The 72,089-nt window shown below is 40.8% G+C and overlaps 1 protein-coding gene across 1 annotated transcript; it reads right to left on the minus strand.

Annotated features, from left to right (window-relative positions):
- Positions 1-16,656: 16,656 nt before the first annotated feature.
- On the minus strand, positions 16,657-51,232 carry LOC140740784 (uncharacterized). Its single transcript, XM_073070295.1, has 6 exons — positions 51,057-51,232; positions 38,484-38,591; positions 37,872-38,011; positions 35,164-35,260; positions 20,320-20,444; positions 16,657-19,396 (listed from the first exon to the last, which is right to left on the minus strand). The coding sequence occupies exons 1-6, from the start codon at positions 51,139-51,141 to the stop codon at positions 19,220-19,222; spliced, it is 732 nt and encodes a 243-aa protein (XP_072926396.1). The 5' UTR covers positions 51,142-51,232; the 3' UTR covers positions 16,657-19,219.
- Between the last annotated feature and the right edge of the window lie 20,857 nt (positions 51,233-72,089).

The following is a 72,089-nucleotide window of genomic DNA, read 5'->3' on the forward strand; positions in this document are numbered from 1 at the left end:
TACCTTGTGCTACCTTAATGCGGTGTGTAATTAATTAATCTGTTGGAATGGCATGCAGGCTTTACATTGCAAGTGCATGTAACAATAATAAATATTTTTTGCACTGTTCTTGTAATCAATAATTTTGCATTTGCACTCTACTGCTGGTGTAAAATAACAAATTTTGTCACATCATTGATTCCACTTCTATTGTGTATCTTTCTACACAACATAACCACCATGTTAATAAGTACATTAATAGATTTCTGAATTTTACGTACTTATGTTTTCTTGCTTTTGTTGTTTATTCTGTTTAGTTACATTTTATTGTTCATTGTACTTTTGCAATGACAATTACTTGTCACTGCATAATGTAAACAGCAATCTTTGAATAAATTTATATCAATTTTGATGCACAAATTAGGCCTGCCATAAAGATTTAATAACTACATTTTTCATTGTGTATTATCATAAAAAGTAAAAACTGATTAACAGGCATATGATACGTAATTAATTCTGTTTGAGTCAATATAAATAACCTGTATTTATAAAGTACATTTAATGAGGAGCTGAACCTGAAAACTCTGAGCCATACAGGGTGATCAGGGACAACTGATCAAAAGGCCTGGTCAGATGTTGTCATTGATCTAGCAGGTTAAAGGGCGGGGGGGTGAAAGGGCAGGGACATCTAAGACAGGAGCTCTGGGTCCTGGATGGCAGAATGACAAATTGGAATAAAAGATAGCAGGAATTCACAAGCCCATCACTGAAGGAATACAGAATTCTCAGAAGATAGAGAAGTTGTCATAAGATGGAGAAAGTTGCAGATAATAGCGGTATTTTAAGCTGACAAAATAGAAAGTCAAAATAATTGATAAACATTGGGTGATAGATTTAGATGTTGACAGCAGAATTTTGGATAGAGAGGGGCAGTCAAGAACTTTCATGTCTGGAGGTAAAAAAGACACAGATGAAGTTTAAATTCAGTGGGCAGGCAAGAGAAAATTGCCCATGTTATGGAGATGCAAGCGGGTAATCTTAGTGCCAACAGGAATTTCAGAGAGAAGTTGAACATCATTCATTTAAAGCAATTCCTTTTGACCCAGGATGATTAGGCCAATTAGGATGAAATGTTTTGGAACACAATCATGCTATTTTGTACAAAATACTTCATGATTTATAACACAAAGGCCATTTCATGCAAAAGGTTCATCAAGGATTTATGCTGTACTCAAACTTCTCCATCTTTATTTAATCCCACCATTATCCTTCCTTTGCTCTCCATTCTCTTCCCTATCCATCATATATGTACACATCTAGCTTCTCCTTTAATGTAGCTATGCCTCTTAACTCACTTGAAGCAAATTGACAACTGGAATGAAAGTGGTAATCTCCAGGTTATGAATGAAACCATGCACAAATAATATCAAAGTAAAGTTTAAAAACTGCTGAAATAAAAACAAAATTAGAAAATACTGGACCTGTTGAGTATTCCCAACATCTTCATCCTTTTTATTTTTATTTTGTATTAAAGCAGTAAATGAGTGGTTCGAAGACAAGGGAGGAAGAAAGATGTTCTTCCTCTGGGGCACTAACATCAATATGGGAGATTACATTGTGATGGCTTGTATTTCAACCATGTTAGGATGAACGGCACAACAAGATTATACACAAGGATTTAAATTAGAGGTGGGATGGACTTCACTTTCTTCATGAAAGAACTAATAAATACTTTTTAATTTACACAAGTTACTTCATGTACAAATAATTATCCCAAAGTGTATAGATGACTGGTTATTTTATCGAAATAGAAGCTTTCATTTAGGACTAACATTGCTGGCAATTCAGATCAACTACAGCAAGTCTCGGACTTTCAAACAAGTTTTCAAATGTGGAACTTCAACACTGAAGAATATTGTAGTTGTTACTTGGTTCTGTCTCTGGAATTCCAATCTAATTCTATGGAAAAGCTCATTTTTGCCGGAACTACCACAGCAATATGCTGCTCAGATATTAAAGTGACAAATAAATTAAAACTGATACCTTATAAACTGAGTCAAGTATAAATCCTTGGCTTTGATGGTAAATTTTGAAATGCAACATATATTCTACATATATTGAAATATATTTATTGTGTAAATATTTCAAATATAAAAGAATGGAATTGAAAGACAAACGTGATAGCAAAGATGGCATTTCATGGTAAATCCCAATGTGATGTGTTCTACCATTAAGTACTTTTAAATAACCTAAAATTTAAGTTAAAACAACAGGGTATGGAAATATTACTCATGGGCAAAATACGAATGGCTCAAGTGCACACAATCAGACAGCGTTAAATCAAAACATCACCACAAGCCTATTAGCGTTGCTTTTCACCCAAACCTGTCTTGAAGATCCCCCCCAATGAAAAAGACAAGCTTGCTTGTCATGCTTGTTTTAGATTTAGCCTTTAATTTAGTCTGTAAAGCTGACATCAATCAAAATGAAAGCATTGTTGGCCCACACCATTAATACAATTTGTTCACAGAATGTCAGAATACTATTTGTTCGTTTGTTATGTGCCATGTCATATGATGTGGGCGACCATGGTCTTTCCATGACCATGATTGCTTGTGACAACTTTTTCTTCAGAAGTGGTTTGCTGTTTCCTTCTTCTGGACAATGCCTTTGCAAAATGGGTGACCCAATCATATCAATACTCTTCAGACATTGTTTTCCTGGGGTCAGTGGTGATGCACCATCAATAACTCTCGGAGACGGGAGGCGAACGATAGGCTTTTATTAGCTGCAAGAGACCACGATTAGCAGCAAGAGACCACCACACAACATCCTGGAGACTGAGGGAAGAGCAGTGCCTCCAATCGCCTTTATACCGGGGTCTGTGGGAGGAGCCACAGGAGCAGTCAGCAGAGGGGCGTGTCCAGAGAGGTATATATAATTCACCACAAGTGGTCACATAACAAGAATTTGTGATCTGCACCAGTTGCTCATACGACCATCCACCAACTGCTCCCAAAGCTTCATGTGACCCTGATCGGTAGAGTAGGGGGTACTAAGCAGGCGTTACACCTTGCCCAAGGGTGACCTATAGGCTAGCAGAGGAAAGGAGCACCTTACACTTCCTTTGGTAGGGATGTATCTCCACCCTGCCACCCAAAGAATATTATTAGGATATCAAATAGTTGCAAAATAACAATATTAAAAAGCATGTCCCAAAATATTTAAGCATATTGTTTAGTTTCAAATTTTTATAGGCAATTCAAGTCTAAAATCTGAAGATAACATCTTGCGGATCACGTAAACTCTGAAGTGGCAAATAACTTATTTTTCGTCAAGACCTTTTAATCAGTATTTCAATTAATTGAATTCACTTAGGACATGTTCTACTGACTGGGTTATTTATTTCACAGTTCTAAATGAAACAACATGATAAACATCTAGACAACAAAGATGCATACATCTGGGTTCTATTTATTGATTACAGCTCAGCATTTCACATCATCATCCCCTCAGAACTAATCAGTAAACTCCAAGACTTGGGCCTCAACACCCTGTGTGCAATTAGATTCTGGATTTCCTCACTTGTAGACCCCAGTCAGTTGAGATTGGCAAAAATATCCCCTCCACTATCTCCATCTGCACAGGAGCACCACTGGGATGTGTGCTTAGCCCCCTGCTCTACTCGCTTTACACCCATGACTGTGTGGCTAATTATAGCTCCAACAACATATACAAATTCGCTGATGACACCACTGGTGTGGACTGTATCGAAGGTAGTAATGAATCAGCATACAGGAGGTCGATTGAAAACTTGGCTGAGTGGTGTAATAACAATAACCTCTCACTCAACGTCAATAAAACCAAGGAACTGATTGTAGATTTCAGGAAAGGATAACCAGTGGTCCATGAGCCAGTTATCATCAGAGGATCAGAGGTGGTCAGTAACTTTAAATCCCTGGGTGTCACTATCTCAGAGGACCTGTCCTGGACCCATCGTATAAATATAATTGCAAAGAAAGCACAAGAGTGCCTCTACTTCCTCGGGAGTCTGCAGAGATTCAACATGTTATCAAGAACCTTGGAAAACTCCTATAAATGTGTGGCAGAAAGTGTGCTGACTGGCTGTATTATGACCTGGTATGGGAATACCAATGCCTTTGAGCCGAAAATCCTACAAAAGGTAGTGGATTCGGCCCAGTACATCACGGGTAAAGACTCCCAACCATTGAGCACACCTACATGAAAAGTTGCTGTAGGAAAGTAGCATCCACCATCAACGATCCTCACCAACCAGGCCATGCTCTTTTCTTGTCATTGCCATCAGGTAGAAGGTACAGGAGCCTCAAGACTCGTACCACCAGGTTCAAGAACAGTTACTACCCTCAACCATCAGGCTCTTGAACAAAAGGGGATAACTACACTCACTCTATTCCTGGTGTTCCCACAACCAATGGTCTAACTTTAAGGACTCTTTATCTTGTTATTTCATACCCATTATTTATTGCTATTTATTTATATTTACATTTACACTATTTGTTGTTTACTGATCCTGTTTAACAGTTGCTATTCTATAGATTTACTGAGTATACCCATTGGAAAAAGAACCTCAGGGTTGTATGTGATGACAGGTATGTGTACTCTGATAATAAGTTTTACTTTGAATTTTGAACTTTGATGGACTCTCCTAGTTGTCTACATAAACATAATTCTGGCAACATACAAGAAACATTACTGCAGATTTCCACAGATGTACGGTGGGGGAGCATTCTGACTGCATCACCTGCTGGTATCGGGTCTCCAATGCACGGGATCAAAAGAGAGAGCAGTAGGCTCAGCTAGTTCCATAACAGGCACAACTATCTGCATCAGAAGACATCTTTAAAAAGTGGCACCTGAAGAAGGCAGCATCCATCATTAAAGACCCTCACTCCCCACTCTTCATGTTACAGCCATTGGGGAGGAGGCGCACACTGCGTTTTAGGAACAGCTTTTTCCCTGCGCCATCGGATTTCTGAATGGTCCAGGGATCCAAAAACACTACTTCACTATTCCTCTTCTGCTCTACTTATCTTTTTGCAACTTCTAGTCATTTTTATGCTCTGTACTGCTGCCAGAGAATGACAAATTTCATGGCATATGCCAATGATAGTAAGCCTGATTCTCAGCATTCCCGAATCTCAGTTCCATCACTGGGAAGATATGGGCAGCTAGTACACATTCACTTTCCCCTTCAAGTTGCACTCTACCTTGACTTGAATCAATCAAATCAAGTTTAATTACCATTCAAACCATAGATGAATATAGCCGAACAAGACAACACTCCTCTGGGGCTAAGGGGAAAAAAACATAAACGTACATTCAAAATAGTGAGAGAGGTAAAAAGAACATAGTCACGCAAGAAAACACATTTTTAGTCCAAGACCCTGAGTGAATTGATGGTTCCCAGCAGTCTAGCCTGTAATTCCATTGATCCAGCACTGGAGGGCAGTACCGATGGGAGAGTCCTCCCCCAAATGAGCACAGATGCCATGCTACCTCACCTCCAGCGTCTCCTCACCTGGACTGCAGCAACGGGTAAGCCCATGCCTTGGGCCTAGCCCTTGCTACAACAGGTAGCATTTATGGAAAAGAGTAAACAGTCAATGTTTCAGGCCAAGACCCTTCTTCAGGACGGTCTCCTGACTTCTCCCTGTAACCTTTGCACCCTTATTAATCGAGAACCTATCAACTTCTTTAAATATACCCAATGACTTGGTGCTGACAGCTATCGGTGGCAATCAATTCCACAGATTCACAGCCCTCTGCCTAAAGAAATTCCTCCTCATCTCTGTTTCTAGGGACGCCCTTCTATTCCAAGGACATGCCTTCTGGTCATAGACTCCCACACTATAGGAAACATTCTTACTATGTCCAATCTATCAAGGCCTTTCTATATTCAATAGGTTTCAATGAGATGCCCCACTCATTCTTCTAAACTCCAATGATACAGACTCAAAACCATTAAATGCTCCTCATATGCTGTTCTTTTCATTCCTGGATCATTCTCAAGAACCTCCTCTGAACCCTCTCCAATGCCAGCACATCCTTTCTAAGAAAAAGGGCCCAAATATCCTCTGATTGCTGAATTTAAATGCTACGACTCTGTCCTCTCCTATTAGATAACCCCTTCTCCAGCCCTGTATTTCTTTCATCAATCAACTTCCCAGTTCTTTATTTCACACCTCCCCCTCCCAGTTTTACCTATTATCTTGTGTTTCTCCTTCCTGTCCCCGCACCTTCTATCTCTGACTCTGAACCTGGGCAGGTGGGGCTCATCAGCCTTGTCAGGTCATCCACCTAGGAGAAGGACACTCCGACATAACTCCCACGACCCGAGGACCTCTCTGTCACCGTCCCAGCTTGCTAGGCTATGGCAGATGAACCCTAGGTGTTAAGGGTGGGGCCAGTACCGTGCACACTGCACTCCGCCTAAAAAACCATTGCGCAGGCCGAAGGACACGCCCACGCCTACGACCATCCTCCTCGATTTTACCTTGCAGCTGCTGCAGCCGGGTCTGCCTGTCTCATATTGGCCTCTTCAGCCACCAGCAAGCCTGCAAGAGATGTGGGCAGCCCCCTTCCTAAATCTTCATTCGCGAAGCCAAGCCATGATTTTCGTTAATTTTTCAAAGTTTGATGTTTGATACATCTAAAGTGCTAAGCAACTCCAAACAGTTTTTTCTTTGGTCATTACCCAAAACTCTAATAGCTCTCTTTGTTTAAAGTGCAAGATATACACGTGAGGGTCATCTTTTCTTGTAACTGTGTTATTATGCATTTGCACAAGGTGTGGGCCTAGGCAATAACAATATAGCTCAAATTCTTCTCTATGACAAATAGAAAAACAAATGATTTTATCCATGAATAAAAACAAAACTAATCCAAGGTTAACAGTGTCACCATTAAAGTCTGAGCAAATAAAAAACTAAAATTTTCAATACATACTCACCTCTGACATAACCTTGGGAGATTATACTTTTGCACAAGAATGGCATCAGCCTGATTGAAATCTACATTCATAATGAAATATTATGACAGATGCCATTTTGTTTGTTACATTTTAAGTTGTTGGGAAAAATATTATGAATGCACATAATTTTACCACCTAATTACTACCAGTGAAAATGTTACCTTGTATAAGATTTCTTTCAATCCAAAGATCAAGGTTTAGAACAGCTCTGATTAGGATGTTCAGAGTCATAAATGAAATGACACAGTGTTTTCAAGTAAACAGTATGCCTTTGCAAATTAGCTAATAAATCTGATGTGGAAGCCTATATCAACCACATACATAGGCAACAAACACAGAAGTTAATTTATTCATTCAAATTATATTCAAGACATAAGACAGTTGTTCCACTGGGAAATGTCAAAGCAGTGAATATTAATTCAAATAAGGAGACTAGAGGAGAGGGTACATACTTAAACTCCAATAATTACTCAAATTCATGATGTGTTTGGAAACTCACTTGGTCTACACTTGCTTTCATTGTATAAGTAAATTCATGTTCAAGTATTTCCTCATCTTCCACTCCCTTAGGCAAAAATAATGCATTTGTTTTAACCAGTTCCCAGAAGAGTTCAAGTTCTTGGTGCCATGGATAAAATTAATCTGCTGCTGACATAGTCTGGACTAACTAATATTCTGGCACATTACTTGGCACTAGGGTCAGGAGCAATCCAGAGAGCAAGCAAGGATAATTCTGTTCTGCCACAGTGAATTCAATACTGTAGACATTAAGAAAGTGTTTGGGAGATCTTTGCCTTTTCTTCCAATCTGTCTGCCTTTCCAAATTGTGAAACTGGAATTTGCAGGGCATCTCTAAGCTCCTGCGCCTGTTCCAAATGCAGGGGGAGCAATTTGGTAAATATTTAAAGGTAGCCATTATCATGGCTACATTAATGGAAGCATTACCCTGGAAGAGAAGGGAATGTGTACTCCAGAAACAAATAAAGCTACTAAGATGACCCAGTGATAAATTTCAGTCTCAGTCATGATCTACTAATTTCCTCCAGCTTGGGGATAATTATGATTAAAGAATGTTTTGCCAATATATTTGAGCTTTAAAACAATGTAGTTTTCCCTCTTAAAAAAATGAACAAATTGAATTTTAATTAACTACATAATGATAGAAAGCTGCCCTGTGCAATGCTCAAACCGATATATTAAAAAATACCAGACATGCATATTAGGCAAAATACAGGCTTCGGTGCAGAAAACATTCAAGCAAAAAGCCACACTTTCAGGAGATTGCATGATCTGGCTGATCTTCTGAAATGATGGTTAACTTCACAGCTCCTTCCACATTGGAGTTGATGGTTATCGATGTGGTTTCAGGGTACTTGGAGTCACATGATAAAAATAGGCCATAGTCAGCATGGTTTCCTCCAAGGAAAATCTTGCCTGTCACATCTGTTGGGATTCTTTGAAGAAATAACAATCAGGATAGACAGAGTAGAATTAGTGGATGTTGAGTACCTGGATTTTCAGAAGGCATTTGACCAGGTGCTACACATGAGGCTGTTAAACAAGTTAAGAACCCATGGTATTACAGGAAATATGCTGGCATTGGATAAAGCATTGGCTGATTGGCAGGAGGCAAAGGGTGGGAGTAAAGGGAGCCTTTTCTGATTGGGTGCCAGTGATAAGTGGTGTTCCACAGGAGTCTGTGTTGGGACCGCTTCTTTTCATGTTATATGTCAATGACTTGAATAATAGAATTGATAGCTTAGTTGCAAAATTTGTGGATAATATGAAGATAGGTGGAGGGCAGATAGTTTTGAGGAAGTAGAGAAGCTACAGAAGGACTTAGATTAGGAGAATGGGCAAAGAAGTGGCAGATGGAATACAGTGTTGGGGAGTGTATGGTCATGCACTTTAGTAGAAGAAATGGAAGAGTAGACTATTTTCTAAAAGGAGAGAAAGTACAAAAACTGAGGCGTAAAGAGGCTTGGGAGTTCTCGGGCAGGATGAGTCGTTGGTGAGGAAGACAAACGTGATGTCAGTATTCATTTCAAGAGGACTAAAATATAAAAGCAAGGATGTAATCTTGAGATCTTATAAAGCACTGGAGGGTCCTCACTTGGAGTATTGTGAGCGGTGTTGGGCCCTTATCTAAGAAGGGATGTGTTGACATTGGAGAAGCTTCAAAGGAGGATTACAAAAATGATTCTGTGTTTGAAAAGCTTGTCATAATCAAGCGTTTGATGACTCTGGTCCTGTACTCACTGGAATTCAGAAGAATGAGGGGTGAACTCAATGAAATCTATTGAATATTGAAGGGCCTCAATAGAGTGGATGTGGAGAGGATGTTTCCTATGGTGGGGGAGTTTAAGATCAGAGGATAAAGCCTTAGAATAGAGGAGTGTCCTTTTAGAATGGAGATGAGAAGGAATTTTTTTTAGCAAGAGAGAGGTGAATCTGTAGAATTTGTTGCCATAGGTGACTATAGAGGCCAGGACACAGAATATTTAAGACAGAGATTGATAGAATCTTGATTAGTCAGGGCATGAAGGAATACGGGGAGAAGGGATGAGATTAGGGGTGAGAGGTCAAATGGATCAGCCATGCTGAAATGGCAAAGCAGACTCAATGGACCAATTGGACTAATTCTGCTCCCATATCTTATGGTGTTATGGACATATTTTCTGAATATCGAGAGCAGATTCAGCAGGAGTTGACACAAGCTTGTGGCGTATTTGTAAGTAATGTCAAAAAATTTGGGCCATCATTCAACCCCTTCTAGATCTGCTGCCCACATTCAGAATTACGGAGAGTCAGAAAAGTTGTGAGTGCATTTTGTGTCCACATTTCCCTTCCCAAAAACAGAATTAAAGACAAAAATAACATCCCTCATGACAATAACTGTGATCCTTCTCATCCTTTAGCATAGTGATCATATTAATTGTTATGGGACAATAAATACACAAGGTAATTGAAATAAATAGCAATCAATCTTTAGTTGTTGTTTTATGTCCAAGATATTTCACACCTAGAACCTTAATACCAAACAGGAGTTCTATATTGTAAGCCACTGAGATAATATTGCAAGGCTCATTAAAATAATTTGAAATACTCTGTAATCTAATTACTCCACTCGTTACCATTGGGTGAGATGTAGACAAATTAATAGTGAACAAAGCCCAATTTGTTAAATCCAGTATTTCATACCTCAATGAAAAACAATGGGTCATAAGCCAAAGAGGCCATGTTGTCAGTACTCTCTCTCTGCTTAGAAATGAAAAGTTATCAAGGCAATGTTGTAAAATCACAAGAAATTTCTGAACTGTTCAGGGTATAATGGATTTGAGCAATATCTCCCTGTTCTATTTCTGTTCATAAACATCCCTCAGCTGTAGTTTCCAGAAAACAAGCTTTGCTTCAGCAGATGACTCAATTTTTACAGCACAACCTTTGCCCAACTCATCCTTGTTGACTAAAGTCTATCCATTCTAGTTGCATTTTCCTGCATTGACTCATATCTCTCCGAACTTCTCCTATTCATATACAAATCAAAATATCTTTTAAACATTGGAACTGCATTTGCCTCTACAGCTTCTAAACCTTCCAATGTCAGCTCACTTTATGCACGCTAGTTTTAGATTCAGTTACATTGAGAAATTCACACCCCTCATCATTTTATACATCTGAGGCCACCTTCAGCCTCCTGTACTCCAGAGTAAAATCCCACCTTTCCAGACTCTTCTCAACTCAAGTCTTCCAGCTCCAATAGCTTGCTTGTGAATTTTCCTATCACCTTTTCCAGCTTAGTGACATCCTTCCTGTAGCTGGGCAACCAAAGCTATGCTCAATATTCCAAGTATGGTCTCAGTGACTTGTGTCTCAACTCCTGTACTCAGTGCCATGACTGATAAAGGCCTCATTATCTTCCTGTTCAACTGGATCCTCGATTTCCTCAATGGGAGACCCCAGTTAGTACAGATTAGCAACAACATCTCCTCCACAATCTCCCTCAGCACAGGAGCACCACAAGCCTGTATGCTTAGCCCCCTGCTCTACTCACTTTATATTTATGATTGTGTGGCTCCAATGGTGTTTGCCTATGACACCACTGCTGCTGGTTAAATCAAAAGTGGCGACTAATTGGCATTTCAGAGGGAGATTGAAAATCTAGCTGAGTGGGGCCACTGCAACAACCTCTCACTTAACATCAGTAAAATCGAAGAACTGATTATTAACTACTGGAGGAAGAAGCTGGAGGACCATGAGCCAGTCCTAATTAGGAGTTTTAAAATCCTTGGTGCTACCATATCAGAGGATCTGTCCTGGGACGAGTCCTTAGGGGTCATCACAAAGAAGGCACCTAAACACCACTAATTTCTTAGAAGCCTGTGTAGATTTGCCTTGTCACCAAAAGCTTTAACAGGCTTCTGTAGATGCATAGTGGAGAATATCCTAACTGGTTGCATTGCAACCTGGAATGGAAACAGCAACGTCCAGGAATGGAAAAGGCTTCAGAAAGTGGTGGATACAGCCCAGTCCATCAGAGGCAAAGCCCCCTCCACCGGTGAGCACATTTTACCGTACATGGAGCACTGCCACAAGAAGTAGCATTCATCATCAAAGAAGCCCTCCATCCAGCCCAGGGGTTCCCAAGCGTTTTTATGCCATGGACCCCTACTATTAACCAAAGGATCTCTGGACCCCAGGTTGGGAACTCCTGATCTAGCCCATGCCTCTTTCTTGCTACTACCATTGGGGAGGTGGTACAGGAGAGTTAAGAGGTCCCGTGCCATCAGGTTCAGGAATGGTGTAATAACTAGTCCTACAAACCATCAGGCTCCTGAACCAGGGTGACAATTTCATTCACTAGTACTCCAAACTGATTCTACAGGCTACAGACTCACTTCCAAGAAAAATTAAAAACTCATATTATTTTTTATTTGCAGTTTTTCTTCCTAAGCACATTGTTAGTCTTGGTTTATGTATCTTTTTTTTATAAAATTCTATCCCTTTTTCCCTTGTAAATGCCTGCAAATAATGAAATTTCAAGGTAGTATATGATAACATAAACTGTATGAACTTGGATAACAAATTTACTCTCAACTTTGAAATACCTTCTTCACCACCTTGTCCACCTGTGCAACCACTTTCAATGAATCATACATCTGTGGCCCCTAGGTCTGTTCTGCAGAACACTTATGGCCCAGCATTTACAGCAAGTCCTGCCCTGGTTTAACGTGCCAGAATGTAACACCTCACACTTGCCCAATTCCATCCGTCATTCCTTGGCCCACTTAATATAAGTCCTGTTGTAATGAGGATGAAACGGTGGAGATACATGCTTTTAACAAAGCATGTCATCACCTGAGATTGATTTTCTTGCAGTCATTCACAGTACAATGAGGAATCACAATAGAAAACCTACACACAAGGACTGACAAAAAACCAATGCAAAAAAGATAAACTGTGCAACATAAAAATGTAAATAAATAATACTGAGAAGATAAGTTGTAGAATCCTTGAAAGTGAGTCCACAGATTGTGGAATCATTTCAGAGTTGAGGTGAGTAAAGTTACCCACAATGGTTCAGGAGCCTGATGGCTGAAGGGTAATAACTGTTCCTGAATCTATTGGTGTGGGACATAAGGCTCCTGTACCTCCTTCCTGATGGCAGCAACAGGAAAAGAGCATAGCCTGGATGATGGAAGCTGCTTTTTTGTGGGAGCACTCCTTGTAGATGTGCTCGATTGCATTTGCCATTATCACATCCTGCTTGTGAAAGCTTGTGTACTTTGGTCACTTAACTTCTAAGAAACATTAGGTAAAGTCTAAAGCCAGTGTGTGGAGATAACGTAATGGTGCTTTAAGGACCTCAGAAAGTGAAAACAGACATTGAGAGGAAATGCAATTATCTTCAACTCAACATTGTGGATAATAACATCATTTGTAAATGTTGTCCGCTCCCTGCATCAAAATCTATGTCTTTATTTGAAGACTAAATTATTTTTTCATTATCATCTAGATGAGTTTAATTTAGAAACTCACAAAACCTCTCCTTTCCGGTTTTCTCCTACAAACAAGAGAAGTAAAAGATGGAAGAAATTTACCGGTTTTGTTGCTTGGACATCTGATGGAACCTGCAGTATACATACACCACCTTGCAATGAAACTGTTGGCAAGGCCAGTGATAGATGCAGCTTGAAGCTTTGCTGAGGTTAATATGGGTTTCAAAGTTAAGCTGGGATGAAAAATTAAAACCCTTTGACAGCTGTGGAGGTAAAAATATTGTTGGTTGTATAATGGTCTTTTCGTCACTAATTCTGCATATAACACGAAACGTGGTGCTGTGGCCAACAGTGAAGTTTGTCCAAAGTTACAACAGGAATTAAATCAATTAGGCAAAGGAATGGCAAATGGAATTTACTTTAACAAATATGGAGTGTTGCACTTTGGAAAGTTAAACCAGGGTTGGACATAACAGTAAGTGACAGTGTCCTGGGAAGTGTTGTGGGACAGAGGGAGTCTCAAGGCTACAAGTATATTATTCCTTGAAATTGGCAACATGGGTAGACAAGCTGATAAAGGTGGCAGGTTGATGGCATGGTTCCCTTCATTTAACAGGGTACTTTTTACAAGAGTCAGGATGTAATGTCACAGCTGTACAAGAATGTGCTGAAAACAACAAAAATATTGTGTGCAGCTCCAGAAGGATTTGATTAAGCTCAAGAACATAGAAAAGAGATTCAAAAGGGACCAAAGGCTTGAGTTATAACTAGATCTCTCTGGAGTGAAGGAGGCAGAGAGGTAACCTCATAGAGGATAATAGGAATAGCCTAAGGAAGACAATCTCCATCTTCTCCTCTCTACCTCCCCCACCAATCCCCCCCACCCCCCCGGCACTGATAGGGGAGTCTAAAACTAGAAGGCATAAGTTTAAGGTGAGAGGGAAAGAGTAAAACAGGACCTAGGAAGCAGGTTTTCCATATAATAAGGAATGAGCTGCCAGAGGAAAAGGTAGAGGTGGGTGCAATGCTTCAAAGCCACTTGGACGGGTACAATGAATAAGAAAGTTTGCGAAGAATATGAGCCAAATGCAGACAAACAAATGGGCTCAGGAAGGCACCTTCAGCAGCATTGATACGTTGGGCTGAAGAGCCTGCACCCATACTGTATAAATTTATGATTCTATATGAAGCCATGAAGCGTATTTTATAACAGTGGCTTGCATCAAATTTCCTCAGAGAATATACCTTCCATCTGTTTGTTGATGACCCACCAGCTTAGTGTGACAATCAAAACATTTAATAGCAATTGATAGGTAGTCATTTTGAAGTCTATGCTATCAAAAATCTATCAGGCTGCAGGTGTAACACAAATATCGATTGGAGCAATGCCAATTCCTAAAGCATTTGTTAAGGATAACTAACAACAAGATCATATAAACTCTTAGAAAAAGCAGAATCAACACATAATGAGTGTATACACTTTCAGAGATTGACAAATTGTGGTGCCAAATCATAAGTAATGGTATTTCATTTGTATTCATGTGTATATACGTATGGTTGAATGAAAATTAAACGAACTTAATATATAAAAAGTGATGGTGCATGAGCAAGACTCAGGTTTGAAAAAAAATAATGCTGTGTTAAAACAGGTAGTTCCCTCTCACCCCAAAGAGAAAATCAACCTTTTTCAATCTGCAATGAATGTAAGTCTTTCTAAAAGTACTTACCTACCTGTAATCACAATCACATATTTTATTACAAACTTCATTATCAAGTATCTACTTCTTCCTTAATATTATTTGCACTATTTTCACCTTCTATCATTCAAAAAATTACAAGTAAATGCAAATACTATCCGCAGAGTAAGAGGAATATTGGCACATATATCAGGTTTATTGAGGGAAGAAGACGTGTATAATATCTACAAAATATTAGAACATTTTCTGTTTGTTTAGTTATATTGTATTTACCTTTTACATTTTCAGATAGTACACCCAAATATCATAGAAGATAAACTAATAGAAACCCCCTGTGTAATGTAACAGAAATTCTTCAAGCCAGATAAATATGTGCATAAACTTGGCCTATTTCATAAAAATTCACAACAGCCAATTGACTGAAGAATCAAGAATGTTTCTAATAAGAAACAGGAAATGATTCAAAGGGGAAAGTAATAAGACACAGATATGCAGTTGAAGTGTTATTAACTGTGACACACTCTCTTCTCAGACTGATTGCTGCCTTCGTTAACTAGAAATTTAGTTAAATTACAAAATGATTTGTCTAGAAAAGTGTACAATTTATTTTTGATCATGTTAGAGCTCCAAGTGTCTGTGAGGACACAACCAAACAACAGATGGTCCCAATCTACACTTATCTGCTCCTGCTCACAATTTAGATGTCTAAATTGCAGATCAGTCTTGCCCCTCTTCACTACTATCTAAAAGCTTTCTGAATTATTATCATTGATTCCAAAATTTTCACTCATTGACACTTACCTAGACACCAATCAGTAGTTGTTTTTGTGGCTGTGTAGGGGGGAGATTGCAGTCAGGATTTATGTTGGGTGTCTCATTTTGTCCTCAGGCAAGGTACACCTAAGAGAAATGCTTCCTGTGCACTTAGGGCTGATGATCCGTTTACCTTCTCCTCTCCTTCCTTACTTCAACTTTTTGTCTTGTCGCAGGTAGTCCCTGTCCATTCACAAAGGGGCAATGCTAACTAATGAGCTCGTGCTTCGGAATAACTGCTTCCGCAGAAGATTAAGTCAGCAAAATAGCCTCCATCACCACTGCACTCTTCCATGCAGAGCTTTGTAATTTGAAATAATTGTGGAACACTTCAAACACAGAATCATACTTACAGCCAGAGTAAGCTAGCTTTAACCTGAAAGCAATTTATAATCTCTTTAAAGGGAACTGGTTGGAGGAAGGGAGTACAAATCTTGATCAAAAGTGGGCATTGATGTGATTGTTGCTATCAAAATGTAGCCCTGGCATCCAATCAGCATGAGGTTTCATCTTCCCTCTCTGAATACTTTGAGTGGCAGTTTGACGTATGTGCGTGCACTAGGTGGAATGTGACATCCATCATAATTACTTCAAAACATTTGAGGCACCACCCATCCTTCAGAAAAAAAAACATACTGGTATAACAGATCCCAATTTCATGCTTTCACTTATCATGAAAATCTACTGATAACGGTGTAACTTTAGATCATTCCCAGTAATTAATGTTATTTATAAACCTAAATAAATCAGTGAATTTTAAAGATCATGACATATTACACATCTTCAACATGTCAAAGTGTTCACATTTACACAGAGGGTGTGTTATTAGTAGTGAGTAAAAATGAGGCTAATTTATTAAGGATTCAAAGTACATTTACTATCGAGTGTAGGCCTCTGTTAGTCTCGATAGACATGGATTTGCGCCTTGGAAAGTTTCCAGGGCGCAAGCCTGGGCAAGGTTTTTTTTTTGTGAAAGACCAGCACTTGCCCAAGCTACAAGTCTCCCCTCTCAATGCCACAGATGTTGTCCAAGAGAAGGGCATTAGATTTACTATCAAAGTAAGGATGCAGTATACAACCCTGAGATTTGTCTTCCCCACAGACAGCCATGAAACAAAGGAGAACCATAGAACCCATTCGAAGAAAATCACCAGACTTTTAGAACAAACATTCATCTTTATTAAATCATGCAACAAAATTGACTGATATCAATTTACAGTAAGAAATTCATGTAAGAAATATTTTTTTTTTTAAAAAGACACCAGACCACAGTCAGATTTGTTACTTAACTGTTGTAATGAATATGTAATATTAGCTAAAAAAAAACTCACTAAGAATGGCAAATGGTTAAAGTCCTACAACTTGACTAAAGAAGTGGGCAGCTTACTTCAGTACCAAAAACATAAAAATACTGCAAGGGAAGATGTGCCTTAAATGAATCTAAATATCTTGGTAACAATGTAAACAACCATCCCTTGTTTAGTGTGTGGATCTTAGAAAAGTTTTAACTCAAACTGACACCTGTTAGTGTCAGCTAAATTATCGGTACTGACAGCAATATTACAATTCTCTCTCATTGCTTCCATCAGGAAGGAGCTACAGAAGCCTGAAGACACACACTCAACGACTCAGGAACAGCTTCTTCCCCTCTGCCATCAGATTTCTGAATGGACATTGAACATTACCTCACTACTTATTTAATTATATATATAACTACCATAATTCACAGTTTTTATTATTGTGTATTGCATTGTACTGCTGCCGCAAGAACAACAAATTTCACAACACATGCCAGTGATACTAAATCTGATTCAGATTCAGATTCCTGGTTTTGTTGCTTATAAGTTTAATTTTAATCAATTGATCTTAATTTTCTAAGAATGAGACCATGGGATATAATTGGATTCCAGAGAAAGTAGAACTGGGGGACATTGCCTCAAGATTCAGGGTAATAAACTTAGGATGACAATGAGGAGAAGCTGCTTTTCCCAGAGAGTAGTGAATCTGTGGAATTCTCTGCCCAGGGAAGCAGTAGAGGCTACCTCATGAAATATATCTAAGACGCAGTTAGATAGATCATTGAATAGCGGGGGAATTAAGGGTTGTGGGGGAAAGGCAGGTAGGTGGAGCTGAGTTCAAAGCCAGATCTGTCATGATCCTATGGAAAAGTGGTGCTGTCTCAGCAGGCCAGATGACCTACTCTTACTCATGTTCCTAATGCTCTTATGTTGGTAACCAAAGCAATTGCCTTTGCAGTAAACTGAAAAGTTTCATGAAAATCATTTCAAATTCTTTGAACTCGAGCAAATTACGTATCTTTGTATGGTCCATTTTATAATCTTGTAAGGACACAAACTAAACTATCTTTATCACTTAACTAAATGATAGTCTAAATAATAGTTTCTCTTTTTTCTAAGTACTACATGAAGGGCAATTATTCAGAATAAAGCTGATATTCCCTCCAAGTATTTCACTCAGACTATTAAGTAATATTTAAGGTTGATGTTAGTTAAGGAAGTCATCCATAACCCTTTATCTTGACACAAAACACAACTTAAGAGTCAAATATTCTTGAATAAGTTTGGAGAAGGTCAATTTGAATGGCAAAGCATCTCATTCTTTCTTTTCAGCTGACATGGTGATGCATACTGTCTTCATAATAACAGCCAATTGTTGTTTACACAATGAACAAGTATGACTTCCTGCTCGAACATCCTTATGGTCAATATTAAAAATGATATCAAACATTGTTTTACTGTACATCTGGAGTATTTCTGGAGTATCCAAGGGCAGAGAGAAAGCAACAGAAGAGTTTTATATATTCCAGGCACTGTAGAGTGAGTATCGTTCTGCTTAAGTGTGACACCCACAGATTAATCAACAATTTAGACCTGATCTCCTTGAAATTGCAGGATTTGAAATATAGGCACAAGTTGTAAATGCACTAATAAGATGATTTCTAAAAAAAAACATAAATCAGTATTCAATGACAGATCTATAAGGCCTTTTCTTTACAAAGGATGCAGTTCAAACTATGATCAACCCAGATCCAGCCTTAACTTGTTCTGTGAAAATTATTCTATGTCCAAATGAAGCTGCTGAAACTTTGTAGGCTGTGGTGGGCTTCATGTGTGAAAGATAGCATGCTAGTACATCTGTTCAATAAAGGAAATGGATAAATTGTCACCTCATGCAGACCTTTAAGATATGCAGGTTTTTGAAAGGGAAGCTGTGGAGGAAGTTTCCACTTGTGGGAGGAGGCCTATCCACCCATCTCTGAGTCCATCCAGCGAAGACAATCTCCAAGAAAACCAAAGGGAATTCAAAGACACTCAGAGTGAAGAGAATGGGGAACTCACTACCAAAGGAAGTGGTCGAAGGGAGACTGGACAAGCATGAGAAGAAGGCGAAAGGGACATAAGATTGAATGGGAAAAGAGGACAGGGAGAACCTTAGGTAAGGCATAAATGCTAGAAGGAAGCAGTTGGATTGAATAGGTTGGTTGAAATGTAACATGAAACAAAATGGAGACAGGTGATTTTAATCTGTTTCAGTTTAAGTGCAAGAATCAACACAAGCATTGGCAGACATATCACTGGTTTTATAGTACAGTGCACACCACTGTAGTATTAAAGGACTTTAAAATTAAAAATAAACTATACATGCAGTACAGAATGTCAAATGCTGATTTGGTACAGAGATTTGAAGGGTCTTCAGGTTCAAACTTTCCCCTCTGTGATCAAGACTTTCAGCTCAGCTGGGGTATTCACACAGAATACGTAGTGGGAAGCAGATGACTTCTCCAAAATACTGGCCACGGCTTCACCGACATCCAGATGATTGACAAAGCCAGGAGCAATCCGATCTGGGGTCGCAACACCCATGTTGAACTTCACCTGTCAATGTAACAACAATAATTTGCATCCAAGAGATTTTCTATGGTATGACAGCAAGTTAACTTCCAGTCACGTATACAAGAAATACCAATAAGTTTATTAAATTACATCTATATCTTAAAACGACAGTCAGTAATGTAAAAGTTCATGAAAAGGAATTGCACTGCAAAGATCAAATTTAATATTTTTTCAGTCTAAGTCTGACATGAAAATAATAATGGTGTAAGCCCTTAATTGGAAATTGGTGTTAAGAATGATAAATTAGGCTTATAACCTGATGACCAAATGTGCCAGATGTTATTAATGGCTGAAAAGTGACCTTGCTCATTTAAAAGAGGTGACAGAGTGCAGATGCATCATGAGGGTATTCAAGAAACAGGTTTCATTTCCCACTTAAATTACCACAAAGAAAATGAAAGCAATTATTAATCAAATATGGATCATTACATCTGTATGGAAAGCAGTTATCTTGTTATTTAGAAAGTATTTGTTTCTCTGTCTGCCATGAGCAGGTCCAGAAGCACCACGGTAGCATAGTGGTTAGTGCAATGCTTTTCAGCACCAGCTGTACAATCAGTCAGGGTTCAATTCCCATCGCTGCCTGTAAGGAGTCTATAAATTGACCCATGACCATATGTGTCCGGATTCCTCCCAAACTTCAAAGACGTAAGGGACAGTAAGTTGTGGGCATGCTACGCTGGCACCAGAAGCAGAGCAACACTTGCAACTGCCCCTTGGATGTGTTGGTCATTGATGCAAATGACACATTTCACTCCATGTTTCGAGCAGAATGTAGAAAATGAGATTAATGTAGGAATAGTGTAAATGTTGGTGTGGGCTCTGTGGATCAAGGAATCTGATTCATCTGTATAACAAATTCATGAAGATCAGATGAATAAAGCCAGTCTTATTAAAATCTTCACCTCATTCAGTTTGCATGGGACGTCAGGGTACTCCTCTCTGACAACCTGGCAGAATGCCAGAGCTCCCGCAGCTCCCAGGGTCAAGAATCCAGTCCCAGGCATCAGTAGGCGTTCCCCAGCACCACCTTCACACATGGGGAAGCAACAGGGAAAGGATTAACTGTTTGACACTGTACTTCATAAATCTCCTCAGGGTGCATGGCACCTAGGTTGTAACACATCAACTGGAAGCACTTCACTTATACATCAGATACTTTACTACTTTCCATCCACAGCTGATCAGATCAATTCTGGGCCAAATTTGGATCAATAAAGGTTGCTTGACAGCTGTGGCAGGACGTGAATGCTATCAACGACTTACAATGTGAAATCAAGCAACACAGGTGTCAACAGGCTTTGCTTCCAGATGAACTCAATGCCCTCAATGCTGGCTTTGACACTCCCACAGCCCCTGATGATCCTGGAATTCCAGTCCCTGAGGCCAACGTGAGAGTACCTTCAGGAGGATGAACCTTTGGAAAGCATCCAGCCCAGATAGGGTACCTGGCTGAGTACTAAAGGCCTGTGCGGATCAGATGGCTGGAGTGATGACTGAGATCTCTAACCTCTCACTTTGGCAGTCTGAGGTACCACATACTTGAAGCAGGGTTCAACTATACCAGTGCCCAAGAAGAATGTGGTAACCTGCCTCAATGACCATCATCCAGCCGCACTTACATCTACGGTGATGAAGTGTCTTGAGAGAGGCTGGAGTTGAAGCATATCAGCTCCTGTCTGAAGAGCGACCTGGATCTGCTTTAATTTCCCTCCCAGCACTACAGGTCCAAAGCAGATGCCATCTCATTGGCTCTTCACTCAACCCTGGAACCACTGGACAGCAAAGATGCATACATCAGGATGCTCTTTATCGACTACAAATCAGAATGCAATACTATCATCCCCTCAATACTAATCAATAAGCTTCAAGACCTTGGCCTCAATACCTCCTTGTGCAATTGGATCCTTTTCTTAGACGCCAGTCTGTTTGCTCTGACAGTATCTCCTCCACAATCGTCATCAGCACAGTTTTTCCACAAAGCTGTATGCTTAGACCCCTGCTCTACACACTTCACACTTATAACCAACACAAAGTACACTGCAGATGCTGAGGTAATATGGCTAAGCACAGCTCCAATGCCATATTTAAGTCTGCTGATGACACCACTGTTATAGGACGAATCAAAGGTGGTGACAAATCAGCACATCAGAGGGAGACAGAATATCTGGCTGAGCAGTGTCGCAGCAACAACCTCTCACTCAATGTCAGCAGGACCAAGGAGCTGATTGTTGACTTTAGCAGGAGGAAACAGAGGTCCATGAGCCGGTCCTCATTAGAGGATTAGAGGTGGAGAGGGTCAGCAACTTTAAATTCCTTGGTGTTATCATTTCAGAGAATCTGACCAGGCCCAGCATGTAATCTAAGTGTAATTACAAAGAAAGCGTAGCAGCGCCTCTAATTCCTTAGGATTTTGTAAAGATTTGGCACGACATCTAAAACTTCGACAAACTTCTATAGATGTGTGATGAAGAATATATTGGCTGCATCACAGCCTGGTATGGAAACCAATGCCCTTGAATGGAAAAATCCCAGAAAAAATAGTGGATACGACCGGTCCATCACAGATAAAACCCTCCCTACCATTGAGCACATCTACAAGGAGTGTTGTTGCAGGAAGATAGCATCCATCATCAGGGACCCCCATCACCCAGGATATGCTCTCTTCTCACTGCTGCCATCTGGATGAAGGTACAGGAACCTCAAGATCTGCACCACCAGGTTCACTCAATTCCATTTGCCCCATCACCGAATTGTTGCCAAAAGGTATGGACTCCTCATCTCATGTTCTCAATAGTTATTGGTTATCTATTGATTTTTAATCTTTCTTCTTGTATTTGCAGTTTGTTGCCTTTTGCACACTGGTTGTCCACCCTTTTGGTGCAGTCTTTCACTGATTCTATTATAGTTATTGGATTTACTGCGTATGCTCGAAAGAAAATAAATCTCAAAGTAGTATATGGTTATATATACGTACATTGATAATAAATTTACTTTGAGCTTTAAATATAAATTAACAGAATGACTGAGATTTCATGGTAAGGAAATGGGTCTGATAATCATAAACACAAGAGATTCTGCAGATGCTGGAAATGAAGAGTAACACATACAAAATGCAGGAGCAACTCAGCAGGCCAGGTAGCATCAACGGAGAGAAATAAAAAGTCGACATTTTGGGCTGAGACCCTTCACCAGGACTTTGACAATAACTGTTTTGGTTACCATATGACAATTTCCCCTACTTTTACCAAGTCAGACCCAGTCTAAGAGTAGTCCAAACCAATAGATAACCAATAGAGATTACTGCAATGATTAGAAATATGAACCATTGCATTTTTTTATCTTACGGCCCAGACCAACCATAGAATGGTATTGAACTGACTTAATCCAGACACAGGATAAAACCTTGCACTGTGGGTCTGAACTCATTTACTCTGTGCAGAAACTAATAGGCAGCACAGGGGTGCAGCTGATAGAGCCTCTGCCTCATGGTGTCAGAGACCCAGGTTCGAGTCACACCTCACTGTTGTCAGTGTGGAGTGCATATGTTCTCCCTCCAGGTGCTCCAATTTCCTCCCACATTCCACACATGTGGGACAGCAGGTTATCTGGATATTGCAAGTAACCCCTAGTGTATGGATGAATGGTAGAATGTGGTGGGGGGAGAGGCAGTTAATAGAATGTAGAGAGATTAATGTAGGATGAGTGTGAATGGCTGGAGTGGACTCTGTAGATCAAGGGATATATTTTCATGTTGTATCTCTCTATAACCAATTCATGAAAATCATATCTGCTGCTTCAGCTCTGTGCTCCTCAATATCCCTAAATGTAATCACTCCACCTTTGGTGGTCTTGCCAACAGCTGCCAAAGCACAAAGTTCATGTATTATTATTCTAAAACTCTCTACCTTTCCTTTAAGACACCTATCGTACCTACATCTTTTGCCAGTTTTCTTTTAAACATTTGCAATAACCGTACAGTTCTTTGGCTCTTGCAGCAGGACTCTTCAATGTCTCTGTTTGGAAAGCCCAATTTCCAAAACACATGTGAGCTGAACTGTAGTCCTTTCTTGTCACTGTTGCATCCATCACAGAGCCCATCAAATCCACAATAAAGGCCAAGAAATCCCATGTCAAGGAAGCTTCCTTCCTCCATTCAGTTGGTAGGTGAGAAGGTAAACTCTGTTCCTCAGGACCCAGGTTCTCTTGCTGCAAGCAACCCCAGACTTGAGCTACAACACCACGTTATCTTGTAGAGACTGATGGGGTTTTACAATCAAAATCAGAATCAGGCAATATATCACTGGCAATATATTTACAGAAATTTGTTGTTTTGCAGTGCAGTACCTTACAATACAAAATAATGAAATACAATAAGACATATATAAATAAATTAAATGAGTAGCGCAAAAAGAGAGCAAAAAATAGTGATTCACTTTACATGGGTTCAATGTCCATTCAGAAATCTGATGGTGGAGGGGAAGAAGCTTTTCTTGAAACATTGAGTGTGTGCCTTCAGGCTCCTGTATCTCATCCTTGATGGTAGCAATGAGAAGAGACATGTTCAGGGTAATGGGGGTCCTGAATGATGGATTCCGCCTTTTTAAAGCATCGCCTTTTGAAGCTGTCCTCAGTGCTGGGGAAGCTAGTGCCTGGCTGAATTTGCAACTTTCTGCAGCCTTTTCTGATCCTGTGTAGTGGCCACTCCATACCAGAGGGCGATACAACCAGTTAGAATGCACTCCATAGTACATCTGTAAAAATTTGCAAGAGCCTTTGATGACACGCTAAGTCTCCCCAAGCTGCTAATGAAACTTAGCCACTGCCGTGCTTTATTTGTAACTGCATCAATATGTTGGGTCCAGGATAGAACTTCAGAGATGTTGACACCCAGGAACTTGAAACTGCTCACCCTTCCTGCTGCTGATCTGTCTATGAGGAACGATGTGTATTCCCTTGACACTCTCTACCACTCTGGTATCCTGTCTTCCTGTGCTTGTACTTAGCTTCTGTGCATGGAGAAACACTGGTTTGGGTAGGAAGTGATGCAGAGCATGGCCCTTGCCCACAAAATCTATCCCTTCGAGCAGTAACTGGCACCAAAAACATCTAGCATTGGGGAACCCCTCTGGATAAGAGGGCTGTACCTGCTCCTGGCAAAGTGGCATCCAACATGAGGCATTCTTCTCATGCTGAATATTGAGGGAAAGATTCCATGGATGATCAGGCCTAGGTTCTTCATGGGAAGCTTTGTGGGAAGATGTGCAGACAATGGCTGCTGACAGTACAGACAAATTCCTGTGCCGGCGATTTCAATTTTCCTCACCAGAATTGCATTAGGTGAAACTATATTGCATAGATGATCTCATTAATGAAACAGTGAAATTCATATTGGGAGACATGCCAGGGATTTTCCAGGGCTGCTTGGAAAGATCATGGAAGATGAAAGTCAACATAACCATGACGTCTATGCGAAGTGCAGTCCAGACCCATGACCTTGGCTAAAGGTTTTCCCACAGAAGTGGTAGATCTTATTCACGACAGCCTTGGAACACATAAGCATGCCAATGATTTTCCGACTTGAATGTTCTAGTTAGGATGTGGTGCCTTTGAAGACTCTCTGGAAGGAGACTCTTCACTGACTGGCATATCTTGGCCTCCTAGCCTGAAATTCCTGAGTGATTACCCATAGTCATAATGACTCCTTGAATAACACTCGACAACAAAAATTTTGCTTCCTGAATACTTTTGGGTGTATCTTATGGATGTTGGGCTGCTGATCATGAAAATCACCATGAAATTTCTCTATCACATACCATTTTTGGAAATTGCCTGTATTTGTTATCTCAATTCATAATTCAAATCAGACTAACTGGTGCCAAGATTAAGAAAGGCATTTTTGTTGGTCCACAAACCAAACAGGTTGTCAATGATGGGCAATTTGAAGAACATCTAGTGGGACTGGAGAAAATCACATGGAAGGCATTCAAGGACGTTGTTGAAATTTTTCTGGCAACTACAGAGCACCAAACAACATGCTGTTGGTTGACAACATACTTCAAGCACACAAAACCATGAAGTGCTACATGTCACTAAGGATTCATTTTCTGCATTCATATTTCGACTTCTTCCTTGCAAATCTGGCCCTGTCAGCGACAAGCACGGTGAAAGGCTTCACCAGGACGCTGTGGTCATAGAGAAACAGTATTAAGGTAACTGGAATCCATCAGTGCTGGCTGATTATTATTGTACAACTAAGCGAGAAGCCTCAGAACACTGAATACAAAAATGAAAACCATCAACAAAACATTTTTGGGTTTGTTGAACTCTTGCAAAGTATCAGCACCCGTATGCAGTTAAACGCATTATATTCAATAAAAGTTAATGTCTTATTTCTCCAAATTCCTACATGAGACAAGTAATCTGAAATTATATTTGTGCTCAGCTTCAAGTTGTCTATAATTTAAAAAATTCTGATGAATCAACCTTCCGAAAAAATTTGTTGTCCAGTGTAATGGAATACTGCCAGAGGTGCCACAAGAGAACATCAATTTTATCAGCATCTCGGCAATACAATAGCAGTGAGCAACTCCCTGATAGCTTCAATAAACCCTGGAGACTTTGGAGGTGTAAGTATGGAAACTGCTCAGACAGGTCTCCCAATTTTTGAGACAAACAACAATACTCTTAGTTCTATTGTGGTGTTTCCACAATGGTTGGAGTTTGGTGTTTTCACCTCCCCTTTACATTGACACTGAGCAATATGCAACCCGTGACATCATGAATGGCATGTGACATTGGGAAAGATTAGGCACGCTAATGTGAATTACTGCTTAAGTGTCCCATCCAATTTCATCATTTCAACCAAAACTGTTTGTTTCTGCCTTTTACTTCAGTCTAGATTGAGTTTCACAAGATAAATACAAACAGAAGAGGGATGACATGACACAAATTCCAGGTTCATTTGTTCAGTCCTCTTATGGCCGTATTATAGGGACAAAACTTATTATAAAAAAGCACACTGAAATAAAATAGGGTTGTAAAGACTTCTGTTTATATTCAGATTGCCATCTATCATGCTTCTGAACCACAGATACACAGTGTATCTATATTTGCTCTGTATTTGAACAAAGTATTAGCCAAGGTCATTGATAAATTATGTTTAATCAGTAATCATTTAAAATGTTTGTTCTCAATCTTTGTAACTGCTAGTTTAAGTGATAAAAGAATTTATACAGTGTAAATAAAAATGACAGATTCTGGTCATTTGTGTCTGAGTTATCTTTTTCTTCATCGTAAGTATTTTGGATGACTGCCTTAAGATGTGCGTGACTACCACCCAAGATTATATCAATGCCAGCAATCCAGAGATATCATTGTAATGGACGTCATGTAGTGTTGAAATGCAACCAACTTGTACTGCATGGCCAAAAAGAAATTGAGAGGAAGGAATTGATTACTTATTTTTGGAGTCAGTCATTTCACTATATATTCACTTCTTTTTCCAGATGACAAAAAAGGCAGTTAAAAAGTACCTCAGCTGAATTCTTGTACGTTCGTGCATGACTAAATGTTGATGTTTCTTTTCTGAGTATAATAAGGTAGTTGCCAATCACCTTACACTAGTGATGTTTCTTTCAGATACCTGCCCAGCTGGTATTCCTAGCCAGGACACCATCAGGCCAAAGAATTGTGAGCTGTATGCCAAAACCCAATGGGTTCCCATCTGCCAACTGAAGCCTTTCATTACACCATTCCGGAGGACAACATATCTTTGCCACAGCATAATAACGCTCACTAATATATTCAACCCGGAAGAAATAGAGCCAGGGTCTGCTCTCAAGTCAAACTGGCACATTGCCTAACAACACTGTTTTTTTCTGCTAGCCCCATCAAATCAGGAGCAAGGGAGGAGACTCAGGTACACGAGTGATTATCTTAAAAAGGACCATTTGTGGGCTTTCGCTATTCTTCCAGCGGCCCAATTGAAACAGAAGTGTGAGAGGAGGCAGATCACTGGTCTATGAGTGAGATTTAACAAAGAAGCATTCACAGGGTTTCAGCGTTTTCTGGTGGCCCAATCAAATAGCGATTCATTAGCATAAAGAATAAAAATAAGATAGGGATAAGCGGAGTGGCCATTGTGTGAGCGGACCAGTCTTAGAGCAGACAGGCTTGGACGAGGTACATACCTGATGTTTCTTCTTCATTATTCATTCTTTGTCTGTTAGTACATACAGCAGTGAGGATGGCTCAAGAGGCTGATTGTGTTCTTGGCATGAGATGTGGGAATTCTGGGAGACCTCCAGCCTCCTGGATAACCACATCTGCACCAGGTGCATTGAGCTGCAGTTTCTCAGAGAACGTGTCAGGAAATTGGAGCTGCAGCTCGTTAACCTTTGGTTTATAGAAGGAACTGAGGAGGTGATAGATGGAAGCTACAGGGAGTTAGTCATTCCCAAGTTGCAGGAGGCATGTACCCAGGTGATTGTCAGGAGAAGAAAAAGAAATAGGCAGCCAGTACAGAGTATCCCTGTGGCCATTCCCTTCAATAATAAGTATACCACTTTGGATACTCTTGGGAGGAGGAAAGTAATCTACAGCAATTGGGTCTCTAGCACTGAGTCTGGCATTGTGGCTCAGAAGGGAAGGGGAAGGAAGAGGACTGCAGCAGTGATAGGGGATTCCATAGTTAGAGTAGACAGATTGTGTGAACGTGTTAGAGACACCTAGATGGTATGTTGCCTCCCAGGTGCCAGGGTCAGGGAAGTCTCAGATCAGGTCCACAGTATTCTAAAGGGAGAGGGTAAGCAGACAGATGTTTTGGCACATATTGGCACCAATAATATAGGTAGGAAAAGGGGAAAGTTCTTAAAGAGAGAATTTAGGGAGCTACGCAGAAAGCTGAAAAGCAGGACCTCCAGGATAGTAATACCTGGATAGCTGCCTGTGGCATGCACCAGTGAGGGCAAGAATAGGATGTTTTAGTACGTAGGTGAATGTGTGGCTAAGAAACTGGTGCAGGGGGTAGGGTTTCAGATTTCTGGATCTCTTCTGGGGATGGTTTGACCTGTACAAAAGGTTACACCTGAACCCAAGGGGGACAATATCCTTGTGGGCAGGTTTGCTGGTTTGCTAAATCTGTTGGGAGGGTTTAAGCTAATCTGGCAGGGAGCTAGGAAACTGAATGATAGGGCTGAGGATGGTTTCAGTTGGTACACAAGAGAGGCAGTGTATAGTGACTGTCAGAAAGACAGGCAAACGATAGCACAAAATTGCAGTCAGTGGAATGAGTTGCAGTGTAACCGGAATAAAATCAAAAAGAGTGATGAATATAGGAATGAAGTTCTTATATTTGAATTTGATATGGAATAAGGTGGATGATTTTTTTTAGCACAGTTAACAGATTGACAGGAATGTTGTGGGCATTGCTGTGTCGTGGCTGAAAGATTATGGTTGGGAACTTAACATACAAAGATACATATTACATCAGAAGGACAGGCAGGTAGGCAGAGGGGGTGGCGCGGCTCTGTTGATAAAAAAATGAAATCAAATCCTTAGTAAGAGACAACATAAGATCAGAAGATGTAGAATCTTTGTGGGTAGAGGTCGGGAACTACAGGGATAAAAAGACACAGGTGGGAGTTATATACAGGGCTCCAAACAATAGCCAGGATGTGGGCTGCAAGTGGCAACGAGATGTAGAAAATGCACGTGAAAGGGGGCAATGTTACAATATTCATGGGGGATTTCAATATGCAGGTAGATTGGAAAAATCAGGTTGATGCTTATTTTATTTGTATCACATGAGTGAGAATTTGTAGAATGCCTGTGAGATGGTTTCTTAGAGCAGCTTGTGGTTGAGCCCATGTTGTAATCAGCTATTCTTGATTGGGTGTTGGGTAATGAGCCGGATTTAATTAGGAAGTTTTTGGTGAAGGAACCTTAGTAGCCAGAGATCATAATATGATAGAATTCATGCTGAAATTTGAGAGGGAGAAGTTAAAGGAAATGTATCAGTATTGCAGTGGAGTAAAGGGAATTTCCAAGGCATGAGAGAGGAGCTAGCCAAAGTTGATTGTAAGGGGACACCAGCAGGGATGACAGCAAAGCAGCAATGGCTGGAGTTTCTGGGAGCAATTCAGAAAGCATAGGATAGATACATCCCAAAGAAGTAAGTATTCTAAAGTATTCTAACTGTGGCTAACAAGGGAAGTCAAAGCCAATATAAAAGCAAAAATTAGTGAGAAGTTGGAGGATTGGGAAGCTTTTTAAAAAAAAACAAGAAGGCAATTAAAAAAGCTATAATGAGGGAGTAGAAAATGTGAAAGTAATTTATTCAATAATATCAAAGTAGATACCAAAATTTTTTTCAGATATATAAAGAGTGAAAGAGAAGTGACAGTAGATATCAGCCCACTGGAAAATGACACTGGAGAGGTAGTAATAGGGGAACAAGGAAATGGGAGATGAACTAAGTAAATACTTTGCGTCAATCTTCACTGTGGAAGACACTAGCAGCAACCATCAGTTCGAGAGTGTCAATGCGCAGAAGTGAGCACTGTTACAATTACTAAGGAGATAGGGTGAAAGGTCTGAAGGTAGATAAATCCATAAGACCATAAGACATAGGAGCAGAATTAGGCCATTTGGCCCATCAAGTCTACTCCGCCATTCAATCATGACTGATCATTTTTCCCCCCTCAGTCCCACTCCCCAGCCTTCTCCCTATAACCTTTGATGCTGTGTCCAATCAAGAACCTATCAAGTTCTGCCTTAAATACACCCAATGACCTGACCTCCACAGCTGCCTGTGGTAATAAATTCCACAAATTCACCACCTTCTGGATAAAGAAATTTCTCCACATCACTCCTTTAAATGGACACCCCTCTGTCCTGAGGCTGTGCCCTCTTGTCCTAGACTCCTTCATAATGGAAAACATCCTTTCCACATCTACTGTGTCCAGGCCTTTCAATATTCCAAAGGTTTCAGTGAGATCCCCCTTCATCACCTGGACCAGATGAACTACACCCCTAGGTTCTGAAAGAGGTGGTTGAAGGATAGTGGAGGCATTGGTAATGATATTTCAAGAATCTCTAGATTAGAGCATGGTTGCAGAGGACTGAAAAATTGCAAGAGTCACTCCAATCTTATAGAAGGGAAGGAGGGAGGCAGAAGAAAGTGAATTGTAGGGCAGCTAACCTGACCTCTGTGGTTGGGAAGATGCTGGAGTTGATTGTTAAAGATGAGGTCTGGGGGTACTTGGAGGCACAGGGCAAAACAGGCCAAACCCTGCATGGTTTCCACACAAAGGAAATTTTTCCTGAAATCTGTTGGAATTCTTTGAGAAAACACAAGCTGGGTAGACAAAGGAGAACTGATGTGTGTACCTGGATTTTCAGCAGGCCTTCGACAAGGTGCCGCACATGAGGTTGCTTAACAAGGTATTACAGGAAAGATTCTACCATAGATAGAGCATTGACTGATTGGCAGGAGACAAAGAGCAGGAATAAAGGAAGCTTTTTCTGATTGGCTGGCAGTGACTAGTTGTATTCCGCAGGGGTCAGTTTTGGGACTGCTTCCTTTTAAGTTGTATGTCAGTGATTTAGATGACGAAATTGATGGCATTGTGGCCAACTTTGGGGATGATACGAAGAAAGCTGGAGGGGCAGGTAGTTTTGAGGAAGCAGGGAGGCTGCGACAGAGTTAGATTAGGAGAATGGGCAAAGAAGTTCCAGATGGAATACAGTGTCAGGAAGTGTACGGTTATGCACTTTCGTAGAAGGAATAAAAGTGTAGACTATTTTCTAAAAGGAGAGAAAATTCAAAAATCTGACATGCAAAGGGACTTGGGAATCCTTGTGCAGGATTCCCTAAAGGTTAACTTGCAGGTTGAGTCGGTGGTGAAGAAGGCAAATGCAATGTTAGCATTCATTTTGAGAGGATTAAAATTTAAAAAAACAAGAATGCCATGCTGAGGCTTTTTAAGGCACTAGGAAGGCTTCACTTGGAGTATTGTGAGCAGTTTGGAGTCTCTTATCTAAGAAAGAATATACTTACATTAGAGGAGGTTGAAATGAGGCTTACAAAACTGATTCCAGAAATAAAAGGTTTATCATATAGGTAATGTTTGATGGCTCTCGGCTTGTACTCACTGGAGTGTAGAAGAATGAGGTGGGGTATTTTATTGAAACCTATCGAATGTTGAAAGGTCTTGATAGAGTGGATGAGTCTATGACCAGAGTGCACAACCTCAGAATGAAAGGACATTCACTTAGAATGGAGATTAGGTGGAAATTCTTTAGCCAAAGAGTTGCCACAGGTGGCTGTGGAGGCCAGGTTATTGGGTGTATCTAAGGCAGAGGTTGATAGATTCTTGATAAATCAGGGCATAAAAAGTTTATGGTGAGAAGGTAGGAGAATGGATCAGCCGTGATCAAATAGTGGAGGGAACCAATGGGACAAATGGCCTAATTCTGCTCCTTTGCATTATGGTCTTATGGTTTTAACACAGTTTAAACTGTGACAAGCATGCATGGTGGTTTTAAAAGAGGTTATTTTACAGATTTTAACAATGGCATTGTTTAGTTGATTTGCTTCTTAATGACAAAAATGATGAAAATTAGAGGATTGATACTCAAGTGTTTCAAACTAACCACAGCATGAACTGGCCTACACCCACTTGGTACACTGCTAATAATCCAAGGGTTTAAACAACTAGAATTAAAAGCATGTGCCCATCTCTCCCCTCTGCAACCTGTATGCCTCTGCGGATTCTGCTGGGGGGTGGGAGCAGGAGACAGGTCAGTGACTGGATCAGAGACTCAGCGGGAGACAGGTCAGTGACTGGATCGGAGACTCAGCGGGAGACAGGTCAGTGACTGGATCGGAGACTCAGCAGGAGACAGGTCAGTGACTGGATCGGAGACTCAGCAGGAGACAGGTCAGTGACTGGATCGGAGACTCAGCAGGAGACAGGTCAGTGACTGGATCGGAGACTCAGCGGGAGACAGGTCAGTGACTGGATTGGAGACTCAGCGGGAGACAGGTCAGTGACTGGATCGGAGACTCAGCAGGAGACAGGTCAGTGACTGGATCGGAGACTCAGCAGGAGACAGGTCAGTGACTGGATCGGAGACTCAGCAGGAGACAGGTCAGTGACTGGATCGGAGACTCAGCAGGAGACAGGTCAGTGACTGGATCGGAGACTCAGCGGGAGACAGGTCAGTGACTGGATCGGAGACTCAGCAGGAGACAGGTCAGTGACTGGATCGCAGACTCAGCAGGAGAGTGCGAAGTCAGGAGAGGTAATGGTGACAGAAGACCTGATGGTTCGAGGACAGACAGGAGGTTCTGTGGCTGCGAAAGAGACACTAGGATGGTGTGTTGCCTCCTGGGTACTAGGGCCAAGGGTATCTCAGAGTGGCTGCAGAACATTCTCAAGTTTGGTGAGTAGACAGGGCTCATGGTGCACATTGGCACCAATGACACAGGTAGAATGAGGGAAGGACACCTGCGCAGTGTATAGGGAGTTAGGGAGTAGGCTGAAAAGCAGGACTTTGAAGGCAGTAGTCTCTGGATTACTCTTGGTGTCACATGCTAGTCAGGGCAGAAAGATAGAACCAGATCAAAGGGTGGCTGAGGAACTGAGGCGGGGGCAGGACTTCTTGGATCATTGAAAGCTCTTCTGCGGGCACACACACACTCGCTCAGTGGCCACTTCATTAGGTAAACCTGCACATCACTTTACTTTAATGCATTAATGCAGATCTCTAATCAGCCAATCATTTGACAGCAACTCAATGTATGAAAGCCTGCAGACATAGTCATGAGGTTCAGTTGTTGTTCAGACCAAACATCTGAATGGGGAAGAAATGTGATCCAAGTGACTTGGGCAGCAGTCTCTAGAGTTTACAGAACAAGGTAAGAGAAACAAATAAAAAATCTAGTGAGTAGCAGTTCTGTGAGCAAAAACACCTTGCTAATGAGACAGGTCAGAGGAAAATGGCCAGACTTGTTCAAGCTGACTGGAAAGTGACAGTAACTCAAATAACAGTGGTGTGCAGAAGAACATCTCTGAACAAACAACACGTCGAACCTCGAATTGGCTGGGATACAGCAGCAGAAGATTATGAATTTACACTCAATGGCTACTTTATTAGGTATAGGAGCTCCCTAATAAAGTGGCCACTGAGTGTATAGATGTATTTATCAAGTCTCGACAGGCATATAGTCTGTTACTCACAGCGCCCCTGGTAGTGATGAAATTAGCAGTCTTGCTTCTGAAAAATGTGTTACTTGAAATAAGCTTAATCCGGATTGTCTCTTACTCATTGAATTGAATTGATTTTATTACTTACATCCTTCACATACAAGAGGAATAAAAATCTTTACGTTATGTCTCCGTCTAAATGTGCAATGTGCAATTTATAGTAATTTATAATAAATAGTATGTACAACAGGACAGTCAATATAACATAGAAATACAGTTGTGTCAGCATGAATTAATCAGACTGATGGCCTGGTGGAAGAAGCTGTCCCCGGAGCCTGTTGGTCCTGGCTTTTATGCTGCGGTACCATTTCCCAGATGGTAGCAGCAGGAACAGTTTGTGGTTGGGGTGACTCAGGTCCCCAGTGATCCTTCGGGCACTTTTTACACACCTGTCTTCGTAAATGTCCTGAATAGTGGGAAGTTCACATCTACAGATGGACTGGACTGTCCTCACCAATCTCTGAAGAGTCCTGTGATTGAGGGAAGTACAGTTCCCATACCAGGCAGTGATGCAGCCAGTCAGGATGCTCTCAATTATGCCCCTGTAGAAAGTTCTTAGGATTTGGTGGCCCATACTGAATTTCTTCAACCATCTGAAGTGAAAGAAGCGCTGTAGTGCCTTTTTCACCACACAGCTGGTAAGTACAGACCATGTGAGATCCTCGGTGATGTGTATGCCGAGGAACTTAAAGCTTACACCTTCTCAGCCCCAGATCCATTGACGCATACTGCACCTCTCCTGCCACAAACAACGCTGTGTATCAAAGTATACTAATAGAAATATGGTAAAAGTTAATTGGGGATTTTAAATCCCATTCCACCTCCAGAAATTCCTTCTAAGATTAATACGATAAATTATGGAACATGATACTGATAACAGGCAGAGCTAGAAGATGTCGACATCAGAAAGCTTCAGCACCTTCTTAAAAATCTAATTTGCTTTAATAGACTGTACAAGATCAGTTCCTAAAGCCAAAGGCTGGGGCCCAATTAGAGTTTTATAAAGCTGCAACATGACTTCCCAACTCTTGAACTCAGTTTCTCGACTAATAAAGGCAAACATGCCATAGGCCTTCTTTACCACCCTATCAGCCTGTGTCGCCACTTTCAGGGAGATCTGGATGGAGATCCCATGATCCCTCTGTATGTCAACACTGTTAAGGGTCTTGGCGTTAACACTATACTGTCCCTTTTCTTTTGATCTCACACCATCTGTCACTCCCCCACCCATATCAGCAACTGATCTATATCCCACTGGATCCTTTGGCGGTCTTCCATACTATCCACAATGCCACCAATCTTCATAATGTCTGCAAGTTTACTAATCCATCCATCTACATTTTCAATTAGCAACCATTGGAATGGACTGTACAATCAGATATTCAAAAGCCAAGGTGAAAATAATATACTGTGTCAATTTGAAGTAATATTGAGTCTTCCAAAAATAATTGCCGTGTTCTGAAGTAGTCAACTCACCAGTTATAAATGTGTATGATCCATGGGGGTTATCTTTAACCAGAGGAAAGAATGCCTTCCAGGATGTGAAAGTGCTCAGCACCAGTGTGTTCAGAACCTAGAGCATATAATACCTGTGTTAGATGCATCAGCAATATATTCTGGCTGCCGCAGAGTCCCTGGTACACGTTCTGACTTAAAACAGAGAAGATTTTTTTTTGATTAAAGTTTATTAAATGGATCAAAGGATGGAGGTGGGGAAGGAGAGACAAATTTAAACCCCTCTCCGGAATGTGAGGGGGAAGAGATGGTGATAATTAAAATAGAATGACGAAACGGCAAACATTGAAAGGACTAAATCTGCTCGGAAAGCTAATTGGCTATTGACATCAGTCAATTCAGCTGAGGCCAGAGCTGGGGGAATATATTGGGGATAATCCACTGGGCCAAATCTGCCAGGAGCATAAAACAGGACCAAAAGGAAGGCTTTACAGTTTAGTGACAATTCATCAAAAAACAAGGCGAGTAAATAAAGCATAGATCATCATTCATTTTCATCATTTTACAAAAAGCAAAATTATTATTAGGACAAAGAAGTGAGATTCAGGTAGATGATGAAACCAGAGGAGACCATTCAGCCCATCATCAATGTCAGGTCACAGCATAGCATTTCTATCAGTATAATTCCCATTTCCTCTCTGGCCCTGCAACTTATGCTCATAAATTCATTTTGTTCTTTTGTCACTCAACTACTCTTAGGTGTAACAATGTGACTGATTAACGTATATATATATAATCTCCTGGGTTACATAAGAATTTTTTTTTCTGGAAACTAATCACAAGTTAGAACCATCTGCTTACAGTAGTAACCCATATTATACCGCTAATTGATATTGTTGAATTATCATCCTTACACTATCTATAAGTAATAGATATATATTGCAACTAGTCATTAATGGATACCATAAAATAGTAATAATGTTACTAGCTTGAAAAGTATGGGCAAATTTGCAAAGAGCTAGATTTGCATAAATCAGGTCATTTGTAACCCAGGGTGACCCAATACACAAAACTCAAACATTGCACAAACTTGAAATAAACAAAAGTTCATGCTTAATACTTTGAAAACCATGGGACTTTTCCACATTCTTCCTAGGAAATGAGTCACAAATTTTTAAAGCCAGTCCTTTTAAAATACACCGCATTCAGCAAGGTTAAAAAAGTATTCCTCGCGAGAACAGTGCATAAGAAGTGAAATTCATATGAATGAACTGATTCCACTTTTATTACAAGAGTGTCAAGAAATGTTTAAAAATCTCTGGGTGACTGAGAAGGGTAATTAAGTTTCTTACCCATTAAACTGCTATTTCCAAAATCCAGCTACAATAAGGGGGGGAAATTGATGCATTATCTGATTTTTCCAGTTAGGATAGATCGGCTTAACAACAAAGGCAAGTGCAGTCAAGCAGCCCTGCAGCTTTATGTGGAAATGGTTGCAAACACGCATATTATAAAAATGGCATGTGTTCAACATGTAGCTTCAAAAGCATTTTGTTAATAAATAAGGGTACTGCTGACATCAAGCTATCTGCAGAATTGTACAGGTCCATAAAGTCAAAATGTAGTGTACTTTAACTATTTCATATAATACAGGTGTGCGCCGCTTAACGTCCATTCAGACAACATCCAACCGCGTATACGTCTGTAGTCCTGATTGGAGAATGTGATGTAGCAGACGTAGCCAATCTTGAGTATCGCGCGTCTCTTGAGGTAGTAGCGTTATCTCTCTGTTTAATTTTCTTTCGAAAATATTACCATAAAGTGCACCATGGCTTCCAAACGCAGCAAAACCACTCCTAGTGATAGCAGCAGCAAGAGGCAAAGGAAAAGTATTGATTTGGAAGTGAAACAGTAGGTTATTAAACAATATGAAGGTGGAAAAACCAGTGAATGCTATTGCTCAGGATTTAGGCACGTCACACTCAATGATCAGGACAATCCTGAAAAACAAAGAAAAAAATTCTCAAAGCTGTTAAAGGATCAGCTTCACTGAAAACTACAAGGCTCACGAAAATGCGAGGGGGACCTATATCGGATATGAAGAAATTGCTAATGACATGGATTGAGGACCAAACATGCAGTGTTTTTAGAGAAATTTATGAAGAAAAGAAAAAGCCAACTAGGCAAACAACACTGGACATATTCCTGAAGAAGCCAATACCTCCTGAAGAAGTGGAACTCTATGAGGAAGTTGAGCACAGTGATGTGGATGATCCTGATCCTCGTTGATAAATTGTGTGTGATAGAGGCTAAGAAAGTGTTTACATAAAAGTTTAAAAAGTGAAAAAAATTTAAAAGTTTAAAATGAATAAAATATTATAGTGTATGTACGTATTATTGTGCACAGTATACAGTTTTAGTGTAAGTTCTTGGCTATGTAGTCAATACAGGTACACTACAGTACTCCACATAGGTTTGCTAAGTATATAATATCATGTTTGCACAACGTCCAAATCATATAACGGCCGATTTCACAGAACATATCGTGGACGTTAAGCGACGCATAAAAAATGTCTACAGTCACGACTATGTGGCCAAATATTATGTCATTCAGTACTGGGTTCACTGAAGGATAATTTAATGTAATCACAAGCAGTCAATAGCTTAAGATTGCAAGGTGCAGTGCTGTTCAACGGTCTAGAGTTTAGAGTGATAATTCTGCCACTTACCCTATTGAGTTCTTCCAGTGTTTGAGTGTGAGGAGGGCCACCCTGCCACCAGCTGAACCCCAGGGATGACACAATATCTGTCACTTTCTCAACAGCCTGGAGGACTGCATTTTTAGCTGCTTCTGCACCCTCTTCAGAACCTGGAACCGTTTCAGGCAGTTGATTAAAACTACCGAAGTACAGTGATGCATATAATGACTTGCCACACTAACCACCCACAACCTCTGGGCATGTCTGAAATGTACCAAACTGAGTATTACATCAGGTCTCGTTTCTGAGATTGGAATTTAGAAACCAGACTTCCCTAAATCTCCTCTGAACATCCTAGCAGGTCAAAGGACAGTATATTTTTGTTTATATTGACGACAGAGCTTTGTTTCCAATACAAAAGCTGTATGCAGTTTTTTTTGTATTGGGATTACAAGGCTCAGAAACCGGCCTTGCAAATGAGTCTCCTCCCATTCCCTTCAATTATACGCACAAATCAAACAAGAATCAAAACTAATCCATTTTTAGACTTCTTTGACCTCTTGATTCTGCTTATTTGTGCCAACTTTTCTCTCCAATTAATATGAAAAAGAATACTTTGAGTTCATGGAAAGGATACCTTACCCACATCTCCAACCAGTGTAAAAAGCCTGGATTTTGTAGCAGTTGAGACAAAGTTTTTTATTTTCTCTAAGCGAGCGGCATCTCTGGATATTACTGCCACACGAAAGCCTGAAAAAACATTGAAAATAAAGGAACTCAACATAAGCTGCAAAAAGCTAGGTCTTTTTTTGGCTTTTTAGAAGGAGAATGAGTTAAGATGAGTTTTACATTTCACACTTAACATTTAATAGTCTGATGATGCCCTGGACAACATCCATTCCAAAACTGCTTAGCTGATCAACGCCACTTTGAGAGACTTTGCTTTATGTAAATAGCTTGTTGCACTTGTTCACCTTCTTATACTGGTATTAATTCCAAAATTAATTTACATGAAGGAGCAAAACAAAACAAACGAACTTCTGGAGGAATTCAGTAGGTCAATCTGTGAAGGGAAATGGACAGCTCCAGGATGAGACTCTTCACCTGAACTGAAAGAAGAGGAGGCTGCCCATATAAAGTGGTGGGAGAAGGGGGTGGCACCAGAGCCGGCAAGCAATAGGTGAATCCAGGAGATGACAGGATGAAAGACAGATGAGGTGGAAATAGTGACAGAGGCTGGCATGAGTAAAGGGAACAAGGGGCTGAAGATAAAGGAATCTGATTGGAAAAGAAGATGCAGTTACATGAAAGATTCTGTATTGCTCTAAGCATGCAGAAGGTATTGCATAAGCATGTTTCTTTGTACACACAGGAGGGAATCAGTTAAACTAGAATGGTTAAGAATATACTACTAAGGAAACCTGTGATGATGAACAAATATGTGATCACTGCACAGAACCAGAAAAGTCAAAATGAATTACCATTTAGATACCAGTAATAAATGAGTTACTGGATTCATACAAAATTACTCTGCAACTGTAACGACTGTGTTTCATTTCCAGCTAATGAAGAAACTTTAGATGATCAGAATATTTGTCACTGATGTCACATAGCTTGGATTCAATCTACAAGATATCGCCAGCACTGCTGAAAGAGCTCAGAAGTAAACCTGACTGAATAGTGTCAATCTTCATCATCAGTGCTTGGGTGTTCAGATGGAACATAGAGACAGATTGATTTGCAATTGAACAAATAGATGGATTCTACTATTTTTGATTGATACTCTCTTTTGGATGCATCATCATGGCCGAGCTATTCCAAGCCTCAGCAACAAAATATTGTTTTGCATTACACAAGTGTTTTCGAAATGCAATTCCAATTCATTTTCAAAACAGAAAACAACTTTAATTTCACTAGCACAATACTGTACTGAAGAAGTTCTGGTAAACTTCACAAATGGTGTTGATATGATTGTTGTGCAGAGTAACATTACAACCAGTCTATAAACTGGAAGATCCCACAAAAATCAATTAAAATACAATACATATTAACATCTATTTTGTCCTCTTGGTTAAGAAAGGAATATTGTCCAGGAAATACAGTACTGTGCAAAAGTTTTAGGCGCATACACTGTATATAGCTAGGGGTTTTGTGCAGTACAGGTATCTATGAATTTGGAGTGGAGAGCGAGTTTGTAAATCTGGCAGGAACAAAGGATATTGGGAATGGCAGGAGTAGAGTGCCGCAGGCAAGGCTTGAGACAGGTGGCAGAGAAGGAGTACCGGGTAGAGGATGATGCAGATGCAGACACATCCAGCCCTGAGGCACCATGCAAGGTCATTTGATTCCAAACAATTAGTTTATTGATCATTGTAGAATGTCTCTCTGGCACCTCCTGCTCCCTCCCCTCTCCCTTCCCCTTTTCCAACCAGGAATCCCTTCTCCCACTTCCCATTCTCAGTCCACAATAGAGACTCATAGCAGAATCAAGTTTGTCATCACTCACATACGTCAGGATTTTTTGTGTGTGGCAGCAGTACAGTGCAATGCATAAGATTACTACAGTACTGTGTAAAATTCTCAGGCACACTAGCTATATATATGTGCCTAGGACTTTTATACAGCATTGTAAACACTGATCATCTTATAAAACTGCAAGTTAATCTCTTAGTTCTGCTGAATGAACAAACACAATCCAAAAGGTAAGAAGCAAGATTTTCTTTCATTGTATTTGTGTAAAGGCTTCTCTATGTAGGCCCTATGATGCTGGCCCTTGAATTACACTGCAAGTTTATAAATATTAATAATGAATGTGCCTATGGAAAATGCCCTTATTGTCAAAGCTATGATGTAATCATTTTAAATGCATTATAACCTCTGCCTTACAAACATAAAACTCAATTTGCAAATGCCACTCCAGTCTTGCATGAGAAGAATAAAACTTACACCAAGATACAGGGAAAATATTTCAAGAGTTCATACCTTTAATGCAACAAGAAATTAACTTTGGCATTTTTTTGTCTCAATCTTTAGAAGTTTTTAATGTCAAAATGACATGCAATGACTTGTAGTTAAAGTCATGGAAAACAGAGTTGATCCTGTCAATAAAAGCTTTTGGATAGCTTGGGTGAGTTAGTTAATAATTACAGTCAAGATCTGACCAGAACCCAAGTTTGAGGTACTGATCATGGCTCTGAACATCAGTAGGAATATCACAATTTAAGCCACTTTTAGATACCATCATAGATCTCCCTGGGATTGTATTTCAGGCAATATTAATTATTATGCAAAATTGTGAGACATAAGGGAAGAGGGTTCACTAATGCAATTTCTATAAACAAATTACCATAGTACTTCACTATTACAAACAATATTAATCAAATAAAAATCTTGTGCTTAGTAAGTATTTCCCAGGGTTTATTCATCAAATATAGACAACAGCAACATCATAAAAATTATCAAGGTAACAAAGGTGTTTCATCGTGAATCACAGGAGCATGATCCAACGAAATTTAGCAATGAGGGTGTTAAGAATAAAGTGCCTGGAAAAAGGATTAGGTTTCTTGGTGCATCTCCAAAAGGAGACAGAAAAGGATCTAAGCCTTGACAGGTGAAGATGGGGCTTAGAAGGTGGAGTAATTAAATTCAGGTCTAGCAAAGAGTACAGCGTTGAAGGAGAGTAGATAGCTGAGGCTTATAGCACTGGATACAGAGGGACGAGGACCCTAAGGATTAAAAGCAAGAGTGTGAATGTTAAAATCAAGGTGTTGTTATACTGGGAGTCAACGTATGTCTCTGAGTCAGAACGTGGTTATGTTTGCATTAGTGCACTAGAGATCCATGAGTCACCCAGAGAGACGAGTCCAAATCATAGCACTCCCTGGCAACAGGGAAACTTAAGGTAACTTAATAAGATATATGTTTTTTTTTAAAAAGCTGGTAAAGAATAAAAGATTAGCTTGTCTTGTCAAATGTACATCGAAACATACAGCGAAATGCACCTTTTTGAGTCAACGACCAACACCGCCCAAGGAATATGCTAGGGCAGCCCGCAGGTGTCACCGCGCTTCCGGCTGCTATACAGCATGTCCGCACAAACCAACAGGAGAAAATCTGCAGATGCTGGAAATCCGAGCAACACACAGAAAATGTTGGAGGAACTCCACAGGCCAGGCAACATCTAGAAAAAGAGTACAGTTGATGGTTTGGGCCAAAACCCTTTGGCAGGACTGGAGAAAAGTGCTGAAGAGTAAATTTAAAAGAGGGGGTGGGTGAGAGAGAAACACAAGGTGATAGGTAAAACGGGGGGGGGGGGGAGGATGAAATAAAAAGCTGGGAAGTTGATTGATGAAAGAGACAGAAAGCCATGGAGGAAAGAAAAGGAGGGAGGGAGGCGATTGGCAGGCAAGAAGATAAGGTAAGAGAGGGAAAAGGGGATGGGAAATGGTGAAGTGGGGTGATGGGGGAGGTTGGGGGGCAATACTGGAAGTTTGAGAAATCGATGTTCGTGCCATCAGGTTGGAGGCTACCCAAATGGAATACAAGGTATTGTTCCTCCAACCAGAGTGTGGCTTCATCACGACAGTGGAGGAGACCAGGGATGGACATATCAGAATGGGAATGGGAAGTGAAATGAAATTGGGTGGCCACTGGGAGATCCCGCTTTTTCTGGTGAATTCTCCAAAGCTTCAGCGACCTCCAACGGGATCCCACCACCAAGCATGTCTTTCCCTCCCCTCCCTTTCTGCTTTCCGCAGGGATCGCTCCCTGCACTCCCTTGTCCATTCATCCCCCCCCCCCCCCCGATCTCCCTCCTGGCACTTATCCTTGCAAGCAGAACAAATGCTACACCTGCCCCTATACCTCCTCCCTCAATACAATTCAGGGCCCTAAACAGCACTTCCACGTGAAAGCAACACTTCACTTCTGAGTCCGCTGGGGTCATATACTGTGTTCGGTGCTCCCAGTGTGGCCTCCTGGTATATCAGTGACACCCAACTAGATTGGAGACTGCTTCACCAAGCACCTATGCCAGAAAAAACAGGATCTCCCAATGGCCACCCAATTTAATTCCACCTCCCATTCCCATTCCAATATGTCAATCCATGGCCTCCTCCACTGTCGTGATGAGGCCACACTCAGGTTGGAGGAACATTGCCTTATATTCCATTTCGGTAGCCTCCAATCTTATGGCAGGAGCATCAATTTCTCAAACTTCCAGTAATGCCCCCACCCCCTCCCATCCCCTCTCTCACCTTATCTCCTTGCCCTCTCATCACCTCCCTCTGGTGCTCCTCCCTCCTTTTCTTTCTTCCATGGCCTTCTGTCTCTTTCACCAATCAACTTCCTAGCTCTTTACTTCAACTTTCCCCCTCCATATTTCACCCATCACCTTGTGTTTCTCTCTCCCCTCCCCTCACCTTTTAAATCTACTCCTCAGCTTTTTTCTCCAGTCCTGGCAGAGGATCTTGGCCTGAAACATTGACTATACTCTTCTCCTAGGTGCTGCTTGGCCTGTTGAGTTCCTCCAGCATTTTGTGCATGTTGCACAGCATGCCCACAACTCACTAATCCTAACCATACGACTTTGAGAATGTGGGATGAAACCAGAGCATTCGGAGGAAGCCCACATGGCTATGGAAAGAATGTACAAACTCCTTACAGTCAGCAGAGGCAATCGAATCCTCAGTAGTGATTTCTAGGGCTGTAAAGTTAAAAGTTCAAAGTAAATTTTATTATCAGAGTATAAATACATCACCACATACAACCCTGAGATTCATTTTTCTTCAGTAAATCTATAGAATAGTAACTACAACAGGATCAGTGAAAGATCAACCAGAGTGCAGAAGACAACAAACTGTGCAAACGTAAATATAAATAAATAGCAATAAATAATGAGAACATGAAATAACAAGATAAAGAGGCATTAAAGATAGATCATTGGATGTGGGCAAGTGAGTGTAGTTATCATCTTTTGTTCAAACGCCTGATGTTTGAGGGGTACTAACTGTTCCTGAACCAGGTGGTACGAGTCCTAAGGCTCTTGTTCCTTCTGGCTGAGATGGTAGCAACAAGAAGGGAGCACGACCTGCTACGTTACCATGCTACCTGTCATTGGTGGCCACTAAACTGCTGGATTCTGTATAACATCACCGAAGAGCCAAAACCCAGTGGAGGAGCAGATCATTCAGCCCTCAAACATGTTCCATTATTCAATGAGGTTATGGCTCATATCTCACAGCACTTTGGGGGAGGAAATTCCACAGGAGCATCATCATCTGATGAAATATCTGCTCATCTATATCCTCTTATTATGGCTGACTTACTATAAAACAAATGTCCCCTGATTCTAGACATTGCAGCCCCAAGAAACATCAACCACACATCTACCCTGTTCAGTAAGTATTTGGTGTGTTTCAATAAGATCACTCAATAAACATACCCTATTTAATCTCTGGTCATGGAATAAAGCCGCCATTACAGCAATCAATCCCGTGAATCATCACTGCACTCTATTATAACCAGGCTTGGATACAGTATTTCAATTATATTCTCAACAGGGTCTAAGGCAATTGGAGTAACTTGTCTCTTCCTCTTTCAATAATGTCCAAGGAATTTTCCGTTCTATTTGCCTGCAAGCTAGCTTGCATTGATTCTTGTACAAGGACATCCCAGTCCCTCTGAACATAAGGTCCTTTCAATCTCTCACTATTTAAAAATAAATACATAAGTTTTAAAAAAAACACACTCAGTGGCCACATTTTTAGGTACTCCTGTACACCTGCTCATTAAAGCCAATATCTAATCAGCCAGTCATGTGGTAGCAACTCAATGCTCAAAAGCATACAGGCATGGTCAAGAGGTTCCATTGTTGTTCAGCCCAAGTGTCAGAAAGGGAAAGAAATGTGACTTAAGTGACTTTGACCATAGAATGGTTGTTGGTACTGGACAGGGTGGCTTGAGTATCTCAGAAACTGCTGGCCTCCTGGGATTTTCATGCACAACAGTCTCTAGAGTTTACAGACAAGTGAGTGAAAAGCTATAAATATCCGGTGAGCGGCAGTCCTGTGGGCAAAAATGCCTTGTTAATGAGAAAGGTCGGAGTGGAATAGCTAGATGGCTTCAAGCTGACAGGAAGGTGACAGTAACTCAAATAATCATGTTTTGCGTGCAGAAAAGCATTTCTGAATGGTTAACACCTCGAACCTTGAAGTGGCTGAGCTATAGCAGCAGAAGACAATAAACATAAACTTAGTGGCCTGAGTATAGGAGGTACCTAATAAAGTGGCTACTGAGCATATACTTTCTTAGTCATTTCAATTCAGATTTTATTTGAGATCATAAAGTTCATTACATTAACAACTGATGTGTCTCAAAGAATCAGTCATGCCTGTTCCTAATTTCATCTCAGAAGTAGATTCATGGGTTTGATGGTTCTTCAACTGGTCAATATATCTGTCAATACTTCAGCAAAAGTTATCAATGTAGCCAAGTTCACTTGAACTTTACCCTTTGTCTCCCACAGTTGATTACAAGTACTCAATGCTCATTTGATTGTCCATGCATACAAGATGAATCACAGCAAGATAGCTAACCTAGCCTAACTGATCTGATTCAATGACCTTTAAATTCCCAGTGAGCTTCTGCCTTGGGACAAGTCCAATTAGATAGGACTTATAACAACCAGTGTATCTTAAAGCGGCCTCTGTATCAAACTTATAGGAAGTAGCAATTAAACAAAAGTGGCGATTCCATACATTTAGAGCATTCCCTTGTATGTCTTTGAACACGTAAGCCTTTGAAATGCCACCCTTCCATTGTACAAAAGGATTATAGTCTATTCCATTGAGATTCCCAACTGTCCAATTAACAACCACCAACTACATTGAAATCAGTTGCTTTTCAAGAAATTGCCAGTGTGTTCATGTGAACCTGAGCCAAAGAAAACAATTTGAGTACCCCTGATTCTTGTGCTATATACTTCAATCATACCAGCATCCCTTCACCATACACTGGGAGCAGGCAGCCAAATTTTCACACAGCAGGTGTCAAGAAACTGCAGTCTGGTTTACAAGCCAAGCAAACTTCTTGTCTCATGTCTCCAGGGATGCTCAGATTAATGAATTCTAGCTTCAGATCAAACCAGAGACAGTAGCTGCAAAAATCAATGTTTTTCGTTGAGGTTTGGGGAACCCCCTTCTGTTGAATTTGACTAATACTGCTTATTTTTTTGTCATCCCTTAGTTGGCAGCTTTCAGCTCCAAATGGTTGATTATTCGGGGCAGCTTATTGGACAACATTTCTGTTTATTGTCTTTTGTGAAAAATTTGGCCTTTAACTCCCACTTCAGGACATCTGATGGTGGAGTAATGAGCAACCCCCAAAAACAGCAGCAATCCAGGGTCTGTGGGGCAGACTTTATGAATGGGTAGAAACAGCAACTACCTCATTATAAAACAAGAGTTTCATACCTTCGTGTTTTATTCAAGAGCCTCAACTCTTTGCCCATAAGCTGCTTCAGCTAATGGATGAGCAAAAGTAGTCAACGAGAAGCGTACGCAATATATACTCAGTGGCCATTTTATTAGGTACCTACTATACATAATACAGTGGCCACTGAATGCATGTTCATAGTCTTCTGCTACTGCAGCCTATCCACTTCAAGGTTGGATGTGCTGTGAGTTCAGGGATGCTCTTCTGCACACCATTGTTGTAACGCATGGTTACTGTCATCTTCCTGTCAGCTTGAACCGATCTGGCAATTCTCCCCTGACCTCTCTCATTAACAAGGTGCTTTCTCCTACAGAACTGCTGCACACTGGATGTTTTTTTTTATTGTGTCTTTCACACCATTCTCTGCAAACTCTAGAGACTGTTGTGCATGAAAATCCCAGGAGATCAGCAGTTTCTGCGATACTCTAACCACCCCATCTGGCACCAACAATCATTCCACGCTCATCGTCATTTAGATCGCATTTCTTCACCATTCTCATATTTGTTCTGAAAAACAACTGAACACCTTGACCATGTCTGCATGCTTCTATGCATTAAGTTGCTGCCACATGATTGGCTTGTTAGGTATTTGCATTAACAAGCAGGTGTATCTAATACAGTGTCCACTGAGTGTATGTACTTACCTTATAAAGTTTGCAAAGTGTCCAAATGTAATGTAATTCATTTGTTATTCCTCCCCCTCAAAATACAGTTCAAGACTTTCCATCTTGGGGGGTGGGACGACGTGTTATTTGAGTACAATATGAATGTGGTTTTATAATGGTTTAGCGTAGCAGATCCAAGGTTTGATCATTATTATAAAGGGGAGGATACTGTGAGATTAGAATGTGAATAATGAATAAGTACACAATCATTGAATTGAAGAAAAATAATTAACTATTCCAAAAGGGATTGGGTGAGATAAAACCATAAAAGGGGGACAATCTTCTTAAGTAGATGTGGTGAGATGTTTAATCTAGATTTAAACAATTACTTAGATTAGAATCTACTGGATTCGGCCTGAGTGAGCAGCCTGGGAGCTGACAAAATTAGACCACGTGAATAATGCCAAGGTTGAGGCATTCACGATGCACAAAGCTCTACAAATGTAATTTAAAAATGAATACAGATGCTGGAAATCTGTAATAGAAGTAGAACACGCTGGAACAGTCAGCATATCCAGTAGCATTTGACCTATGTGGCGAATCCAACATCCTGCTTTTATTGGAGTTTTGCTAATGTTGGGTTGCAAGAAGTATCACTTCATCCGGTGATTGATGTCAGACAGAAACCTGATAATATGGCAGCAATAATGGTGACACAAGTGAAATACTTGTAGGTTAACAGGAAGGCTTTCTGGCTCTCAAATACCTCTCCAATATTTAGTACAATAAAGGCTGATCGTCAGCCTCTCCATTACCTCTGCACCCATCCCTATATCTCCTGAATCTCTTGATCCAAGGATCTGTCAGTCTCAATAACAAAACAGTCAGGACACTTTCAGGTAGAGAATTCCAATGGGCCAGAACCCTTTAAATAAAGAAATTCCTCTCACAAGAAGTTATTAGTCATCATAATTAACAAAGTGAAACAGTTTCAATGATCTTATCCACAGTTATCAATTTTGGTTGTGCAAGGGTGATTGCAGACCCAGCTGTAACACTTTGGTTTAATACTTAATAAGATTTATTGCACTCTCCCCAAAGAAGGTTTATGCAATAGTAACATTAACAGTTATATTTAAAATAAATAAACAAAAATATTAAAGGAAATCGAAGTTGATGTTTTACATTTTATTTTGTAACCCTTGGTTTGAGTTCCTGAATGATCCCTGTTATGCTTAGTGAATCCTCAGAACAATGGGGCGAATTGAGATACAACATACAAAAAATTGCAAGAATCCCAGTATCTTTTGCTTGCTTAGTGATGATGAAATCAGCTTAACTTAGACTAATATGTGAATGTAAGAACATCAACCATGCATGGGAGAGAATGATGTGAAAAGCATTAAGGTTATGATGTATGTGCATCTGGCTTCTGTCCTCACCCGACCAGTTCCTTAATCATACGGCACTGGCTTTTCCCGCAGCTATTGGATTGGTTGATGTTTAAAAATGAAAGGTGTGTTGTTGCAAATGCTCCATTGACATAGTTCAACACATGTCGATTTTTAAAACCAAATAACAAACTGCTTGCAAGCACAGCGAGTGCATGTCAGCTTTGGTTTGCCTTCCAGCTAGTCATTAAACTACCATAACAACAGGCAGGATCTTCCACACTCAAATTTATAGGCGTGTATTCTAGGCTTTATATTTTTTACATTGGACCTGCCAGTAAAATGGAAAGAAAATCTCATCTGAATAGTGAAACACCAAAAAAGAAAAATACCACAGTTACGTTTGAAGATGTTGGGTCAGCAAATCAATATATTGCCAGAATGGTAACCTCGTGTCTTGCATTAATATTTCAGAGACACGGGTGTAAATCTCATCAAGCAGGATGTGAATTTTAAATAATTTATTTAAATAAATATGGGAAGAGACAAGCCAGATCTGATAGTAATAATGGCCAGCAAGAAGCTATTAAACTTTAAATGAGAGTGGGAGAGTCTAAGACCAGAGGGCACAACCCCAGAAAAGAAGGAGGTCCTTTTAGAATGGGGATTAAGAGGAATTTCATCAGCCAGAGGGCAATGATACCTTGGAATTCATTGCTACAGATAGCTACAGAGGCCAAGTCATTAGCTACATTTAAAGCAGAGGTTGATGGGTTCTTGATTACTAAGGGTTACGTGGAAAAGTCAGGAGAATGGGGTAGAGAAGGAATATAAATCAGCCATGGTGGAATGGCAGAGCAGATGCAGTAGATGGAGTGGCCTAATTCTGCTCCTGAGTGTTTTGATCTTATGCTCTTCTGGCCCTTTGGAGACATAAACCAGTCTGGGTTCAGTGTGGTTGAATCTGTGTAGCTTTCTGAAGTGACTGAACAAAAGGTCACCAATGTCTTCATAGGGGCAAGAAGAGTTTTGTTAATGTCAACCTCACTGTATGATTTAAAGAATACATCTAAATAAAACAAAAGTTGAATGACATCTATCACTGCACTCAACTTTTTCTATTATGTGCATTTCCCAGAGATAGATTTATTTTGCAACTTCTACACTGAATTTTTTAAGTTGGAATGAAGAGCAAGCAAAAAAAAATTTCCAGTCATTCTCGGTGACTCATAACCACATGAGATTCTGCAGATGCTGGAAACCCAGAGCACCCGCACTCAACATGTTGGAATAACTCAGCACATCTGAGAGCATCTACAGAAAGTAACAAGGGGTCGACGTTTGTGGTCGATTTCTTTCCTAAGATGCTACACCCGACCTGCTGAGCTCCTCCTTCATTTTGAGTGCCGTATTCTCCGCGGCTGTTCGAATCTTAACGATTGCTGTAGATTAAATCATAAATCGCATGCATTTCCTGACAGTATTATTCTTGGGAGTAACTAAAATCACGTTATTGTCTTTTTTTTTGCAAGCAGCTGGTAAATCGAATCTGGACATTTTCGTGGGTTGATGTGTCGTTTGCAACTCAGCAAAACACATCCATCGTTAAACAACAGTCCAAACACTTCATGAAAGGTTGACACAATTATTAAGAAACTGGTCAGGTGAGAAGGGAAGCCGTTGTAATTTGTAAATTAAAAAAAATCAACATCACACAATAAAATGTTTCCCCGACTTTTTGTTTCTTGGGTTGTAACGCTGAATTAGCTCTCATAGAAAACAGTGGTACAGCAATTGACGGGAGTCTATACAAAGTATCAGGACCCCAATTCAATTAAGTTTCCTATCGAGGGTTGGAACTGGATTTTTTTTTTTTGCCTTATTTTTTAAGTGAAAGACCCTATTTGGAGATTGTGAACAACCTGTTGTATAATTCTAGTCATTACTTTCATTTTGGGGATTCTACCCAAATTCGAGCCATCCTGAAGTCACGCTATGGGTGAGTAGCGGTGCGGTGGGGAGACCAATTATAACGCATCTTAATTTTAAAGCGGAGAACTACAGCGGAAATTTGCTGAAATAATACCAGAGATAGCAGGAATGTCCGCAGTTCAGTGACCGTTTCCTTGATGCAGAAGTTCAGAGGAGATCCCATGTAAACGCGATGAAATCGCTTTCATCGGCAGGAGGCTGGCCGCTGGCCAAAGATCACAAGGACCAAAGAATAATTTTCTTTTCCAGCGAGTTTGAGGTGCATTCTCAAAACAGAGGAATTCCGCAAAGGATTTGGGCACATGCTGGAAACCGACACACAGGCAGGCGAGAGGGCAAAGAAATTCAGTGGCTCTAAAATGTGACAGAAGTGGGCTTGCCCCTCCATAGCCGCTCTCACGCATCATTTCACTCAGGATGCAGATCCCCTTGCAGGGATGTAGGTACAAAGCAAGGCAGTGATCATCACCTCGCTTAAATAACTGGCAAATGCCAATACCCCAGTGGCATTTTTCTCTGCCCGATATCCTTCGGACAGGTTACTTGGTTTGTTGCAACTGTCTGTCACATGACATTTTCGGTATGCTGGAAAGTTGAATGTCCTTACAAAAAGGAAGTCCTGATGAAGGGACGGGGAAGTGGAACTGAAATAAACAGTGAACAAGGTGTGAAATGAAATACGACTCCCGCTGTACCTTCCAGCGGGCAGTTATAGCGGAATATTCGCCACCTACCTTTCTCCAGCAGAACTTTGACGATGCCTGAGCCGACGGTGCCGGCTCCCCCAAGCACGAGTACGGTGCGATCAACTGCAGCCATCCTAGTTACAGACAGCGGGATCGGAGCCGGTTTCGAGGGAAAGGGGATGAATTTGACAGAACCGCAAATGAGCAATGGAGACTCTTCTTATACCGGCCTGCGAGAGTACCCGCCCCGTGGGTTCAAAACTCCACCCTCTTCTCCCCACGCATTCACTCGTTAGCACAGAGCACACAGTCTTTTGATACGACAGTGGCTTTTACGAGGCATTTAGCAGACACGTGTACACGAAGGGAGTGGAAGAATATGGATTCTGTGCTGACAGATGGAATTATTTGGTTAGGCATCGTTGCTAGCACGGATATTGTGGGCCGAGTGGCCAGGCCTCCTGTTGTATTGTTCTATATTGTTTACATTGCTGTCAATGCACCATGGACCAGCATCTTTCGATCCTAACTTCTACATCAAACCCTCAGTAATTTATGGATACATTTATATTAATGTTAATCATTTCTGGCAATTATACAGTACAAGCAGATGGTGGAAATCAAGATCATCAGAATCAGGTTTATGATCACCAGTATGTGTTGTGTAATTTATTAACTTAACAGCAGCAGTTCAGTGCAATAGATTATATAGAATAGAAAAATAATAATAATAATAAGTAAATCAATTACAGTATGGGTATAATGGATAGATTAAAAATCGTGCAAAAAACAAATAATATGCATTAAAAAAGTAAGGTAGTGTTCACGGGTTCAATGTCCATTTAGGAATAGGTTGGCAGAGGGGAAGAAGCTGTTCCTGAATCGCTGAGTATGTGCCTTCAGGCTTCTGTACCTCCTACCTGACGGTAACAGTGAGAAAAGGGCATGCCCTGGGTGCTGGGGGTCCTTAATAATGGACGCTGCCTTTCTGAGAATGGATAAGAATGGAAACTCCTGGAAATATCTCTGGCAAGATCTTACTGAAGAATGACCTTTTATCAAATCCTTTCCAATAGCCAATGAGGTGATTTTTGAGGAAGAAGGCAAAGATGGAGACAGATCCGGTGAGGGGGTTCAGTTGAAAGCTGATGTGAGAGTCTGTTTGTTTTGAAATACGACACAGTAACAGGCACTTCCGGCCGAAGGAGCCTGCCCAGCCCAATTACACCCATGTAGCTGGTGAATTTACGGACCCTATATCTCTGGAATGTGGGAGCAAACCAGACCACCCTGAGGAAACCCACGCAGTCAAAGGGAAAACATACAAACTCTTTGCACTCGGCAGCGGAACTGAACCCGGGTCACTGGTGTTGTCATAGCAACTGCTACACGCCCGTTATATGACTGTCATGCATTGCGACTGCCAGTGATTGAATTCCAAGGCTAGAGTTAGAGATACACCGAGCTCCTAGAGGACTCTCTAGGAATTGTAATATGCTAATGAATTTGAAATCTTTGAAAATCACGTGAAAACAATTTGGAATTACGTACAACTCTGCTATCTTCCAGACAGAATAACTGGGGGAATATAAATACAAGTACGTATTGGATGAGGGGTGAAGGGTCCCCTTCCAAATCATATACTATCCTGCAAATAAATATTGAAGTAAAATTCTAAAGCATAGAAACAGGCCTTTCAGCTGATCTTCCTAAACTCCTGCTCTGAATATAGTTCTATTTGCACAAGTTGTCTTCTTTTGCGCACTCACTATCTGTCAGTCTTTGTTTATGCATAGCTTTCATAAATTATATTGTATTTGTCTATTTTCCAGTAAATGCCTGGAAGAAAATGAACCTCAAGGTAGTATATGGTAATACATGAGGAAATCTGCAGATGCTGGAAATTCAAACAACACACACAAAATGCTGGTGGAACACAGCAGGCCAGGCAGCATCTATAGGTAGAAGCGCTGTCGGCGTTTCGGGCCGAGACCCTTCATCAGGACTAACCGAAAGGAAAGATAGTAAGAGGAATCCTCTTTCGGTTAGTCCTGACGAAGGGTCTCAGCCCGAAACGTCGACAGTGCTGCTACCTATAGATGCTGCCTGGCCTGCTGTGTTCCACCAGCATTTTGCGTGTGTTATATGGTGATACATATTCACTTTGACTTTGAACTGTCGTGTGTCCATACTAATGCCACCTGCCTGCATTAATTCCACATCCCTCCCTCTCCTGTGCACTTGTACCTGTTCAAATGGCTCCTAGCTGCTGTCACTGTTCCTGCCCCCAGCACCTCCTCTGGCATCGCTTTCCAAACACCAACTAGAGAAATAATTTGCTGTCATCGCAGGCTCGAAATCCCAACAGCACCGTGGCAGTACATTGACCACAAGTACTGGAAAGACGGAGAAAGGTGACACACTGCAGCCTTCTCAAGAGCAACTGGGGATGCGCAACAGTGTTGGTTTTGCCGGCAGCACCTTCATCTCATAAACTAATAACTAAGTAAACTATGATGAAAATCATACCTCAGGGAGTTACTGATTGAAGATGCTGAGCTCAGAGAATTCTGAGTGGCAATTCAGAATTCTTACTCAGAGCTTAGACTTACAGATTGGTCTAACATGCAAGTGCTGATCATCTCCTTTGTACAAGATGAAGAAAGTGCACGTATCCCATGATTCCCAGTCTCCATTACCTCCCTCTCCAGACAAGCAGCTTTTTAAAAGAAATGTTTCGGAATTTCCAGTTCAAGGCTACCTGGTCATTATTAGTGGTTATTCCCAGTTTTTAACAACTAGGGCACCATCTCTTTCTAAATGAAAGGGTTATCATATGAGGAACATTTGATACCTCTGGGTCTGTACTCACTGGAATTTAGAAGGATGAGGGGGGATCTCATTGAAACCTTCCAAATGTCGAAAGGTCTAGACAAAGTAGATGAGGAAAGGATGTTTCCCATGGTGGGGGAGTCTAGGGCAAGAGGGCATGGCCTCAATAGATGGACGTCCATTTAAAACAGCGATGTGGAGACATTTCTTTAGCAAGAGGATGGTGAATTTGTGGAATTTATTACCACAGGCAGCTGTGGAGGCCAGGTTGTTGGGTGTATTTACAGCAAAGTTGATCATTTCTTGATTGGACACAGAAGGCTGGGGAGTGGGGCTGAGGAAGGGGATAAAGGATCAGCCATGATTGAATGGTGGAGCTGACTCGATGGGCCAGATGGCCTAATTCTGCTCCTAGGTTATATGACCTAAATACAGGAAAATTCAAATAATTCACAATTTAATGGAGGGTTATGGGCTGAGTACGGGCCAGTGGGACTAGGTGAGAGGAAGTGTTCGGCACGGACTAGAAGGGCTGAGATGGCCTGTTTCTGTGCTGTAATTGTTATATGGTTGTATGGTTATATATGGTTATAGGGTTGTGGATAATTGTGCAGAAATCCCAGTGGTTTGGCATCTAGTTCACTGGATACTTACTCACCTGCTCACTTTCACATCCCTTAATATACTGGGCCTCCCTTTATATACTCAAGCCCAAGTTCCTGCACATTTATTAACACATTGGAGCCCTGGTTTGTACTCCCTTTAACATCCTGGCCCCTGGTTCAGAAGGATCTCTGCCCAAAACATCAACTGTACTTTTTTCCACATTGCTGCCTTGCCTACAGAGTTCCTCCAGCATTTCGTGTGTGTCACTTGAATTTCCAGCACCTGCAGATTTTCCTCTTGTCCCTGGTTCCAAGCTCACTTTTACACACTGGGGCCTTGGTTTGTGCACTTCTCTTTAAACTCATCAGGGCCCAGTTCCTGTGTTTCGTTTAAACATAACCAGGCCTCACTTCAAGCAGTCCCTCTAGGCTTACTAAATTTGCCCCCGTCCCCCAAAAAAACTATGGTCATATTACTACACAGCCTCTCAAAAAAAGTGAATTAAGATCTGGTACTGCTATAGAGTTTCAATCCAAAACATCAACAATTCCTTCCACTGACACTGCACGACACACTGAGCTCTTCTGCCAGATTGTTTGTTTCTCCAGATTCCAGCAACTTCAATCTCTTGTGTCTCCATCTGAATATGTTGTAGTATTATTTGGAACAATATCCAGCAGTCTTAAAAATCCAGTCTGGCATCACCAAAATCCCGAGTGCAAACACGAGATTCTGCAGATGCCGTAAATATTGAGCAACACACACAAAATGCTGGAGGAACTCAGCAGGTCAAGCAGCAGCTATGGAAATGAATAAACAGTCAATGTTTTAATAATGTGAGTTGTCAGGGCAATTTAAAAGCAACCAGCGATATTTGTGCACTCTTTGAAAGATAGCTCTGTCTCACATAATAACTGTTCCCTTAGGCTGAACTCCCAGAATTCACAAAAAAACTAATCTTTGATGTGTGAGTATTTCTAATTTGTGGACATGGGAATACCTGCTAATTATCTGCTAACAACTTTAGGTCCATTAAGAAAATGGCAAAGGGTAATCAAGCACAGGTGACAATGTGCTTGAAGTAAAATCTATTACCTGTCCATCACCTCCCCTTGGTGCTCCTCCCCCTTTCCTTTCTTCTTTTGTCCTCTCCAATCAGATTTCCCCTTCTCCAGCCCTTTATCTCTTCCACCAATCAACTTCTCAGCTCTTCACTTCATCCCCCCACCCCTCTCCTGGTTTCACCTATCACCTGCCACCTTGTACTTCCTCCTCCCTTCCCCTATCTTATTATGACTTCTTCCACGTTCTTTTCTAGTCCTGATGAAGGGTCTTGGCCAAAAACATCAACCATTCATTCATATCCATAGAGGCTGCCTGACCTGCTGAGTTCCTCCAGTACATCGTGTGTATTGCTCCAGTCGGAGGGTATTAGTTTATGATTCAGTTCTCTCCCTTTCTAACCAGTCAGAAACAATAACATCTATACTTTCATAAATACAAGAGTCTGCAGATGCTGGAGATCCCAAGGAACATGCATAATGCTGGAAGAACTCATCAGGCCAAGGAGCATCCATTGAAATGAATGACAGTTGACTTTTCAGGCTGAGACCCTTCTTCAGGACTGAAATGGAAGGGTGAAGATGCCAGAACATAAAGGTGGGGGCAGGGGGAAGGAGGACAGCCAGAAGGTGATAGATGAAGCCAAGTGGGTGGGGAAGGTTAAGGGCTGGAGAAGAAGGAATCTGATAGGAGAGGACTCAGGGGGAGGTGATAGGCAAGTGAGAAGAGGTGAAAGGCCAGAGTGGGGAAGAGGAGAAGATGGAAGGGAGAGGAAAAAGAAAACTTTACCAGAAGGAGAAATCAATATCCATGCCATTAGATTGGAGGACACCCAGAAGAGATATAAGGTGTTGATCCTCCACCCAGGGAAATAGGTCTAAGAGGCACAAGAGGAGACCATGGACCAACATACCAGAATGAGAATGGGAATCGGAATTAAAAGGTTTGGCCAGTGGGAACTCTGCATTTGGCAGATGGATTGGAGGTGCCTTTACTTTCATCTGCTTGTACTTGTCACAGCCAGCTTAATTTGTCATGTAATTTTGTCCTTCCACTCTCTGTGTCTTTTAGATAAATCAGCTGAATGAAAATCTAGCACCTTGAGTTGCCGCCATTACTGTCTCAATCAGGTTATGTGGAATGTCAGTGTGTCACCTCAGCTGGAAGACGCGTTTGATATTCAGAGACAAGCATTGCATTTAAATTTAATAGCTTATTCAAACCAGAACTTCTGACATTCTGTCTCCCAACCTATCTCTTAAAGAGACTGGAAAATAGTAATTCAAATCACCAGCAAAAATACTTTAAATGAAGGGTTTGAGTGACAGGCAACCACTCTTATAGCTTTCTTTCAACCAAACGAAGGTTAGAGCTCTGTACGTACTCTGCCATCTGTCTTCTGAATGGATATTGAACGCATGAATACTACCTCACTATTTTTGCACTACTGTACTTATTTCATTTAACCATTTTCTAGTTATATAAATATTTACTATAATTCACAGCCTTTTCTCTATTTTTATGAATTGCATTGTATTGGTGCAGCAAGGACAACAAATTTCACGATATATGCTGTGATTCTGATTCTGATTTTGTTAGTAGTAGTCACATGCCACAATGTACAGCATTAAAACAAGATTTTTTGTCAATGAGCTACAAAAGCAAAATACTGCAGGTGACTGACATTAAAGCAGAAAATGCTGTAAATGGTCAGCGAGTCAGGCAGAGTCTGTGCAGAGAAAAATGGGCTTTGCATTTTAAGTTGATGATCTTTCTTAAGAAAATCACTCACAAATGCAGTCCATAAATAGAAATTGCATATGATGCATCAGGTACTGAGGCTCTATTTAGACAATGAGTCTTGAGGGAAATTCAAAACTCTACCTGTATAAAGATATTTTACCAACTTTCTCTCTATTTCTTTTCAGTAATATCACTGGTTTCCCACTTATTGGCAAAAAAAAAACAAACAACTGCTAATCATGATTCACCTTATTTGCAGTCTGAAAGGGAGTAATTTTGAAAGTTTGGCTTCACATCAAATGATGTCTGCTACATCTTGGCAAAGGTAATTGTGGAACAATTAATCTCCTTTCTAAATGAATTCCATAATTCAGTTCACATTATATTGTCAAATTTAATGGCAGATATCATTGCTCATAACACCTGTAGCCCAATACATAAGAAGTTAGTTAATAGTCATGTTTAAAAATTCAGCAAATTCACAAAAAAAAAAATTCAACTGCTATTATCCTTCACATGCCAAGCAAGAAAAAACTTATACTATGAATGATAGGCTATGATAGAATTTTATACAGTGTTTGAATTTGAGTTGGCTAACAATGAAGATTGGGTTTTAAATCTGAACAAACCACATCATGTAGGTATGAAACCTTATTCGAATGAGAGGCGTATCATTGAGATTAGAGGAACTATCTTGTATATCTTCACTTTAGAAGATACAATAAATCATACAGTAGTGGAGAGCTAACATCCTAGAGTGAATGAAGGGCTTAAGGAAATTGGCATTAATAAAGTACTGAAGAAATTAATGAGACTGAAAGCCAACAAAACCAATGGACCTGATGGTCAACATCCAAGGGCTTTAAAAGAGGTAAAGAGAAAGATTAAAGATTAGCTTTACTTCACCTGTGAGTCGTTTGAGATCATCTACTGTATCCGGTGCTCCTGGTGTGGCCTCCTATATATCAGTGGGACCCAATGTAGATTGGGAAACAGCTTCACTGAGCAGCTATGCTCCATCCGCCAGAAATAGTGGGATCTCCCAGTGGCCACCCATTTTAATTCCACGTCCCATTCCCATTCTGACATGTCAGTCCATTGCTTCCTCTACTGTCGTGATGAGGCCACACTCAGGTTGGAGGAACAACACCTTATATTCTGTCTGGGTAGCCACCAACCTAATGGCATGAACATTGATTTCTCCACCTTCCGGTAATGCCCCCTTCCATCACCATTCCATTCCCATTTCCCTCTCTCACCTCTCCTTACCTGCCCATCATCTCCTTCTGGCGCTCCTCCCCTTCCCTTTCTTCCATGGTCTTCTACCCTCTCCCATCAGATCCCCCCTTCTCCAGCCCTTTATCTCTTTCACGCATCACTTTACTTCACCTCTACCCCTCTCCCAGTTTCACCTACCACCTGCCTCCATGTACATCCTCCTCCCCTCCCCCCACCTTCTTGCTCTACCTTCTCATCTTCTCATCTTCTTTTCCAGTCCTGATGAAGGGCCTCAGCCTGAAACGTTGATTGTTCAGTCATTTGCAAAGAAAGCCCAGCAGCGTCTCTATGTTCTGCGAAGGTTGAGGAAAGTCCATCTCTCACCGCCCCCCCCCCCCCCCATCCTCATCACATTCTACAGGGGTTGTATTGAGAGCATCCTGAGCAGCTGCATCACTGCCTGGTTCAAAAATTGCACCATCTCGGATCGCAAGACCCTGCAGCGGATAGTGAGGTCACCTGAGAAGATCATCGGGGTCTCTCTTCCTGCTATCACGGACATATACACTACACGCTGCATCTGCAAAGGAAACAGCATTATGAAGGACCCCATGCACCCCTCATACAATTTCTTCTCCCTCCTGCCGTCTGTGAAAAGGCTCCAAAGCATTCGGGCTCTCACGACCAGACTATGTTACAGTTTCTTCCCCCAAGCTATCAGACTCCTCAATACCCAGAGCCTGGACTGACACCAACTTACTGCTCTTTACTGTGCCTATTGTCTTGTTTATTATTTATTGTAATGCCTGCACTGTTTTGTGCACTTTACGCAGTCCTGGGTAGGTCTGTAGTCTAGTGTAGCTTTCTCTGTGTTGTTTTTATGTAATTCAGTCTAGTTTTCATTCATGTAACACCATGGTCCGGAAAAATGTTGTCTCATTTTTACTGTGTACTGTACCAGCAGTTATGGTTGAAATGACAATAAAAGTGACTTGACTTGATCTCCATAGATGCTGCCTGGCCTGCTGAGTTCCTTCAGTATTTTGTACGTGTAGCTTTATTTATCACATGTACATTGTCAGATACAATGAAATGCACCATTTGTGTCGACGACCAACACAGACCAGGGCTGCACGGGGGGCAGCCTGCAACTGTTGCCATGCTTCCAGTGCCCACAAATACCAACCTTAACCCGTACGCCTTTGGAATATGGGAGGAAACTAGAGCGCCTGAGGAAACAGGGAGAATGGAAACGCTCCGTACAGACAGTGGCAGAAGTCGAACTCCGATTGCTGTTGTTTTAAAATGTTACACTAACCGATAAGCTACCATGTTGCCTCTGAAGGAAAGTTGCTACAGAAATGGTGGATATGTTCATTTTCAGCATTTTAAGACCTGTTCTTGTGGAATGGAATTTAGCAAGTATACTGTAGCTCCATTACTCTAGGAAGGTATGAGGGAAAAAGAACTGGGAACTATATTATTTAACAAGAACTAATCTTTACTCTATGCTTAATGCACCTTTTAGGTTGATTATTGGATAGGAGAAGAGTATTAGGAAATGCTATCATTTTTGGTTTGACAGCCTATAAGACAGGAAGCTGGTGCACAGCAAATACGCTACCTTTATGCAAGGATGGTAACCTTCTTAACTGGAGCCTGTCACTAATCCTCAGTGGTGGGGGCGCTAATGAAAAAGACATGTGAAGGACTGGATTCATCTGTACTTGGAAAAGTAGAGATTAAATTAAAGACTGCATGGTTTTGTTAGCGTGGCGTTCTGGATGACCAACTTGATTGAACATTTTGAGGATATGGATGAGGATGGTGAAGCTGACGTACTCATTATGGGCCACAGTAAAGTCTTTGGCACTGAGTCACGTGGGAAACTGTTCTAAAAGATTAGGGTCCAGGGGACTGAAGGCAAATTGGATTCATATATTGACTTGGTAATACATGGCAATTGACTTGGTGTTAGTAGAAGGTTATTACTGTCATTGGAAGTCTATGGTGTATCACAGAGTCCAGTGCTGGGACACATACTGTTCATTATATTGATGACCAATTTGCATCTTAATGTAGGAGATAAGATAATTGAGATGAAAATTGGTGATGACGTTAATAGAACATAGAACAGTACAGCACAGGCAAAGGCCATTTGGCCCACAATGTTGTGTCAAAACAGCTAAAAAGCAAATCAAAAACACCCAAATACTATTCCCTCTACTTACTCCATGTCCATATCCCTCCACCTTCCTTACATCCATTTGCCTATCCAAATGTCTCTTCAAAGCTCCATTGTATTTGCCTCTCCCATCATACCAGGCAGCACACTTCAGGCATCCACAAGCCTGTAGTGAGCAGGATTCTTCTAGGGCAGAGGTTCTCAAGCTTCTTTATGCCATGGACCAATACTATTAAGCAAGGGGTTTGTGGACCCCAGGTTGGGAACCCCTGTTCTAAAGTACAGGATGGAATTGGTTATTTGGTAAGATGGGCAGAACAATGGCAGATGGAGTTTAACCTCGGTCGTTCTGAGGTGACAATCTTTGGGAAAACTGATAAGGTTAAAAATGCACAATGAATGGTAGCACCCAGGGAGTATTAAAGAATAGAGGGACTTTGCTGTACAGGTCCAAGTGTCCCTGAAAGAGGCACCATAGGAAGATAGAGTAATAAAAATTATGCAGGGGCATTTGTCTCCATTAATCAGGGTTTTGTACATAAGGGTAGGGAGATTATGGTAAACTTTATAAAACATTGATTAGGCCACAGGTGGAGTACTGTGTATAGTTCAGTCCAACTAGCCTTAAACTCACAAATTCCAAGAACTTCATGTCTAATTTGCATACCTCCTTATACTTTAACCTTTGGAGTTTGAGTACACTCCTGATAATCTCTGCTGCAAACCTTTCATTGTGCAGGGAATTTCACTGTAGATGTTAAGGGAATTAAGACAGTTAGGATAGGAAGCAGTACTGAGTTAAAGGATCAACCATGAAATAACTGAAAGATGTAGCAGACAAGAGGACCAAAATGACAATGTTGCTCCTATTTCTTAAGTATGATGTCAGCTTTGTTTTGTTCGACAGTGTCATAACCTATCAATTTGAGGGCACCCACAACTCCGGATGTCTCTGAGGCCAAAACTAACGCTTTAAGAAGTGAATCCATGAAAGGCATCTGGTTCAGACAACATATTTGGCCGTGCACTAGTGATCTATGCGGACCCAAATGTCTGGCGTATTTACAGATTTATTTGTTATATTTGATCTCTCACTCCTGTGGTCTTAGGTTCCCACCTGCTTCGAAAAGGCAGCTACTGTAGCAGCGCCCATGCAGAGCCTGGTGATCTGCCTCAATAACAAGCGTCCAATAGAAATTACATCAATCATTATGAAGTGCTTCTGGAAGTTAGTTATGTTGTCTATTTAATATTTCGGTAAATGTTGGGTAGTCTTATGTGTGTGTATATATATATATGTTAATTAAGCATTCCTGTTTATTTAAATAATTCATATGTATAAATATGTGAGTTGCATACATGTGCACTTTGCTTAAAGTAAAGAATGGAGTTAGACTCACATTCTCAGCCCTCTTTTTTCTTTGAATTAGTTTAATGTTTTGAAATTACAAAACATAACCATGGCAACAAGGTATTTTTAAAATGAACCCAATATGACTTCTGACCTATTGAAGTGCAGCGAGACATTCAAGTTAAACAAAGCACATTAAAGAAATGTCATGTTAAAGAAAATGCAGCAGAGCGTGTTCAGAGACAGTCAACTTTAAAAAAAAGCAGCACTGCATGTGTTACTTCAGAAGGGAAGACATGATCAAGTTTTTTAAAAATGCAGAAAATGAAAGATTTCACAATTTCATAAACAATAAGTACAGTGATAATAATCATAAAAAGAAAGAGCAGAAATGGCTGGCTACATCGGAAAGGTGGAGACACTCGATTGCTCGATGGGTAACTAGCTCATGTATGCTGAGTCAATTGAACAGTACTTTGAAGCACATGAAATAGCCAATGAGAAATGAGTACCAATTTTGCTGAGTGTGTTGTGTTTAAAGGAATACAGTTTGTTTCAAAGTTTAACTGCTCCAACCAAGCCATTAAAATTGAGCTTTGCTGGTATAATGAAATAAATACAGGAACACTTAGAACTAAAACCAATTTTGATTGCAGAACACTTAAGGTTTCATAAATAGAACCAAAGGGAAGTGGTGGCCATTTCTGTGTACGTGGCTGAATTGAGATTGTCTGAGCATTGTTAGTTATATGATTGGCTCAGTAATGAACTGAGAGATCATTTCATTTGTGGAATCTTACAAGAAAGCAATCAAAAGCAACTCCTAAGTGAATCACAGCTGACATTTAAAGGAGCAGTTGAAATTGCTGTGTCAGTAGAAACAACAGACAGAGACACAATTGATTTGCAGTCAGGGATGAAAGTGAGCATAAACATATCGTGTTACCTTTATGGCAGAAGCTCACATACAGCAGATCACTGCAGATTTAAAGGTGAAACTTGCAGAAAACGCATCAAAGCGGGACACATGCAAAGAGTATGTTGGGCAGACAAAAACAAATGGACTGCACAGGGAAAAGATAAAAAGTCAAGTTGCAGTTTCAAAACGAGCCTCCATCTGCATTTTATTGGTGAAAAATCAACTAATGTTGAGAGTTACACAGGACTGAGTACCTTTGAGATTTATATTGTCAAAACTAACAAGAGACAAGTGATGTGGCTTACACCAGTAGTGAATGGCAAATTAATTAAAATGCAATTGGACATTGGCTCGGCTGTTATAGCCATTCCACAAAATGAGTTTGAACAGCCTTTCACAGATACTAAACTGAAGTCTGAAGATATCCAACAAAGAACTTACACAGGAGAGAAGATAACTCCTGTGGGAATGACATTTGTGACAGAGAAATACAACAGCCAACAAGCCACATTGAGTTTGTGTGTGGTAAAAACTTGGTGGCCAGCATTGTAGGGACATGATTGACTGATGCTGCTACAAATTGATTGGAGATCCATCCACTAATAGTGTGCGGCTTTCCTGTAATAAAGTCAACTGAAAACAAATTTAGAAAGGTACTGAATGATGCCACAACTGTCTCCATGCTGTACACCATGAACTGTTGTCCAACAGAAGACAAACAGGTGTTGGTGCCAACATCTGTGCCGCTGGTTAGAAAGCATATTGGACCAGGAAGGACCATGCTGCTCAGGGGAATTGTGAAAGTGACCAAAGGAGTGATCTGACTGCAAGTTTTTGCAGGCAACATATCTGAGAAAGCTTCAGCTGTTAATCAGGCTGTTGCTTGCAAAATGATTTTAAACAGGAAGACCTCAAGGACTTTCATTCAGCTTTTGTAAGTATAAAGAACCAGAATTTGCTCTGTGAGCATTAAGGTTATTGACTGAACTTCAAGTGGGAGACAAAAAGCAGCTTGTAAAAGTGATGCAAAGGCCACAAGTCCAGCTGGATGAATGGAAAGCCAAAAAGAAAGGAGTCAATGGAAATTCGAAGACAGAGGATTCATATGATGATGTTGTGAATGATGAAACCGAGAGGGCAGATCAGATCATAAATGGAGCAATAGAAGGATGAATAAGAGAATATTGCAGTGAACTAATTGGACCTTTCCAAGATCAAGATGTACAAACTAGAAGAACATAAGGAAGAAGAAAGGTGTCCAGAGATGTCAGAACCACTTCCTGCAGTCTCAGGGTCAACTCCTACAACACCCACAGAGGAGGACCCAGAACCTGAGATTGTTTTCACAGACACAAGTGGCACCTGCCAAACAGAGTGAGCCGCCTTGTCAGGGAAGAGGTTATCCTTCAAAAATAAGAAGCCTCCACAGTAATCAAATCTTTTAGCCTGAATGGGACAATTTAAAAAAGACTATCAGTGGATGTCTGTACGGTAGTTGTATTATATAGTATACTGTGTATAGAGTTGAGATGCATGCTCCATTGAGTTGGGGTTTATAGTTAAGCAGGGAGGAGTGTTGTGTATTTAATATTTCAGCAATATTTGAGTAATCGTGTATATATATATATATATATATATATATATATAGGTTGATTAAGCATTCTTGTTCATTTAAATAATTAATTATAGCTATATGCCTAAATATATGAATTGCATATGTCATCACACTACAAAATGCTACGCGCATTGCTTGCTTAAAGTAAGATCAAAGTTAGTCTCACATTTCAGACTCCCATGTCTTCCTTTGAATTAGTTTAATGTTTTGAAGTTAAAAAAAAACAGGTTATGGTACGAATCAGGAGCTGCCTCAGAAATGACCTAAATCTGCCCCAATTTGCCTACTGCCATAGTAGATCAAAAAACAGATGTGACTTCTGTGGCTCTTCACTGTGCTATGTATTATCTGAACGACAGGAACTCATACGTCAGGCTGACGGTCATTGATTACATCTCAATGGTCAATCCAATCATCCCATCCAAACTCATCGTCAATCATCAAGATGAGGCCCTAGATATCCTAGTACCTCTTCTGCAACTGGATACTCGACTTTCTCATTCAACAGCTCCAATACCATCTTCAAAGTCACCGATAACACTACCTCTGGTAAGATGCAATGCCAACTTCAAAGACACCGATAACTCTACCTCCAGTAAGATGGTGCCACACTCAGACACAGTGGCCACCACAGGTTCAACCAAAGATGTATTGGCTTGTCTTGTATGTTTTTTTTTAATCATTGCAAGTCACTTGTAGATACTAAGAACATCAAATGCTGCAGGACTATCCCATCAGTGATGGAGTTGGACTTATTGTGTACAGTCGTTGTGTTGTCTCCTGGACTTGTTGCCAAGACATTGCATGGTGCAAGTGATTACCTTGGATGATGTTATTGGGATTGCAGGATCCCACTGGACGTTGGTTCATTGACGAGACTGACGGCGGGGGAGACGCTTTCCCTCAGTTGTGACGAGGACGAGGTGCAAGCGGCCCAGAGGAGGAGATGCTGAAGCGGTGTAGAGGAGCCACTGTGGCACACACAGGAATCTGTATTGGGTTGGGGCCTGGTCCCTTCTGCTAATGCTGCCTTCAAGTGCTCGCTTGGTGCTATTCTGCATTGTTCGTGTGCTGGCAAAGGGTTTCAGTCCCGAATGTCGATTGTACTCTTTTCTATAGATGCTGCCTGGCCTGTTGAGTTCCTGCAGCATTCTGTGTGTGTTGCTTGGATTTACAGCATTTGCAGATTTTCTCTTGTTAGTGTTTGCCCGGAGCTACCTTCCAGTGTGCACTCAGTGCTGCCCTCTGGTGTTCATTTGGTGGAAGAACAAGCTGGACCAGGATTACAGACACTCAGGGACTTGGGCGATATTATTACTTTGCTTTGTGACTGCATGTTTTCTGAAATTGTAACCATATGTGCTATTTGTGTCATGTGCTTTGGTGATGTGTGTTGCATCTTGGCTCCAGAGGAACACTTCTGTTTGGCTTTATTTCTGTATGGGTGGATAATAATTAAACCTGAACTTGAACTTATTGTCGAGACTGACGGTGGGGAAGCTACATGGCCTCGGCTGTAGTGCGGACTAGGCCTCATGCTGCAGCCAGGAAGGGAGACACTGGGGGTGGTGTGGTGTCGTGGCCATGCTGGATTGGGAGCGAGCCGCCTCCCAATGGTGCTGCCCTCCAGTGTTCACTCAGTGTAAACCAAGCTGGACTGGTTCATCTGCAGGCTGCTATGTGCTTGTTTTTGCAACAATATCCATGCATCATCAATCTACAGGGTGTGATGCTCAGGTCTTGGACTATATTATTTTTTTTAGTGGTGCTTTATTTTACTGCTATGTATTTTATGTTCTTTGTGCTGTGTATGACTATTGATACTATGATTTGCACCTTGGCTCCGGATGAAAGCGGTTTCATTTGGCTGTACTCAAGGGTATTCATGGAAGATTGAATGACATCTGTTGTCATCGCTCTAAAATAATTGGATCCATACATTACTCGTCCTCCCCTTTAGATTAGTGCAACATAAAACCGTATATGTACAAAACATTCAATTTCCTTTTCGTAAACCCAAATTCCAAATAAATGCTTTCACAATAATGATCCATAACTAACTTCACTGTACTAAAGATTAAGTCTTTTGGATGGTGCTCCGTTTCTTTCAGTAAGTGCCTCTGGACCTGTGGAGTAGCATCAGGTTTGGTAGGTGTCTTTCGTCCAAGACAATGTTCTCGGTTTCCGGTATCATGTTGATGTAAATGACATGATCATCACTGAGAGGTAAGTCTGGTGGCTGAAGTGTGTCCTTCTCATTGGATGTGCTCGATTCAGGTGTGTTCTTCAGTTGGGCATCCAAAATCTGGTCCACATGATGTTTCCACATCTGATCTCCAACATCCACTGTGTACGTCAATGGTCCAGTTCTTGTAGCTATCCTACCGGGTATCCACTTGTTTTATCAGTAATCACGCGCTAGGACTTCCTGTCCAATCTCAAAGCTCCTCGCTGCTTCACTTGGCTACTGGCTGAACTGTTTATTCTTCACTTCCCTCCATAGATCTGGTTTCAGGAGGTCTATGTGAGTTCTCAGCTTCCTGCTCATGAAAGCAAAGTTAAACTTGAACTTGTACTGTTGTTGGATGAATCACAAGTGGTAATGAGTCAGCTTACTGGAGCGAGATCAGTCACCTGGCTGAGCGGTGCAACAAAAATAATCTCTTGCTCAACGTCAGTAAAACTAAAGAGCTGATTGTTGACTTCAGGTAGGAGAATGAGGGCAAATATGTGCCAGTCGACATTTGAGGTGCAGCAGTGTGGAGTCAGCAGCTTTAAATTTCTGGATATGACCAGATCGGATGACCTATCCTGGGCCCAGCTCATACATGCAATCATAACGAAATCACACCAGCATCTTTACTTTCTTAGGAGGTTCAGCTTGTCACCAAATTCTCTAACCGATTTCTAAAGGGGTGTTGCTAAAAGTATCCTGATTGGTTGCAGTGCGGTATGATACAGCAATTCAAATGCATAGCAATGTACAAAGCTACAGAGTCTAGTGGACTCTGCCAGTACATTACAGACACATCCCTCCCCACCATCTGTAGAATCTACAGGAGGTGCTGCTTCAAGAAAACAGCATCCACCATCTGAGCCATGCCATCTTCTTGCAGCTATTATTGGGCAGGAAGTACAGAAGTCTTGAAGTTACACATCCCCAAGTTCAAGATCAGCTGCTTCCTCTCAATCATTCAGTTCTGGAACCACCTGGTGTAACCCTCATGACAGTGATTACTTTGCACTAAAATGAACTTCATTCTTTTTGTTCTAATTGTATTCGATCTCGTAAAAATAGATTATGATTTATGTTTAACTTCATTTTTCCTTGCGAATGCTGCTTATATGATGCTCTGACAGTAATGCTGCTGCAAGTAAGTTTTTCATTTGAAAGCTGTATTCCATTAGCTGTTTTTGGCTCCCAGCTTTCTTTCTGATATTTAATGATCTCTGCCTCGAAATTTTCTTTGAACTTCTGACTTCATTTAGAGTATACTCTGTTTAATCATGGCCTGACTTAAAGTGACATACCTACAACATAATATTGAAATACCAAAGTACATGGTGATTATATAAATATGCAATGGAATTTTCCTTGTGTTTTATGCTCCCAACTTATTACATATGTTGTTCATATTGTTTGATTGTAGTGTCATAGATAACATTTGCACTTCATATTACAAAGCGCATGACACATAAGGTTGTAAAGTCAATAATTACATATTGTAAACTGAAGATTATCATCTGGGTATTGATTAATGAGGGGTACGCAATAGAAAAAAGAAAAACGAGGACAGATTTTGTTTAGCACAGAAATTGGTACAATGCCAGACTTTAATAGGGGAGTCCTTAACATGTAAAACAAATTAGTGTGGCTAGGGAATTTTTTATAAGCAAATATTCACTCCATGATAGATTAGAGACATTAATTGATGCTTAGCGAAGAATTAGCAGATTGAAAGAGTAGAGATTAAGAAGCATAGAATACATCTTCTGAATGTGGGCATGCTGACCATATAATTAGGCAATGATAATGTTATGTATCTCTGGCAAAATCATTTCCAAAAAGTAAATCAGTAAAAAGCTCGGGAATGCGAGACTATCATCATGGGTTTCAGTAGATTGATATAGTCACGTGCTTTTGATCCCTTTGTCCAATTTGTTCAGAATATTTTGAATTAATAAATGTTGGATATGTAGAAGATGCCACTTTCAAATTAACCCAAGGCAAAGATGTATTTGTCCAATTAGTTTAAGTGATTGTATCATCATCTGTAATGACATAATTATATTCTCCATGGTTCCAGAGACAGGACTTTGGAGACCTAGGGGAACTCTGGTTCTCACTGACTTGATTAACATGCATTAATTGTGTATAATTGGCATAATTATAATATCCTGAGTGCTACCAAATCATTCCACTAATGGGCTGTGACTGGTTGCACAGAAGGATTAGATGCATGATGTCATTACATCCATCATTTTTCACACATTATTACAAGCTAAAATAAACTCTGAATGTTAAAGGTGAATGAACATTACAATTTATCTTACTTCATAATTAAAACCTTACAATGTTGAACCCATTTGTTTACGGAGGATTGAGGGTTCTAAGCTGTCTCTGGTTTGGTTGTGTTCCAAACATCTTTGAGTAAGAATAAATAGTGTGAATGAAGAAGTTTAAGAGAGAGCCTAGTCTGATGTTAATTGCTCTGGAGGTTTATGTTCAGAGTCATAATCAACACTTTTGTTGATGGATCAGCATTATTAGGCACAGCTACATACCATCATGATATTTCCATGTAAAAAAAAGACATTAATTCATTGCCAGTCAAGACAAGTGACACGATAGAATTACTTCAGGTTTCACTGTTGCTAGCTAACTATTTCACACTTGTGTCTGGAAAGCCTGTGAGCAAAAGGTCAAGGCTGATAAACAGAACTTCCTTTAAAAAAACGTTGCAATGCAAAATATAAAACAGAGGCGCATCTCTCATTTGCCACGAGGAGAGTAAGTTTTGTTCAATTTGCAGGAAAGTCGTTTTTTGACTACACTTCTTGTCATCTTTACTCATCGCCTTTTGGGTCTACAGACTAACATTCTAAAAATCATAAGGATTGCATTTATTCTCATTCTCCGGTTTAACTTTATATTTTTCCTGACTTCAGTGCTGAGCTAAATGCTTCCACACTTAAGAATTTATCGCAACTATTTCACATCTACCAAAGGCAGACAGCTCTGCAACTTTGAGAAATAAACCTCGGAAGGAGTGGTAACAATGGAGGGTAACCTCAGAGGTTCCTGGGCACACCACTGTTGTAGTGTGTGGTTATTTGAGTTACTCTCACCTTTCTTTCAGCTTGAACCAGTCTGGTCATTCTACTCTGTCCTCCATTAACAAAGAGTTTTTGGCTACAAAACTGCAGCTCACTTGATTTTCTTTTATGTTTTTTGCACCTTTCTCTGTAAACTCTAGAAACTGTTGTGCACGAAAATCCCAGGAGATCAGCAATTTCAGAGACATTCAAACCAATCCCACCTGACCCCAACAACCATTCCACGGTCAAAGTCACTTAGATCACATTTCTTTCCCCATCCTGACGTTGGGTCTGAATAACAACTGAACCTCTTGACCACGTCTGCATGCATTAAATTGCTGCCACATGATTGGCTGATTAGATATTTGTACGAACAAACAGGTGTACAGGTGTATCTAATAAAGTGGCCACTGAATGTAATTCAGTGTTTGAAATAGCAGGAGTAAGCTTGAATTTCCTCAGTCACTCGGTAATATTATGTTCCTGCTTGATCCTTGTTTATCCTGACTCTATTAGTATCCCAGAACCAATCTGTCTTTACTTGAATGTACTGATTGTTGATACTTATGGCTCTCTAGAGCATGAAATCTGACAGGTTCATCAGTCAATGAGTAAGAAAGTTTCTCCTCAATTTTCAGAATATTCCTTTGATTCTGTTGCCTAGTTTGACATTCCCCAGCCCGAGGGAGCAGCCTTTTGACACCTGCACTCGTCAATCCAAATCTTGTGGGCTTCAGTCTAATCAACTGTCATAAGAATAGGTTAATCTTGCTTAATCTCTCCCTATTTCACAATCTTCTCTCCCAAATTACCTACAGTCCATTAATGCCAAGACAAACATATTTTCCCTCAGACTTGCAGACAAAAACTGCAGCACACACAAAATGCTGGTGGAGTGCAGCAGGCCAAGCAGCATCAATAGGAAGAAGCACTGTCGACGTTTTGGACTGACACCCTTCGTCAGGACTAACTGAAAGAAGAGATAGTAAGAGATTTGAAAGTGGGAGTGGGAAGGGGAAGATCCAAAATGATAGGAGAAGACAGGAGGGGTGGGATGAAGCTAAGAGCTGGAAAGTTGATTGGCAAAAGGGATACAAGGTTAGAGAAGGGAAAGGATCCTGGGACAGGAGGACTAGGGAGAAAGAAAGGGGGAGGGGAGCACCAGAGGAAGATAGAGAGCAGGCAAGGAGTGATTGTGAGAGGGACAGAGAGAGAAAAAAGAGAGAGGAAATAAAAGGGAGGGAATAATAAACAAACAAACAAGTAAATATTAAATAAATAAATAAATAAATAAATAGATAAATAAGAGATGGGGTAAGAAGGGGAGGAGGGGCATTAACGGAAGTTAGAGAAATCAATGTTCATGCCATCAGGTTGGAGGCTACCCAGACGGAATATAAGGTGTTGTTCCTCCAACCTGAGTGTGGCTTCATCTCAACAGTAGAGGAGGCCATGGATTGACATATCGGAATGGGAACCAAACCAGATACAGCTTAGAACCCTCAATCCTCTGTAAACAAATGGGTTCAACATTGTAAGGTTTTAATTATAAAGTAAGATAAATTGTAATACTGAAACTCCCCTTTTATCCTGTGAGACGAAAACTGCACACAGTTCTACAGGAATAGTTTCACCAGAGTATTAAAGTAAGAGGCAAAGAACCTGTCCCTCAATGTCAACAAGAGAAAGAAGACGGTTATCACCTCAGGAGAACTCATACCACTCAACCCCTCTTTATATCAGCAGTGCAGGGGTCGAAACTGCGAGCAGTTTCAAACTCCTGGGAATGCATATCTTGCATGACCTCTCACGGTCCCAGGACACACCCTGAACAATCACGAAACCTCACCAGTGCCTCCACTTTCTGAAGAAGCTGAAGAGATCTGAACTATACACATCAATACTCACAGCCTTCTGCAGATCCTAACAAGCTACATCACCACATGGTACGGAAACTGCGCTGCGATGGGCAGGAAGATTCCACAACGGGTAGAAAAAAGCTGCCCAGTGCATCCCGAGCACCAGCCTACCCACCGTGAAGGACATCTACAGAAAGGTGCCAGTAAAAGGCCAGCAAATCATCAAGGATCCCACCCACCCATCAGGGAGGAGGTTCTGTAGTGTCCACGCCAGGACCACCAGACTCAAAAACAATTTGCTTTCCCCAAACGTTGAGGATGATCAACACCTCCACCCACTAACCCACCCCTCCACACCCCCAACCACCACTA

This window comes from Hemitrygon akajei, chromosome 17, assembly GCF_048418815.1.
Source record: "Hemitrygon akajei chromosome 17, sHemAka1.3, whole genome shotgun sequence".
In the NCBI taxonomy this organism is placed as follows: domain Eukaryota; kingdom Metazoa; phylum Chordata; class Chondrichthyes; order Myliobatiformes; family Dasyatidae; genus Hemitrygon; species Hemitrygon akajei.

Coding starts and splice junctions, on each gene's coding strand:
- LOC140740784 (XM_073070295.1), bottom strand. CDS start 51,141: ATGGCTGCAGTTGATCGCACCGTACTCGTGCTTGGGGGAGCCGGCACC. Junction 38,592..51,056: donor CAAAGTTCTGCTGGAGAAAG/GTAGGTGGCGAA, acceptor ATGTTTTTTCAG/GCTTTCGTGTGGCAGTAATA. Junction 35,261..37,871: donor CACTGGAAGAACTCAATAGG/GTAAGTGGCAGA, acceptor TATATGCTCTAG/GTTCTGAACACACTGGTGCT.